Source organism: Hordeum vulgare, chromosome 1H (assembly GCF_904849725.1).
Source record: "Hordeum vulgare subsp. vulgare chromosome 1H, MorexV3_pseudomolecules_assembly, whole genome shotgun sequence".
NCBI classification, from domain to species: domain Eukaryota; kingdom Viridiplantae; phylum Streptophyta; class Magnoliopsida; order Poales; family Poaceae; genus Hordeum; species Hordeum vulgare.
In genome coordinates, this window is record NC_058518.1 from 112,950,376 (window position 1) to 113,022,464 (window position 72,089).

The following is a 72,089-nucleotide window of genomic DNA, read 5'->3' on the forward strand; positions in this document are numbered from 1 at the left end:
AATGAGCTTAGATGACATTACTAACACTTGAATAATGGTAGTAACCTTGATTTTGACAATTGTAGTCTCTCCGAAGTCATCACATTTTTGCAAAGAATGGCTAAAGGCCCCCACACTAGTACACTCAATATTGCTGGCACCGAGCATATTACCAATGCTCTTATCAAAGCTAGGGAGGAGAAGCTAAAGCTAGATACTTCTATCCCTAGGAAACTAGAAGATGGTTGGGATCCTATGGTCAAAATTAAATTGCATAATATCTCTTGCTTTCCTTTGTGTTATGTTGGAGCTAGTGCCTTCGTTATGCCCAAAAGAATGTATGATATGCTTGATTGGAAACCTTATGATCCATGTTATTTTAGTGTTCGTCTTGTTGATTCTTCCATAAAGAAACCTTTAGGGAGAATTGATGATGTTCTTATTATTATCAATGATAATTATGTGCCCGTTGATTTTCTTATTATGCACATTGAATGTGATCCTTCATGTCCAATTATTTTGGGACATCCTTTTCTCCGCACCATTGGTGCTATCATTGACATGAAAGAGGGAATTATTAAATTACAATTTCCTCTTAAAAAGGGAATGGAACACTTCCCTAGAAACAAGATTAAGTTACCTTATGAGTCCGTTACATGGGAAGCTATTCTTTTGGAGTTGATAACACTTGATCTTCTTGCATTATGCCTAGCTCAAAGGCATAAAAGAAAGCACTTGTTGGGAGGCAACCCAATATGTTTTTAATTTTTGTTTTAGTTGCCTTTCTGTGTGTAACTACTGTAGCAACATCATTGTATCTTTATTTTTAAGCTTTGTGCCAAGTTATAACCTCCGATTGCAAGAAAGATCAAGAAGTGTGACAAGCTGTCGAGAAACAGATTCTGTCTGCTTGACGGAAAAATTTGCCCGAAATCACCAGGTCATCTTTTTGATCTGAATATTTTTGAGAGCATGCTCTATGTAATTTCCTTTCTAGCATCCGTTCTGAGTTTTTTGATTTGAGTTGCAGAAGTGCCCTGAATAAACTATTTACTAAGCTTTGTGTTTCCATGTTTTTGCCAATCCTAAGTTTTGTGTTTTCACAGATTCTCCCATGTTTTGTGTTTCCATTGTTTTGCCAAACCTAAGCTTGCTTTTTTATTTGCAAAAATCTTTTGGCAATCGTGAGAAGCAGGATATTTTCATGAAAATCTTTATTTCCAGCACGTATTGAATTATTTTATTAAGGGAACTAACCACTCTAATCAACTTATGATGAGTTTCGTATGAAGGGAGTTTTCAAGTATGCGATGGGAGAGATGATGAAAGAAGATAAAGGTGTGTCAATCGCTCAAGCTTGGGGATGCCCCGATGCACCCCAAGAAATATTCAAAGGAGACTCAAGCGTCTAAGCTTCGGGATGCCCCCGTGCATCCCCTTCTCTATCAACAATCATCAGGTCGTCCATCTCCATGTTATATTTTTATCACTTCATATGATATGTGCTATGCTTGGAGCGTCCGGCTATTTGCTTTTTAGTTTGTTTTAGTTTTTCTTGCTGTTAATAACAAGTTCGAACCTAGCCTACCTTGTTTGGGAGAGAGACACGCTCCATTCCTGTGACAGCCTGAGACCGACGTTCCGGAAGATTCCCCTTTCTTTCCATTTTTGTCGTGTGGTTATTTTTATTTGTCGCATAATCATCGCATCATGCGCATCATCCGCGCCTTGGCGTCCCGTTGCCGCCAGTTTTCAAACCTACATCCGTTATTCGTTGCCGGTTCCCTCCGTGTTCGTCGTTGTCCGTTCTGAGCCCGACCACACACGCACGTGCCCGTCGCATCGTCTAAATCTTGTTTTCAAAAGTATGGTTAAAACTTCCTCTGATTGGGTTGAGACTTGATGTGCGGTCTTAATTAGTTGTAGCTAGGCCGCCTGTCTAATTATATCGCAATCGGAGTCCGTCTGGTACCCGAACGGTCGACTGTAGCGGCACCGTATTCGGTCTATCGTCGGACGTTTTGTCGGGGTTTTAAAAATAGTTGCCGGGTGCCCGTTCTCCCTCTCTTCTCCGGCTAGCCTAGTCTACACAACTAATCCTAACCCGCCACTCTGATCGGACTGTACGATCGCGATCGGAGGGTCGAAAAACCCCCAAAAGCCCTCTAACCTAACCCCCACGTATCTAGTAGAGGGTCACTCCCAGATTCTGCCCGTGTAGGGTTTTATAAGTCATGCGATTAAATTCTTTTCAGGAAAATTGCTAGAGTTTAAACGCCCGTAACTTTAAATCCGTATGTCGGATCGCGATTATTTAGTTGTGTATCTTGTGTAGTTTTGCACGTAGATTAAGAATTTATAACTTGCATGCATGTTTGAAGTGATTTGACCAGCCAAATGCGTAGTTTTGCGTGTTGTCCCAATAGGTTAATCGTCCCGTGTTTATTTTCCGTGCGTGTCCGAATTTCTCAAACCCCGTAGATAAAATGCTCATGTTTTAGGAACCCCTTTGCCATGTATTTTAGAGTAGTCGTTGGTATTTTTGCATGTAAGATTCCGTAGCTAGTGTGCTATACCGTGTTTAGGACATTATCTCGCATATACGTGTGGCGATATTCTTGTGTTGCAACCCCTCATGTTATATATGTTTTCGGGGTAGAAAATTCCATAGGATTTAACTGTGTATTTAGTTTTAGCTTTTGAGCAAGTTAGTTCGCGTGATATTTTGCCGTGTTGCCCTTTTGTTTATTTTGTGGGATTTATTCCGTGGGTGATATGAAGGAGTTTTCAACTAGAGAGTTGCCCTTGGATGTTTAGTCTAGCCCCTGGTAATTTTGGTTGCAATAGAAATCCATGTTTAGGTGTGGTTTGCTTGCTCTCAACTTGCTAGGAAATAGTGTTGTTTTGGAGATGCTGAAATATTTCTAAGTCAGAGATCTGTTATATTTTGTTGCTGTCTTTGCATGAGTTTATCTGGTGATCCGTAGCTCTTTTGATATTGGTGCAATAGAGTTAGTTGTAGACTTTAGGATTCTCTAGAATATTGTGAATTTTCATGCCATTTGGAGTCGTGTAGCTTATGGTTTTGCTGCTGTCAATATGCCTTCAGATCGAAAACTGAAGTTTCATAAACTGTTGTTTTCCCTAAGTCTGAAACTGTGTGTGAAAAGCCATTTTGTGACTTCTTTTCCTAGTGATCCATGCAACCATGCTAGGTGTTGTTAGTTGTATGTTGTAGTCCTTATTTCCCTCTATCGTCTCATGCCTTGGTTGAGTATATTGGATTTGTGTAGCTCGTAGTTGTGGGGTGTAGAAAATGCTATGTGGCTGAGTTTGGCAGATTGTATTGATTTCTTGTTTAGCTCGTAGTTGTTGAACCGTTGCTCCGTTTTGTTCGTGTCCTATATAAAACTTGCTTAGAATCTCGTGTAGTTTCATATTATCTTGCTGGTTGTGTGTTTTGAAATGCTTGTGACTGTCGTTGCACACATTTTGCATTCATGCCATCATATCTTGCGGTGCTCGTATCTTTTGAACCGTAGCTCCGTTGGAGATGTTCTCTATGTGTAAATTGCTTGTAACTACGCGTAGAATCACGTGAACCTATTTGTTTTGCTGTTTAACCAAAATTTAAACATGTTAGTTCAGATCTGGACAGAATTGTAAATTACAATGTGAGGTCGTTTTGGAGATGCTATATGTCATTTCCGACCTCATTTAAAATGCCTAGATAGGTAGTTTAATTATGCTTCACATCTTTCCATGTGTAACCACATTTAATATTGCCGTGTACCTAATCGGGATAGAACTAAATAACTCGTATGTGGATTTTTGTCAGTATGCAACTCGTTGCATATTAAACTTCACTTAATGTGTAGTATTTGGTTGTTGTGATTTGACATGCCGTGACTTGCATATAGTCAGATGTTCATGCATCATTTGTGTTGTGCATCGTGTGGTGAATATCATGTGTTGATCTCTGTTTCTGGTTTGCTTCGTCTCGATAGAGTTCCGCAAGCGTGTCGGATTGTGAGGACCCGTTCGACTACGTCGGTTCGTCTGCTTCATGGAGTCATTCTTCTTCCAAGCGATTATGTCTTGTTGCCTACCACCTGTTAAATATCAAGCTCCAAACTTTGCCATGAAAACCTTCAACCTGTTCACAACCTAGCAAACCACTGATTGGCTATGTTATCGCTTGCTTTACCATGTGTTAGCGTTGCTAGTTGCAGGTGCAGTTGCTTCCATGTGATTACATGTGTTCCTTGTAATATCACCCTATGAAATGCTATTTAATTTAATGCACCTATAAACTTGGTAAAAGGTGGAAGGCTCGACCTTTCTAGCCTGGTGTTTTGTTCCACCTTTGCCCCCTTAGTTTTGGCTAGCGGTGTTATGTTCCATAATTGACCGCTCCTAACACGATCAGGGTTGTTATGGGGACCCCCTTGATAATTCGTTTTAGATGAATCCAACATGTTATCGGGGCTGGTCTGGCAAGGCCCAACATTGGTTTTATATTTGCCCAACATAATAATTCTGTTAATACTGAATTGCATAGGGCGTCATGAACCCGAGGAGTAATTTTGCATATGGTGTTGGTCCCAAACGGTCTGCCTGCGGGGCCACCGCGAGGAAACTCGAGGTTTGGCACTCGTAGCTGGTTCCATCCGGTCGTGTCCTGAGAACGAGATACGCAGCTCCTATCGGGTTGGTCGACACGCCGGGCGGCCTTGCTAGATTAGTTTTACCTTTGACGAATGTCTTGTGCATCGGGATTCCGGGTGATGCTTTGGGTAATATCAGAGTTGAGGTTTTCCACTAAGGAATCTGACGAGATCGCGAGTGTCGTGATTGAGGGTTTCTATGCGGCTTGTGGTAATTTGTGATGGACTAGTTGGAAGACCCCTGCACGGTTAAATCTTTCGGAAAGCCATGCCCGCGGTTATGTGGCAAAGTGGAAACTTTGTTTAACACTGGTTCTAGATAACTTGAAGTTAACTTAATTAAAATATGCTAACTGAGTGCGTAACCGTGACTGTCTCTTTCGTGAGTTCCTTCTCCGATCGAGGACACGGTGGGGTTATGTCTGACGTAGGTAGGTGTTCATGATCATTCATTTGATCATCAGTAGTCACGTCCGCTATGCGTAGATCTTCCCCACTCTTATTTCTTGTACTCGTAAGTTAGCCACCTCATATAATGCTTAGTCGCTTGCTGCAGCCTCACCACTTGACCATACCTCACCCATTAAGCTTTGCTAGTATTGATACCTTTGGAAATGAGATTGTTGAGTCCCTTATGGCTCACAGATTACTACAACACCAGTTGCAGGTACATGAAAAGGTTAAGTGACGCGAGTTGGAGGTACATGAAAAGGTTAAGTTCATTTGGAGTTACTTCTTCTTCTTCTTCTTCATCGATCTAGCATGGGTTCCAGGCCGGCAAGGATGGACGTCGTTCTTCTTTTCTCGTTTGTTTTCGACCGTAGTCGGACCCTGCTCTTCTTGATGATGTTTATGTAATGTAATGATGATACTCTGATGTAGCTTGTGGCGAGTGTAAGCCAATACCATATATCTCATCTTTTCAATACATGTACTTGTAACGATATCCATTCTTGTGAAACGACGAGATGTGCTTCTATCCCTGATGAGGCCTGATGACCCACAAGTATCAGGGATCTATCGTAGTCCTTTCGATAAGTAAGAGTGTCGAACCCAACGGGGAGCACAAGGATCTGACAAGTGGTTTTCAACAAGGTAATATCTGCAAGCAGTGAAATTATCGGTAACAAGTGATTGTATGGTGAAGTTATTCATAGCAAGAAACAAGTAACAAAAGTAGAAATGGTTCAGCAAAGTGGCCCAATCCCTTTTGTAGCAAGGGACAAGCCTGGACAAAGTCTTATAGGAGGAAAAACGCTCCCGAGGACACACGGGAATTTCTGTCATGCTAGTTTTCATCATGTTCATATGATTCGCGTTCGTTACTTTGATAGTTTGGTATGTGGGTGGACAGGCGCTTGGGTACTGCCCTTACTTGGACAAGCATCCCACTTATGATTAACCCCTCTTGCAAGCATCCAGAACTACGAAAGAATAATTAAGACAAAGTCTAAACACAGCATTAAACTAGTGGATCCAAATCAGTCCCTTACAAAGCAACGCATAAACTAGGGTTTAAGCTTCTGTCACTCTAGCAACCCATCATCTACTTACTACTTCCCAATGCCTTCATCTAGGCCCAAATAATGGTGAACTGTTATGTAGTCGACGTTCACATAACACCACTATAGGAAAAACAACATACAACACATCAAAATATCGAACGAATACCAGATTCACATGACTACTATTAGCTTGACTTATCCCATGTCCTCAGGAACAAAAGTAACTACTCACAAAGCATAATCATATTCATGACCAGAGAGGTAATGAGTAGCATCAAGGATCTGAACATAAACTCTTCCACCAAATAATTCAACTAGCATCAACTACAAAGAGTAATTAACAGTACTAGCAACCTTACAAGTACCAATCGGAGTCGTGGACGGAGATTGGTTACAAGTGATGAACTAGGGTTTGGAGATCAGATTGTGTTGATGAAGATGTTGATGGTGATGAGTCCCCTCCGATGAGAGGAGTGTTGGTGATGACGATGGCGACGATTTCCCCCTCCGGGAGGGAAGTTTCCCCGGCAGGATCGTCTTGCTCGAGCTCTATATTGGTTCTGCTCAAGTTCCGCCTCGTGGCGGCGGCGAATCCTCTGAAAAGATCCCTTCTGATTTTTTCCGGGCGAAACCCTTCATATAGAAACAGATGGGCGCCGGAGGGGCAACAAGGGGCCCACAAGCCCTCCAGGCCCAACCAGGGGGTAGGCTGGGCCTGGCAGGCTTGTGGCCTCGAGGTGGCGCCCCTCTTGTACTTCTTCCGCCCAGTATTTTTCATAAAATCCAAAATAATTCCCCGTTGATTTTCACGGCTTTTGGAGTTGCGCAGAATAGGCATCTCAAACTTGGTCCCTTTTCACGCCAGAATTCCAGTTGCCGGCATTCTCCCTCTTCAAGTAAAGCTTGCAAAATAAGAGAGAAAAGGCATAAGTATTGTATCGTGGAGTGAAATAACAGCCCAAAAAGCAATAAGTATCAACATGAAAGCATGATGCAAAATGGATGTATCAACTCCCCCAAGCTTAGACCTTGCATGTCCTCAAGCGGAAGCCTAAATCAATAAACATATCCACATGTTTAGGGAGAGAGGTGTCGACAAAACAAGATACGAACATGCAGGCATCATGGTCATGATTAGAACAACAATACCAACATATAATCTCTCATGCTAAAGTGACAATTCCTTCACAAAGTAAAGTATGGATCAAGAACCTTACCGAGAAGTAACAACCGATAGCCTTTAGTCATTGAAGCAATTGCAATTTATCACAACATCAGAAAGAGTCAAATAAGAGCTTGTAAAGCAAATCCACATACTCAATCATCTTTTTGTTCTCTACAATTTCTACCACCCACGTGGTACTCATGAGATCAAAGTTTCAGCTGGACATAGAGAAAGATAGGGGCTTATAGTTTTGCCTCCCAAGTGCTTACCTCAAGGGTAATGTCAACAATAATAATTCATGAATACTTACCTCCAAGTTGACATATGAATATAGATCTTTCCCTAGCATGTGTTGTTAGCCAAGATAAAGGCGAAACAAGGAATTGGTGAAGATCACCATGACTCTTTCAAGGGAGAAAGGTAAAGGTACAAGATAGGCCCTTCGCAGAGGGAAGCACAGGTTGTCATGCGCTTTTGAGGTTTGGATGTGTGTCCTCTTAGTGCGGAGGAACGTCACTTTATATTGCCTCCTATGATAAAGAACTTTATTATGTAGTCTGTCGCTTTAAGTCTTCCTCATCACAGGTTCGTACAAAGCTTATATTCCACACACTAATAGATCATACATATTAGGGAGCAATTTTTATTGCTTGCACCGATGACAACTTACTTGAGGGATCTTATTCAATCCATAGGTAGGTATGGTGGACTCTCATGGAAAAACTGGGTTGAAGGTGTGTGGATGCACAAGTAGTATCTCTACTCGGTGCAGGAGTTTTGGCTAATATGAGGTGGAAGCAATCGTCACATGGTACGGGATCTCTAATCATATAACATTGTTCGGAACCAAGCAAACACAATTCATTATGTTCTCTTCCTTGTCCAACATCTATTTGTAAGCATGTAATAGTTTAGTGAATGTTCACAATCATAGATGGTGTCAAGGATGATATATTTGTATGTGAACCTCTCCTTCTCTATCACTTCCTATTAATTGAAACAATTACCAAGGTCTAAGTTTGTCTACCCTCAACAAGTTTCAATCATCATCCTTTTTATATGTCAAGCCATCACTTCCCATAAGATCACTACATGATCTTTTATGCTTTTATTCTTTCTCGATCTTTTGATCATGGCAAGAGGCAAAGCCCTTCAACTAAGATACTCTTTATTATATGGCTCACGAGTTCGAATACATCGGGGGTGACACAAAGCAAAACTCAAGCCTAAAACACTAAGACTTTTATTCTACTAGAGAAAGAGAAAACTGAAAAGGAACAAACTAAAACAAAGGTAAAGGCAAAAGATATGATAGTGATATGATATTGGGGCAACTCCCCCAAGCTTGGCACAAGCCAAGGGGATTGCCCATACGCATGCTCACTTGTCTTCCTTTGGGGGTGATGGTGGTGGAGTTGTTGCAATCTTTGATTCCAAGAGGGCCATTAATCTTTGATTTATACCTTGGATATCTGTGATATGTTTCTTCAGCAAAACAACTTCACGAGTGAGATAAGTATTGCGAGCACGAGTTGTTTCACAAAACCTCAAGAGTTCAATCAAGGATGGAGATAGTAGGTGGAGGTAGGGTTGGAGGAAATCCACTTCTTCAATTTCTTCCTTATTGAGCACAGATTGCAGTTCGTCCCATGCCTAACTCTTCTCCTTAGTTTTGCCCTTGGTTTATTTAGGTAGCCTTTCCCTTCCCTCCATGACTTCCATCCTTTTCCGATCAGTATATACTTCTCCATAGACTTGAGGGAGATTGTTCTCCCCCGCAGATTCCTGAGATGACATCTTGCTCTAAATCCGCGGCAGAAAACAAGCTCGAAACAAAAACAGAGTAAATTTGTGTGATACAGAGGTCAGACCTTTTAGGAGAATATATAATGATTTTTTTTCCAGACCAGAAGGAGTACTCCGCACGAAAACAGAGTCCGGGAGGCGCATGAGGTGGCCACAAGCCCTCCAGGCCCGGCCAGGGGGGTAGGCAGGGCCTAGCAGGCTTGTCGCCTCCTCGTGCACTTTCCGGACTACTTTAAATTTTTCTATTTTTTCAAATATTCCAAAACGGTGGAAAATTGCTACGGGAAAAGTTTTGGATTCGGTTTACTTACCGAATCACATACCTCCTCGTTTTCGGAGTCTGAAACAGGCTGATAAATATCCCTTATGTACTCCTCCGGAGTTATGGTATTGATAATGTTGCTCTCAACATTTATGGGAGTACCTGAGATGTAATGCTTGATTCTCTGCCCGTTTACCACTCCCGGACAATTACCTTCCGTGTTGTTGATCTTGATAGCACTGGAACGATATACTTCCTCAACAATATAGGGACCTTCCCATTTAGAGAGAAGCTTGCATGTAAACAATCTTAAACGAGAATTGTATAGCAAGACATAATCACGTACATTGAACGCATGCTTTTGTATCCTCTTATCATGCCACCTCTTAACCTTTTCTTTGAACAACTTGGAATTCTCATATGCCTTAGTTCTCCATTCATCAAGCGATCTAATTTCAAATAACCTCTTCTCACTAGCAAGTTTGAAATCAAAGTTGAGCTCTTTGATAGCCGAATAAGCTTTATGCTCTAACTCAAGTGGTAGATGACATGCTTTACCGTACACCATTTTGCACGGAGACATGCCCATGGGATTCTTATAGGCAGTTCTATAAGCCCACAGTGCATCTTTGAGCTTCTTAGAACAATTGTTTCTAGAACTGTTGATAGTCTTTTGCAGAATCAGTTAAATTTCTCTATTGCTTAGCTCTACTTGACCACTGGACTAAGGGTGATAGGGAGACGCAATTCTATGGTTAACACTACTGAAATCAGAGAATTTGCCGTATGCCGCATCTTTGCCGTCCGCTGACTGATGGCAAAGAAGCTCTTTGTCGTCAGCTACAAAAAAATAGATGGCAAAGAGCTGACAGACGGCAAAGAAGTACTTTTCCATGAGTCGCTTCTTTGCCGTCCGCTAGCGGACGGCAAAGATGGACCAAGCTGATGGCAAAGACACGGCTGACGGCAAAGATGACCCATGCAGACGGCAAAGAAAAATCGCAGGTGTAGGCATTGCGTTTGCCATGGGCCGCTCTTTGCCGTCCGCCAAAAACCCCTTTGCCGTCTGCCCTGGAGTACAGCGGACGGCAAAGGGGACGACCAATGCAGACGGCAAAAAAAATCGCAGGTGTAGGCATTGCCTTTGCCATGTGCCGCTCTTTGCCGTCCGCCGGAAACCCCTTTGCCGTCTGCCTGGGAATACAGCGGACGGCAAAGGGGACGGCGTCCCAAACGGCTGCCCCCGCCCGCGCGATGCCTCCCCCACTAACGGCTCGATCCAACCCCAACCTCCCGTCGCCCTCCCTCCCGCCCACGCCCTCCCGCAGGCCTCCCCCATCGAAGTTTTGCCTCCCCACCCGCCGGCGCCTCCCCCACCCACCGGCGCCTCCCCCGTCCACCGGCGCCTCCCCCACCCGGCACCTCCCTCACCCACCGGCGGCTCCCCCACCCGGCACCTCCCCCACCCACCGGCGGCTCCCCCACCCGGCACCTCCCCCACCCACCGGCGGCTCCCCCACCCGGCACCTCCCCCACCCGGCACCTCTCCCACCCGACGCCGCCACCACCTGGCCGCCCGCATCCTCCGCAGGTATGTTGCTTGGTGCTCCAGTAGATGGACGGATCGATGGGCGTGGCTGTGTGTGTGACATGGAGGGCTCCTGCAGGTCGGCGGTGGCGGGGCTGGATACGCTGCTGCCACTGCACACCGCGGTGGCGTCGGCGCGCCTCAAGTCCTGCATCGCCGTCGACTCCACCTGCTGGTGCTCCCTCTCCCAAGGTAAACCGGCGCAGCGCCTCACCCCACATTTACATTGGCTGGATGTGTCAGTCTCAGATTAATTTTATATATCCACTAAAAATAACCCTGTAAAATCCTGGAGTTTGACAGTTACAATCGAATCGGGTACAAATGTGTGTGGTATTGTGTTATTGCGATGGGGAATAGCTGTCAGTACTGTTATGAATATGACTGTCATCAACATGCAAACCTGCACACAAGAGTGTTGCTGTGGAGAGATTCAGTGATCGACATCATAATAGTTAGATATATGGCGGTGGGAACTGGGAAGTATCCTTCATTATTAGTCGAGACTAAATCGCCTAGTTTGTAAACCTTTATATCTGCGGGTGATATAATTGTCCCTTACAGTACAATGGTAAGTTTTTAGAACACCTTGAGGCTAGTTGTTTGTTAATACCTGCTGGTTATTACTATCGCTCTTCTTTACGAAGCCAGTTAGTGTTTAACATCTATTGTTTTAGCGCCAAGTGACTACACAATGTTTGTTTCTGATCAGTTAGGATGATTCGTCCACTCGTATCCATTATCCTCAACTAATTCCGTGTATTAGTTCGTGTTTGCTTAATTTTATACTCCCTCCGTCCCAAAAGAACTGTCTCAACTTTCTACTAGCCCTAGTACAAAGTTATACTAAGCTTAAGACACTTATTTTGGGACAGAGGGAGTAGTATGTAGGACCATGTGTTTTCTTTGCTTGGCTTTTTCTGTCGGTGATAGCGTCTTCATGGCACCGTGCAGTTTTCGTAAGTCGAGTGCTTCATAGTAGGAAAATCAATCCGAGATGTTGTACCTCTTGATCTTCATAAATCTGATCAGTTAAGGATCGATGTGTAGCGATGGCAAGGTTTACGGGTCGACCTATCGCAACTTGTCGCCGGGGTACCGACAAGTAGACAAGTCATGACTAGTCGTGACTAGTCATAGACTTGTCGATATGTAGTCTAGCAGTCTAGCTGTAAATACTGATAATGCTGATGCCATAGTGAGCAGAGAGGAACCTGGGACTGTGGCATTTGCATCCAGTGTGCAGGGCCTCCACTTCTCCACCAACCAGCAGCCTACAAACAAATGAAAAGGCATCAGATTTGTGCTATAAAACTGCCTCCTCCCTCTCGGAGTCGGGGCCGGCTATTTAAGTCGTCCGACGCCCCCCAGCCTAGCACATCTGCCTCCTCCCTCTCTCCGTCACCACCCGAGCACTTCCCTCTCCGAGCCCGTTAGCCATGCCACCACGCCGCTGGTATTACACGGTCCAACACTTTCTCTTCCTCCTAGAGCTGGTCCGAATCCGAAGGGTTGCGGGGCTACCTATGGAATTGGAGGTGGATTTTAAGGAGGGGGAGGAGATGGGGGAGGAACCCAAGGAAGAGACACACACGTCGGAGGAGGAGGCGGCGCCCCAGGTTACAAGGTTAAACCTCATAGGGAAAACTATTGGGCGAGTATTGGGAGCTCATTAGCGGCTGAGATTGAGAATAAAGCATGGATACCCCGATGGAGTATCAATGCGTCGTCGAAGCTAAAAAAATTGTCTGGAGATTGTGCAAGGAGACAGTTCCAACTTCAGATATGCTACGCCATCGTCATATGTCATCCACCCCAGCTTGTTCTTTCTGTTTGGCAGAGGACAGCTGGAAACATGCATTAATCAACTGCACTACTGCCAGGTGCTTTTGGTCTTTGTCGTTTGAGGACACGGTGGAGCTCATGTGTGAAAATCTGAATTTCAATGCTAAAGCTTGGGTCTTTACAATGCATGAGAAGTTGTCACAAGAGGAGTTTGCGCGCATGATAGTAACTCTTTGGGCTATCTGGAAATCAAGGCGTAAAGCGATTCATGAAGGTATATATGAAAGCCCCATGCAGATCCATAATAGGTAACCCCGACCCCCGACCCCCGACCCCCGACAACACTCACCCTCGACCCTCGACCCCGATGACACAGACCCACATAGTTATGAGTTAGGTCAGATAGTTATGTTAATTATAGAAACATCGTATTTGTGTTGATCGGGTGAATTTCAATGTGCAGTTGTTCGACGACCTCCACGTGCGTTGGACGAGCTTCGCCCTTGCGTTTGTTGGTGAGCACAAATGACTTCTCCTCCTACCCCCTTAATTTGCTCTGTCCCGGTCTTCGTGCCGATGAAACTTGCTAGCTATAGGTTTCTTCAATCATGAGTATGCGTGACCAGTATGCGTCTCCCATTCGAAAGGGCGACATCTATAAATATGCATTTCTTTGCATATTTATAACCGCCATCCTTTCGAATTGTCCAACATTATCCATGGACAGCCCGAGTATGTGTAGATTGGGTTTGTTTTCCCGTATGCTGTGCTCCGGATCCGATGCGGAATTTCGTCAGTGCCTCCCCTGTTGTTCTCCGGGTACACATCCTCTCTCCTTATTGCCGAGACGTGTATCAGGAGAACAACGGGGAGGTGCTGTCGAAATTCTGCGTCGCATCTGGAGCAGAGCATGGGAAAATGAACCCAGTCTACACATACTCGGGTGGGATTAGGACCTATCTTTACCTATTAGCGTGTAGGTTGCATGGACGTAATAAAACTGACAAACTTGATTAGCGTATGAATATAGATGATGAATTATATATTTATTTCTTGTGCCCCCATAGGTAGCTAGGCAACATGAGTGATCGTGCTTGGATGTACACTGGTCACCCTAGTCAGAAAGACATGACCCATGAATGGTTAACAAAAACCAGGGGGTTTGTGAGAGCCGCATTTGCAAATGGCCAGCATAAAACATGGTGCCCCTGTCCCAACTGCGACAACTGGAAAAAGCAGACAGAGTTTGAAATGGGTAAACACCTGCAGAAGTGGGGTTTTACGCCTAATTATATGGTGTGGACTTTTCATGGTGAGTCTGACCAACATGCTAGAGCTGAGGTGATTCGTCGTCGCACCGACGAGCATGGTACCGGGATTGAAGACATGGTGCAAGACTTTGATGATGCTCGTGATTCGGACGATGAGATGGAGGAATCTGCAAAGGCCTTCTATGAAATGCTGGAGTCTTCAAAACGTCCTCTCCACGAGCAGACTGAGCTTTGTCAGCTGGATGCCATCGCGCAAGTAATGGCTCTGAAGGCTCAACTCAACCTAGGCAGAGAATGCTACGACGCGATGATGACGATATTTGGACGCTTTCTACCCAAAGGCCATGTACTGCCTGCAAACCTGTACGAGTCAGAGAAAATCCTCCGTGTACTTAAGATGCCCTATGAGAAGATACATGCCTGTGAGAATGGATGTGCCTTATTTAGGCTTGAGTATGCGGCCTTGAACTATTGCCCCATTTGCAATTCTTCAAGGTATATTGTGGTAGACAATGGCATGGGTGAGAAGAATCAGACCAAAATCCCCATTAGTGTTCTTCGATATCTGCCAATCGTACCAAGACTTCAACGTCTTTTCATGGTCGAAGAGACGGCCAGACAGATGACATGGCACAAATTGGGCAAAAGAACCAAACTAGATGCGGATGGGAACAAGATGCTGGTACACACTTCAGATGGTTTTGCGTGGAGGCACTTCGATGCATTACATAAGGATAAATCGGAAGATCCAAGGCAACCTAGAGTTGCTATCAGCACGGATGGGTTCAATGTGTATGGTATGACGGCAGCACAATACAGTTGTTGGCCTGTATTTGTCATTCCACTAAATTTGCCACCCGGAGAGATTATGAAAAGAAAGAACATCTTCCTGACGTTGATAATTCCAGGGCCCAACTATCCGGGGAAGAATATGAATGTGTACATGCAGCCGCTTAAGGATGAGTTGCAAGAAGCCTAGGATAATGGGATCAAGACCTACGACGCGGCTACCAAAACAAAGTTCGAAATGCATGTGTGGTACATGTACTCGACGCATGATTATCCGGCGTTTGCGCTATTCGCTGGCTGGTGTGTGCATGGAAGGTTCCCGTGCACCACATGCAAGGCAGCTCTTCAGTTCCGTTGGCTGCAGGCTGGTCGCAAGTATTCTTGCTTCGACATGCATAGACAATTCCTGGATCCTGACCATAAGTTCAGAAAAGACAAGAAGAATTTCATCAAAGGTAGAGTTGTCAAAAACACTGCACCAGCTGCGTTGACAGGCCAACAGACCCTTGATCAGTTAAACGCTCTTGAGCCTGATCCTTTGCGTCCAGGATACTTCAAAGGGTATAATACGGAACACGCCTGGACTCACAAGTCATGCTTATGGGATCTCCCTTACTTCAAAGACCTCCTTTGCCCACACAACATTGACGTGATGCACACTGAAAAGAATATTGGGGAGGCCATTTTTGGTACATTGTTCGGCATAGAGGGGAAGTCAAAAGATAATCCTAAGGCTCGAATCGACCTGGAGGCTCTATGTGATAGACCATTGCAAAACTTGCGACAACGGAAAGGAAAGCAAAGCATAGCGAAGCCAAAAGCATGGTTCAATCTTGAAAGGCCAGCTATGAGGGAAATGCTATTGTGGGTGAAAATGCGGTTGATGTTCCCCGATGGGTATGCTGCGAATCTAAAGAGGGGAGCGAGTCTTGAGAAATTGAAAATATTTGGGCTCAAGAGTCATGATTGGCACATATGGATTGAGCGGGTAATGCCGGTGATGTTGCGTGGCTTTATCCCTGAGGATGAATGGCTAGTACTAGCAGAGCTGAGCTATTTCTTCCGTTCTCTTTGTGCGAAAGAACTATCGCCTAGCGTGCTAGATGAAATGGAAGAGTTGGCGCCGGAGTTGATCTGCAAATTAGAAAAGATCTTTCCACCGGGCTTCTTTAATCCAATGCAACATTTGATTTTGCATCTCCCGACCGAGGCAAGAATGGGGGGGCCCGTTCAAAATCGATGGTGCTACTCAACTGAGAGGATGCAGAAGACGCTTCGAGCTAAGTGTAAAAATAAACGTAGAATTGAAGCATCGATGGCCGAGGCATTCATTACCGAGGAGGCGGCAAACTTCGTGACAGCACACTACGAAGCCAAAAATCATCATTTGCATAACCCGAAGCCTCGGTACAATAATGGCGATCGAGAAAAAGTTCGATCCAACCTCAGCCTATTCAAAGGTAAGCTCGCACCATCCGGTGCTTCGAAAGGGAAATCGTTGGATGTCGAAGAATGGCGGACCATTTCATTGTATATCTTCACCAACCTAACAGAAGTGCGGCCGTATATCGAGTAAGTTCTCGGTAATTTATTGTTCCGCAACTTCTAATTGCTTTGAACTACTCTTATTCCCGGATATTTGATATAGTCGATACGTCGCCGAATTCTCGGATGGAGCGGTCATTGAAAAGGATTCCGTCGAAGAGTATGAGCTTCTCGCAAAGCATGGAGGCGACTAATCTGGTTTCATCTCTTGGTTCAAACAAAGGGTAATTAATTACCATTAAGGGCCCATTTGATTTATTGGTCTAATTTGTGGCTAATGCATCCATTCTTTCGTATTAAACTTGTAGGCTGATGCAAAGTCTATGGACGCCGAGTTGAGACAAGTCGCTAATGGTTTTGACTATAAGGTCCGTTCATTTGACAAATACAACATCAACGGGTATCACTTTCGTACCTTTGGCAAAGAGCTATCTATGCCTGACCTAAAGACTACAAATTGTTCTGTCTCTGCTATCGGCGAAGGAGACACCGAGTATTATGGAAGGGTTGAAGCAATTTATGAACTTCTATTCTATGGTGAAAACCCACCGACTGTCGTAGTCTTCAAATGTTATTGGTTTGAGCCGAGGGAGACTAGAAGGACTCATGAACATATAGGACTAGTCGAAATCAACCAAAACACCCACTTAGATGTTCCCGATGTCTATATTACAGCTCAACAGGCGACACAAGTTTTCTATCTACCGTGGGCCTGCCAAACTGATCCAAATCACAAAGGTTGGGATGTCGTTTATGAAGTGCCACCACATTTTAGACCACCTACCCTCAATGAAGAGGATTACGAACCTCACATTAACCCAGACACATATGAAGGAGAATTCTTCCAAGAAACACGTATGTCCAAGAAACGTTTCAAGAACCGCTCTACTTCACCCCAGAACATTGAAGTAGACAGCGACAGTGAATCCGTCTTAACCCCTGAGCCCGAACAGGAAGAGCTGGAAGAAGAAGAGGTTACTGCTGCGGATGACCTGTCACTTCTTGACCGATTACATAATGGTGGCCTTCCACATGTTCTTCTAGATAGTGATGATGATGATGCATTTATTGATGATAGTGATGATCATGATGCATTTATTGACCCCGAAGCATATATAGACGAGGACGATTGTTATTAGTTCATGTCAGGTATTCAACTATTATACTATATATAAATTTTGAGTTCATGTTAGGTATTCAATTTTTATTAGTCATGTTGGTATTTATGTTGTACTAATTTCATTTACTCTTTGTCATGACGGGTGTTGAAAGATGGTGGGAAAGGGTCGAAAGCACGCCGCGGCTGCTTCTTCGTCGGCGGGTGATGGGATGGGTACTTCCATTCCTGCCTCGCCTCTTCGGAGAGTATTGCTCTCTACTATGCACGGAGCGCCCCCCGTGAGAGGAGGTCGACCACCCGCGAAGCCGAGAGGCACTAAAGGTACACGTTGTATTCATGTTGGTATTTATGTTGTACTCATGTTGTATGCATATTGGTATTTATATACATTTTATTACTCATGTTGGTATTTATGTTGTACTAAAGGTACACGTGGCCGCGGGAGAGGTAGGGCTACACGGTCTCCGCCACCACCCCAAGCTGATTCACCTGAGCACAGGAGGACTTCTAGGGTGGATTCGTCTGAGGTGGAGGCTACACGGTCTCCGGTTCACGAGCCTCGGGTCGACGAGCCTCAGGTCGACGAGCCTTCGACCCACGAGACTCGTGTCCCAGAGGCTTCCTTCCAGACGACTGCAGAGCACAGCAGGGATGAGGGTACGTCCCAAGAGACCCAGTGGGATACCTGGCCTGAGCCAACTGGCCATGCTGGTAGCGACGAGGAGCTGGGTGAGGGGGATACCGTCTACCAGCGTGGTAGTTCGGGGCTCCCGCTCGTGCCAGCGACCCCCGACCAGAGGTGGTCGATTAGGCCAAATGGGGACAAGTAAGTTAATTTACTCTTATTTAACCTTTTGCCTTCGTGTTTTCTCAAATATCTAATGTTTTGGCTTCAATTTGTCATACTGTAGGGGTTGGATTGTTGCCAAGGGTGTCCGCAAGCCCAACAGCGTCCTTGGTGTTCTTTGCCATCAAAACTTCCCAGGGTTTGTTACGTTGCCCGGTCGGGAGCGAGAGGTAGGGATGACCTGGGAGCACTACTTGGGTGCCCCGGCCCCGCCGGAGGTGGAGATCGACGGTGTTTTGTGTGACACGAGGGCGGACATGGTGATCCGAAAGTTCTGGGTAATTTCTCCTTCACACAATTATAAATTAACCATAGCTATTTATTGTACTAATCGATGTTGTCTCGTTTGCAGACCTTCTACAGGTGTGAGGAGGGATACGAGGACGACGCGGCAAAGGTTATCGAAACCGAATGTCGCCGCCTACTTCAAAAGTTTTGGCACGAGGCTCGGGTGCAGGCTGTTCGAGACTACTATGCCACGCGGCGTATTAGGCTAAATTGGCTAATTATCCTACGAAATGACATAATTAGCTTACTTAGCTCCAAAATGGCCTATTTAATAAGAAATGACCTCTACTTAGCTAATTATCCTCGAAATGACATAATTAGCTCCAAAAAGGCATTCTTAGCCAATTTATCCCAAAGAAGGGGACAAGAAGAGAAAAAGAGGAAAAATGAAAGGAAGGAAGAGGAAAAATGAGGAGAAGACGAAGGAGGAGAGGGAGGAGGAGAAGAAGAAGGAGGAGAAGGAGAAGGACCTTCTTCCTCCTTCTTCCTCCTTCTCCTTCTCCTTCTTCTTCTCCTTCTCCTTCTTCTTTTCTTCTTCTTCTCCTCTTCCTTCTTCTTCTCCTCCACCTCCTCCTCCTCCTTATTTTACTTCTTCTTCTCTATCTCTTCTTCTACGTAGCTTAGACTCCTCCAAGAAAGGCTAAATTGGCTAATTATCCTACGAAATGACATAATTAGCTTAGTTAGCTCCAAAATGGCCTATTTAAGGAAGAAATGACCTGTACTTAGCTAATTATCCTCGAAATGACATAATTAGCTCCAAAAAGGCATTCTTAGCCAATTTAGCCCGAAGAAGGGGACAAGAAGAGAAAAAGAGGAAAAATGAAAGGAAGGAAGAGGAAAAATGAGGAGAAGAAGGAGGAGAGGGAGGAGGAGAAGAAGAAGGAGAAGGAGGAGAGGGAGAAGGAACTTCTTCCTCCTTCTTCCTCCTTCTCCTTCTCCTTCTTCTTCTCCTTCTCCTTCTTCTTTTCTTCTTCTTCTCCTCTTCCTTCTTCTTCTCCTCCACCTCCTCCTCCTCCTTATTTTACTTCTTCTTCTCTATCTCTTCTTCTACGTAGCTTAGATTCCTCCAAGAAAGGCTAAATTGGCTAATTATCCTACGAAATGACATAATTAGCTTACTTAGCTTAAAAATGGCCTATTTAATAAGAAATGACCTCTACTTAGCTAATTATCCTCGAAATGACATAATTAGCTCCAAAAAGGCATTCTTAGCCAATTTAGCCCAAAGAAGGGGACAAGAAGAGAAAAAGAGGAAAAATGAAAGGAAGGAAGAGGAAAAATGAGGAGAAGACGAAGGAGGAGAGGGAGGAGGAGAAGAAGAAGGAGGAGAAGGAGAAGGACCTTCTTCCTCCTTCTCCTTCTCCTTCTTCTTCTCCTTCTCCTTCTTCTTTTCTTCTTCTTCTCCTCTTCCTTCTTCTTCTCCTCCACCTCCTCCTCCTCCTTATTTTACTTCTTCTTCTCTATCTCTTCTTCTACGTAGCTTAGACTCCTCCAAGAAAGGCTAAATTGGCTAATTATCCTACGAAATGACATAATTAGCTTAGTTAGCTCCAAAATGGCCTATTTAAGGAAGAAATGACCTGTACATAGCTAATTATCCTCGAAATGACATAATTAGCTCCAAAAAGGCATTCTTAGCCAATTTAGCCCGAAGAAGGGGACAAGAAGAGAAAAAGAGGAAAAATGAAAGGAAGGAAGAGGAAAAATGAGGAGAAGAAGGAGGAGAGGGAGGAGGAGAAGAAGAAGGAGAAGGAGGAGAGGGAGAAGGAACTTCTTCCTCCTTCTTCCTCCTTCTCCTTCTCCTTCTTCTTCTCCTTCTCCTTCTTCTTTTCTTCTTCTTCTCCTCTTCCTTCTTCTTCTCCTCCACCTCCTCCTCCTCCTCCTTATTTTACTTCTTCTTCTCTATCTGTTCTTCTACGTAGCTTAGATTCCTCCAAGAAAGGCTAAATTGGCTAATTATCCTACGAAATGACATAATTAGCTTACTTAGCTCCAAAATGGCCTATTTAATAAGAAATGACCTCTACTTAGCTAATTATCCTCGAAATGACATAATTAGCTCCAAAAATGCATTCTTAGCCAATTTATCCCAAAGAAGGGGACAAGAAGAGAAAAAGAGGAAAAATGAAAGGAAGGAAGAGGAAAAATGAGGAGAAGACGAAGGAGGAGAGGGAGGAGGAGAAGGAGAAGGAACTTCTTCCTCCTTCTTCCTCCTTCTCCTTCTCCTTCTTCTTCTCCTTCTTCTTTTCTTCTTCTTCTCCTCTTCCTTCTTCTTCTCCTCCACCTCCTCCTCCTCCTTATTTTACTTCTTCTTCTCTATCTCTTCTTCTACGTAGCTTAGACTCCTCCAAGAAAGGCTAAATTGGCTAATTATCCTACGAAATGACATAATTAGCTTAGTTAGCTCCAAAATGGCCTATTTAAGGAAGAAATGACCTGTACTTAGCTAATTATCCTCGAAATGACATAATTAGCTCCAAAAAGGCATTCTTAGCCAATTTAGCCCGAAGAAGGGGACAAGAAGAGAAAAAGAGGAAAAATGAAAGGAAGGAAGAGGAAAAATGAGGAGAAGAAGGAGGAGAGGGAGGAGGAGAAGAAGAAGGAGAAGGAGGAGAGGGAGAAGGAACTTCTTCCTCCTTCTTCCTCCTTCTCCTTCTCCTTCTTCTTCTCCTTCTCCTTCTTCTTTTCTTCTTCTTATCCTCTTCCTTCTTCTTCTCCTCCACCTCCTCCTCCTCCTTATTTTACTTCTTCTTCTCTATCTCTTCTTCTACGTAGCTTAGACTCCTCCAAGAAAGGCTAAATTGGCTAATTATCCTACGAAATGACATAATTAGCTTAGTTAGCTCCAAAATGGCCTATTTAAGGAAGAAATGACCTGTACTTAGCTAATTATCCTCGATATGACATAATTAGCTCCAAAAAGGCATTCTTAGCCAATTTAGCCCGAAGAAGGGGACAAGAAGAGAAAAAGAGGAAAATGAAAGGAAGGAAGAGGAAAAAGGAGGAGAAGACGAAGGAGGAGAGGGAGGAGGAGAAGAAGAAGGAGGAGAAGGAGAAGGAACTTCTTCCTCCTTCTTCCTCCTTCTCCTTCTCCTTTTTCTTCTCCTTCTCCTTCTTCTTTTGTTCTTCTTCTCCTCTTCCTTCTTCTTCTCCTCCACCTCCTCCTCCTCCTTATTTTACTTCTTCTTCTCTATCTCTTCTTCTACGTAGCTTAGACTCCTCCAAGAAAGGCTAAATTGGCTAATTATCCTACGAAATGACATAATTAGCTTAGTTAGCTCCAAAATGGCCTATTTAAGGAAGAAATGACCTGTACTTAGCTAATTATCCTTGAAATGACATAATTAGCTCCAAAAAGGCATTCTTAGCCAATTTAGCCCGAAGAAGGGGACAAGAAGAGAAAAAGAGGAAAAATGAAAGGAAGGAAGAGGAAAAATGAGGAGAAGAAGGAGGAGAGGGAGGAGGAGAAGAAGAAGGAGAAGGAGGAGAGGGAGAAGGAACTTCTTCCTCCTTCTTCCTCCTTCTCCTTCTCCTTCTTCTTCTCCTTCTCCTTCTTCTTTTCTTCTTCTTCTCCTCTTCCTTCTTCTTCTCCTCCACCTCCTCCTCCTCCTTATTTTACTTCTTCTTCTCTATCTCTTCTTCTACGTAGCTTAGATTCCTCCAAGAAAGGCTAAATTGGCTAATTATCCTACGAAATGACATAATTAGCTTACTTAGCTCCAAAATGGCTTATTTAATAAGAAATGACCTCTACTTAGCTAATTATCCTCGAAATGACATAATTAGCTCCAAAAAGGCATTCTTAGCCAATTTAGCCCAAAGAAGGGGACAAGAAGAGAAAAAGAGGAAAAATGAAAGGAAGGAAGAGGAAAAATGAGGAGAAGACGAAGGAGGAGAGGGAGGAGGAGAAGAAGAAGGAGGAGAAGGAGAAGGACCTTCTTCCTCCTTCTTCCTCCTTCTCCTTCTCCTTCTTCTTCTCCTTCTCCTTCCTCTTTTCTTCTTCTTCTCCTCTTCCTTCTTCTTCTCCTCCACCTCCTCCTCCTCCTTATTTTACTTCTTCTTCTCTATCTCTTCTTCTACGTAGCTTAGACTCCTCCAAGAAAGGCTAAATTGGCTAATTATCCTACGAAATGACATAATTAGCTTCGTTAGCTCCAAAATGGCCTATTTAAGGAAGAAATGACCTGTACTTAGCTAATTATCCTTGAAATGACATAATTAGCTCCAAAAAGGCATTCTTAGCCAATTTAGCCCGAAGAAGGGGACAAGAAGAGAAAAAGAGGAAAAATGAAAGGAAGGAAGAGGAAAAATGAGGAGAAGAAGGAGGAGAGGGAGGAGGAGAAGAAGAAGGAGAAGGAGGAGAGGGAGAAGGAACTTCTTCCTCCTTCTTCCTCCTTCTCCTTCTCCTTCTTCTTCTCCTTCTCCTTCTTCTTTTCTTCTTCTTCTCTTCTTCCTTCTTCTTCTCCTCCACCTCCTCCTCCTCCTTATTTTACTTCTTCTTCTCTATCTCTTCTTCTACGTAGCTTAGACTCCTCCAAGAAAGGCTAAATTGGCTAATTATCCTACGAAATGACATAATTAGCTTAGTTAGCTCCAAAATGGCATATTTAAGGAAGAAATGACCTGTACTTAGCTAATTATCCTCCATATGACATAATTAGCTCCAAAAAGGCATTCTTAGCCAATTTAGCCCGAAGAAGGGGACAAGAAGAGAAAAAGAGGAAAATGAAAGGAAGGAAGAGGAAAAAGGAGGAGAAGACGAAGGAGGAGAGGGAGGAGGAGAAGAAGAAGGAGAAGGAGGAGAGGGAGAAGGAACTTCTTCCTCCTTCTTCCTCCTTCTCCTTCTCCTTCTTCTTCTCCTTCTCCTTCTTCTTTTCTTCTTCTTCTCCTCTTCCTTCTTCTTCTCCTCCACCTCCTCCTCCTCCTTATTTTACTTCTTCTTCTCTATCTCTTCTTCTACGTAGCTTAGACTCCTCCAAGAAAGGCTAAATTGGCTAATTATCCTACGAAATGACATAATTAGCTTAGTTAGCTCCAAAATGGCCTATTTAAGGAAGAAATGACCTGTACTTAGCTAATTATCCTCGATATGACATAATTAGCTCCAAAAAGGCATTCTTAGCCAATTTAGCCCGAAGAAGGGGACAAGAAGAGAAAAAGAGGAAAATGAAAGGAAGGAAGAGGAAACAGGAGAAGGAAGAGGAAAAATGAGAAGAAGGGGACAAAAGGATAAGAAGGAGAAGAAGAAGGAGAAGAAGGAGAAGAAGAAGCTCCTTCTCCTTCTTCTTCTCCTTCTTCTCCTTCTTCTTCCTCTTCTTCTTCTCCTTCTCCTTCTTCTTCTTCTCCTCTTCCTTCTCCTTCTCCTCCTCCTCCTCCTCCTCCTCCTCCTTTTTCTTCTTCTTCTCCTTCTCCTCCTCCTCCTTATTTTACTTCTTCTTCTCTTTCTCTTCTCCTATAGTTAGCTAGGGTTCCACCTAAATGACATAATTAGCTTAGTTAGCTCCTAAATGGTCTATACTTAGCTAATTTCTCTCCGAAATAACCTATATATACACTACTTCATCTAGTATTATTTTTCTAACTTTCTTATTTGTCATTTTGCAGATTACCTTCACTTCACGGGAAGCTTGGTTGATGGAATGCTTGAAGAAGATTTCTTGTACCATGGGTTGTCTTGAAACTATTGTAGTATATGAACATATGAAACTTTGTATGCACGTGGATGAAACTGGTGTAATATATGGTTTGGTACGGATGTAACTTGCATAATATGTATGCACTATGGATGAGAGTTATTTTAATATGGTTATGAGTACGGAAAGAAATTTATTTATGTCAAATATATATATATATATCCTGATTATTGTTAAAAATGCTGGATATAACAAAAAATAAATAAATAAGGGGCTGGTTCCCCTCTTTGCCGTCTGCCAACACATGGCAAAGAGGGGAAGGCACATGGCAAAGGGAGAATCTGCCCCCTCTCTCTCCCCTCTTTGCCATGTGCCAACAGATGGCAAAGGGGGGAAGGCACATGGCAAAGGGGGAATCTGCCCCCTCTCTCTCCCCTCTTTGCCGTCTGCCAACACATGGCAAAGGGGGGAAGGCACATGGCAAAGGGGGAATCTGCCCCCTCTCTCTCCCCTCTTTGCCGTCTGCCAACACATGGCAAAGGGGGGAAGGCACATGGCAAAGGGGGAATCTGCCCCCTCTCTCTCCCCTCTTTGCCGTCTGCCAACACATGGCAAAGGGGGGAAGGCACATGACAAAGGGGGAATTTGCCCCCTCTCTGTCCCCTCTTTGCCATGTGCCAACACATGGCAAAGGGGGGAAGGCAGACGGCAAAGGGGGAATCTGCCCCCTCTCTCTCCCCTCTTTGCCGTCCGCCAACACATGGCAAAGCGGGGAAGGCAGACGGCAAAGGGGGAATCTGCCCCCTCTCTCTCCCCTCTTTGCCGTCCGCCAACACATGGAAAAGGGGGGAAGGCAGACGGCAAAGAGAGGAGGCCTGCCGTTAACACTTAACGGGGACGTTGCAATATATTCCGTCCCATTTATTTTGCCGTCTGCCCCCTCATGGCAAAGATTCTTTGCCGTCCGCTTTGTGAAAGCTGACGGCAAAGATCCTCTTCACCGGATTTTTTTTTACCGTCTACTTTGCCATGAGGGGGCAGACGGCAAAGCCTTTGCCGTCCGTGGTTGCCCCCTTTGCCGTCCGCCTTGGCAGACGGCAAATTTCTGAATTTCAGTTATAACATCGTACTTAGCAAGCGTTTTACGGAAGACATCATGAATGAAATGTGAACCATTCATTAGATATCTAGGGACTCCAAATCTAGGGAAAATAACTTCTTTAAGAATCCTGATATAGGTGTTGTGATCAGCACTACTAGTGGGGATAGCCTCTACCCACTTAGTGACATAATCAACAACAACTAGGATATGAGTATACCCGTTGGATTTTGGAAAAGGTCCCATATAATCAAAGCCCCAAACATCAAATGGTTCAATGACAAGTGAATAGTTCATAGGCATTTCCTGACGTTTACCCATATTACCTATCCTTTGACATTCGTTGCAAGACAAGACAAACTTATGGGCATCCTTGAAGAGAGTGGGCCAATAGAAACCTGATTGCAATACCTTGTCTGCAGTTCTATCTCTCGCATGGTGTCCTCCGTAGACCTCGGAGTGACACTTCTGTAGTATCTGTCCCTGTTCATGTTCAGGTACACAATATCTAATAACACCATCTACTCCTTCCTTATAAAGGTGAGGATCATCCCAAAAGTAATGTCTGAAGTCAAAGAAGAATTTCTTCTTTTGCTGGTACGTGAAACTAGGTGGTATATATTTGGCAACAATATAGTTTGCATAATCACCATACCACAGTGCACTACGTGAAGCATTGATGACATTCAGTTGCTCATCGGGAAAGCTATCAATAGGTTGTGGGTCATCAAGAACGTTCTCCAACCTAGACAAGTTATCTGCTACAGGGTTATCAGCAACCTTCCTGTCGACAACATGCAAATCAAACTCTTGTAGCAAGACAACCCATCTGATAAGTCTAGGTTTAGCATCCTTCTTCTCCATGAGGTACTTAATAGCAGCGTGATCAGTGTGAATAGTGACTTTGGAATCAACTATGTAAGACCTGAACTTTTCACATGCAAACACGACTGCTAAAAATTCCTTTTCCGTAGTAGCATAGTTTCTTTGGGCACTCTCTAGAGTTTTACTAGCATAGTGAATAACGTTCAACTTCTTATCAACTCTTTGCCCTAGGACAGCACCAACAACATAATCACTAGCAGCACACATAATTTCAGAAGGTAAGTTCCAATCAGGTGGTTGAACAATAGGTGTAGTTATCAAAGCCCTCTTAAGTATTTCGAAGGCTTCCTCACAATCATCGTCAAAAACAAGAGGAATATCCTTTTGCAAGAGATTAGTAAGAGGCCTAGAAATCTTGGATCAGTCTTTAATGAATCTTCTATAGAAACCATCATGAGCAAGGAAACTTCTTATACCTTCGATATTTGTGGGGTATTGCATTTTCTCGATTGCATCAATCTTAGCCTTATCGACTTCAATACCTCTTTCAGAAATTTTATGTCCTAAGATGATGCCTTCATTGACCATAAAGTGGCACTTCTCCCAATTCAAGACATGATTGGTGTCTTTACATCTCTACAAGACTGGATCAAGGTTGCTGAGGCAATCATCAAAAGAAGACCCGTAAACGGAGAAGTCATCCATGAAAGCCTCAACTATCTTTTCACAAAAGTCAGAGTATATAGCCATCATACATCTTTGAAAGGTGGGAGGTGCATTACATAAGCCAAAAGGCATACGTCTATAAGCAAAGGTACCGAAAGGGCAGGTGAAAGTGGTTTTCTCCTGATCAAATTGTGCAACTGGTATATGGGAGAAACCAGAATAACCGTCTAGAAAGGAGAAGTGTGTGTGTTTAGACAGTCTTTCTAGCATTTGGTTGCTAAATGGGAAAGGGTAATGATCTTTCCTAGTGGCTTTATTCAATTTCCTAAAATCGATCACCATCCTATAGCGAGTAATAATCCTCTGCGGGATCAATTCATCCTTATCATTGGGGACAACGGTAATGCCTCCCTTCATAGGGACACAATGCACCGGACTCACCCAATCACTATGAGCAACATGATAGATAATACCTGCCTCCAGTAGCTTTAGTATTTCTTTTATTACAGCCTCTTTCATCTTAGGATTTTATTTCCTTTCATGATCAGCAACTGGTTTGGAGTCAGGATCAGTTTTAATCTTGTGCTGGCATAGAGTGGGACTAATTCCCTTAAGATCATCAAGAGTATATCCAATAGCAGCACGGTGCTTCCTCATAGTTTTTAGTAATTTATTTTCTTCGTGCTCTGAGAGGCTAGCACTAATTATAACAACATAGATCTCTTTTTTCATCAAGATAAGCATACTTAAGAGTATCAGGCAACTGTTTAAGCTCGAACACATGATCACCCTTTGGTGGGGGTGGATCCCCAAGCAGTTCAATAGGAAGATTATTCTTAAGGATGGGATATTGTTCTAAGACAACTCTATCTATCTCATCCCTTTCATCCATATGCATATCATTTTCATGCTCAAGCGAGTATTGCTCTAAGGGATCAGTAGGAGGCACGGCAGTAGAAGCTAAGGCAATAGTTTCATCCTTACTAGGCAACTCCTTTTCATGAGGTTGTCTACCAAACTTGGAGAAATTGAACTCATGTGTCACACCATCAAAACCAACAGTGACAATTTGCTTCTCACAATCAATATGAGCATTGACGGTATTGATGAAAGGTCGACCATTTCACGAGGCCAAAAACTATAAATATAATTCCGATCACGATGTACTAAATGCATAGGATAAAACTTTTGATGAAATTCCAATTTCAACCGATTGTAGTCCCATGATCCAGTATCATCACATAGCCTATACCATGTCAACGCCTTATCCTTCAAAGATAAAGTAAAGACCTTCTTCTTGACTTCATCCTCGCGCAAACCTGCAAGCTTAAATAAACCACAAACTTCATCCACATAGATTAGATGCAAGTCTGGATATGATGTTCCATCTCGTGTAAAAGGATTAGCCAGCAGTTTCTCAAGCATACCCGAAGGAAATTCAAAGCAAATATTTTCAGTAGGTGCAGCAGGTTTAGGGAAACTATTTGTGCTTCCATTCGAGGTGAAGATACCCCGAACAAGCCCCTCAAAGGATTAGTATCCATAGTGACAAGTGACAATAAATTTCAGCACACTATATGAATGTTTCCTTACCAAGTTCCACTAACCAAAGGCGCTTCACTCTCTGGCAACGGCACCAGAAAATAGTCTTGATGACCCACCAGTATAGGGGATCTATCGTAGTCCTTTAGATAAGTTAGAGTGTCAAAGCCAACGAGGAGCAGCAGGATCTGACGACTGGTTTTCAGCAAGGTAATGTGTGCGAGTGTCGTGATCGAGGGTTTCTATGCGGCTTGTGGTAATTTGTGATGGACTAGTTGGAGCACCCCTGCAGGGTTAAATCTTTTGGAAAGCCGTGCCCGCAGTTATGTGGAAACGTGGAAACTTTGTTTAACACTTGTTCTAGATAACTTGAAGTTAACTTACTTAAAATTAGCCAACTAAGTGTGTAACCGTGACTGTCTCTTTCGTGAGTTCCTTCTCCAATCGAGGACACGGTGGGGTTATGTCTGACGTAGGTAGGTGTTCAGGATCATTCATTTGATCATCAGTAGTCACGTCCGCTATGCGTAGATCTTCCCCCTTCTTATTTCTTGTACTCATAAGTTAGCCACCTCATATAATGCTTAGTTGCTTGCTGCAGCCTCACCCCTTAACCATACCTCACCCATTAAGCTTTTCTAGTCTTGATACCTTTGGAAATGAGATTGCTGAGTCCCATGTGGCTCACAGATTACTACAACACCAGTTGAAGGTACATGTAAAGGTTATGTGACGCGAGCCCGTTGATTGTTCATTTGGAGTTACTTCTTCTTCTTCTTCTTCATCTATCTAGGATGGATTCCAGGCCGGCAGCCTGGGATAGCAAGGATGGACGTCGTTCTTCTTTTCTCGTTTGTTTTCGTCCGTAGTCGGACCCTGCTCTTCTTCGCGATGTTTATGTAATGTACTGATGATACTCTGATGTAGCTTGTGGCGAGTGTAAGCCAATACCATATATCTCATCTTTTCAGTACATGTACTTGTAACGATATCCATTCTCGCGAAATTATGAGATGCGCTTCTATCCCTCACGAGGCCTGATGACCCACAAGAATAGGGGATCTATCGTAGTCCTTTCGATAAGTAAGAGTGTCGAACCCAACGAGGAGCGGAAGGATCTGACAAGTGGTTTTCAGCAAGGTAATATCTGCAAGCACTGAAATTATCGATAACAAGTGATTGTATGGTGAAGTGATTCGTAGCAAGCAACAAGTAACAAAAGTAGCAATGGTGCAGCAAAGTGGCCCAATCCCTTTTGTAGCAAGGGACAAGCATGGACGAAGTCTTATAGGAGGAAAAACGCCCAGAGGAAACACGGGAATTTCTGTCATGCTAGTTTTCATCATGTTCGTATGATTCGCGTTCGTTACTTTGATAGTTTGATATGTGGGTGGACCGGCGCTTGGGTACTGCCCTTGCTTGGACAAGCATCCCACTTATGATTAACCCCTGTCGCAAGCATCCCCAACTACGAAAGAACAATTAAGACAAAGTCTGACCATAGCATTAAACTAGTGGATCGAAACCAGCCGCTTACGAAGCAACGCATAAACTAGGGTTTAAGCTTCTGTCACTCTAGCAACCCATCATCTATTTACTACTTCCTAATGCCTTCCTCTAGGCCCAAATAATGGTGAAATGTTATGTAGTCGACGTTCACATAACACCACTACCGGAAGAACAACATACAACACATCAAAATATCGAACGAATACCAGATTCACATGACTACTATTAGCATGACTTATCCCATGTCCTCAGGAACAAAAGTAACTACTCACAAAGCATAATCATATTCATGACCAGAGAGGTAATGAGTAGCATCAAGGATGTGAACATAAACTCTTCCACCAAATAATCCAACTAGCATCAACTACAAGGAGTAATTAACACTACTAGCAACCTTACAAGTACCAATCGGAGTCGTGAGACGGAGATTGGTTACAAGTGATGAACTAGGGTTTGGAGATGAGATGGTGCCGATCAAGATGTTGGTGATGACGATGGCGATGATTTCCCCCTCCGGGAGGGAAGTTTCCCTGGCAGGATCGTCCTACCGGAGCTCTAGATTGGTTCTGCTCAAGTTCCACCTCGTGGCGGAGGCAAATCCTTCGAAAAGCTCCCTTCTGATTTTTTTTCGGACGAAACCCTTCATATAGAAAAAGATGAGTGCCGGAGGGTCAACAGGGGGCCCACAAGCCCCCCTGGCCCGGCCAGGGGGGTAGGCCGGGCCTGGCAGGCTTGTGGCCTCCAGGTGGCGCCCCTCTAGTACTCCTTCACCCAGTACTTTTCATAAAATCCAAACCAATTCCCCATTGATTTTCATGGCTTTTGGAGTTGCGCAGAATAGGCATCTCGAACTTGCTCCCTTTTCAGGCCAGAATTCGAGGTGCCGGCATTCTCCCTCTTCATGTAAACCTTGCAAAATAAGAGAGAAAAGGCATAAATATTGTACCGTGGAGTGAAATAACAGCCCAAAAAGCGATAAGTATCAACATGAAAGCATGATGCAAAATGGACGTATCAAGGACCTCGTGCTAAATAAAGGATAAAATTGCATCTTGGGCATTACAATTCCACTCTAGAACACAACATAGCTTTTCATGCTTATTATTTTTGTGTGTGCTTCATCTTTTCGTAGCTACTGTCATGCTTAGCTCTTAGCTTTCATGCGGATCTTTTTAAGAGATTTTACTTAGGTTGATTTTGGAAATCTCTTGAGTTATCATGCATATCTTGTTTAGAGAGTTGGCTTGTTGCACTCAGTTGTGTGTCTTGCATGAGTAGGTAATTGAGGTTGCTATTTAAGTATAGTAGTAACTTGCAATAGTTTTGAGGTATTGATTTGAGTAATGTTTGGACTATTGGTGCCAAGATCTTGAGCCTATTAGTGATAGGTGTCGTATTTTGGGAAATCCATGTGTTTTTCAAAAACTAAACATTAGTTGAGAACTCTAGCTACTAAATTGATCGCTAACCTTTGGAGGCGTTGGAATATATAGAGTACCCTCACGTTACCATGAGTCGAGGATGCGCAAGGATAACCAAACTACCCAAACATTCCTCCTCGGGGTGCTTGTCTCTTTGTGAATTTCCTAACTAGATAGAGAGTGACCGATAGTAAGTGTATGAGTTCTTCGGACTAATGTGAGTATTCGATTGTTGGTACTTCCACCATCTGTATTTTGCTAGCCTCTTCGGTAACGTGCATTGCCCTTTCTCACATTGAGAGTTGGTGCAAACTTCACCGGTACATCCAAACCCATGACATGATACGCTCTGTCATACATAAGCCTCATTATATCTTTCCTAAAAACAGCCACCATACCTACCTATTAAAGGATTTCGATAGCCTCTCTGAGATACATTGGCATGTAACATCCATCATCTCATGACTTGATCTTCATGTCATACATGATTTTGCTTGATCATAGAGCCGCATGATAGTTGGGCATTGCCCAAATTACTGCTACATGACGCGCTAGTATCATTGCATATCATGCTACACTGGCAGAGACATACATTTGCATACATCATGATAGTTTTCACTTGTCTTTATGTTGAGTACTTCTTATAAAGTGTGATGATTTTTCTTTGTTCATGTAAAACATAGAGTGTTGTCCTTAACTGAGGAAAAGATTCCAAAGAGGACAAAACAAAAGATCCCAAAGAGGACAAATGAGAGATAAAAAGAAAGAGACAAAGAGGGCAAAAAAAGAGAAAAAAAGAGAAATAAAAAGAAAGAAGGGGGCAACACTACTATTCCTTTTGAAAGATCCACACTCGTACTCTAATACTATATTGGTACTACATAGAGATTATCATTCATGCATAACTATGTGGGGATCCTAACACTATATAACTTGGTTTGCATATTCCAATGATGATCCTCCACAAAAGAGCTCTAGGTCTTCATGAGAAAAGAAGTTGGATGTACACCCACTAGTTCCATTGGAGACCTTACCTTAGCTCATATGTGCATCCGTTACATGGCAATCCTTACTCCTCACATCATATCTATCATTTGGTTTTCTCTCGCCTCTGGTTGTCCTCACTGATGTGAGACTTTCACATCTTTTTTCCCTTCCCCATCATTATTCTATTTGCCATCCTAAGTTCCAACATACCTTGCTTACGCTCATCCATTGCATGAGTGCTCAAAGTCGAAAGGGAGAGGATCATTTTGACTTGTGCCTGACAAGTGGTCTGGGGATGAGTCAAAATAAGATTCTGATGGAGACCAAGTGTGAAGTTAAGTAGATTGAGTTGTCAATTGAAAAATATTTTATGATCTCAACCCATCTCCCACTTCTTGCATGCAAACACCATTTGGAGACATTCGAGTCACGGACAGCGAAAGCTCTTGCACATTTATGTTCTTACTTTGCTAAATTCAATACTAGATATAGACTCTTGCTTGTTATTGTCTTGACTTGAATTGCATATCTCACTTGCTTTACTTTGAAGTTCTTACATGTGTGTTAGCATGTCACCACATAAATTATTGTGTTATCATTTATCTAGTCGAGGACGAGCAGAAATTAAGCTTGGGGATGTTGATACGTCCCAAACGTATCTATAATTTCTGCTTGTTCCATGATCTTTTGGGTGAAATTGTTATATGTTTTGCTACACTTTTATATTATTTTAAACCTATTTGGACTAACCTACTAACTCAGTGCACCCAGTGCCAGTTTCTGTATGCTGATGTCTATTTTACAGGGGCTCTTACCCAATTTTCCGAAGCCCGGAAAATTCAGAAAAATTATGTACAAAATCAGCGAAACAGAAGCTTCCAGATCACCGAAGTAGGGCCAGAGGGAGCCAGGGGCCTCCCAGGCGGCTTGTTGGCGCGGCCAGGCCCTAGGCCGTGCAAGGAGGTCGCCTGGGTGAGTCCCACCTCTTCCGGTGCCCTCCTTTGGCCTATATTTAGAGTCCCGAGAGGAAACCCTCGCAGACTTTCTGGAATCACGAATTTCTCCATCGTTCCGCCGCTGCAACGCTTTAGAGATCGGGAACGTCAGGAGACCTCTTCCCGGCACCCTGCCGGAGGAAGGATTGACCTCCGGGAGCTTCTCCACCACCATGGACGCTTCCCGGATGTGCCGTGAGTATTTTCCCTTGGACCATGAGTCCATGACCAGTAGCTCTCTGATATCTTCTCTCCAATCTTGTGCCTCAATGGTACGTCCTTGTGAGCTTCCCTACATGATCAAGGCATCTATGTAATTCTCTTGCTATTGCAATGCTCGGTTTCTTAGGATCCGATGGATTATGCGATTATGTTCAGATTGTTATGAGTTATGTATTTGATTATCCTTTTATATTATGTTCCTTAGTGATTCATGCAGGTTCTCCGTTGCTATTTATTTCATGGGCCAAGTAGTAGATCTTAACTCCAAGAGGGAGCATTACGCATGATTGTGAGTTCGGGCCCCTCGATGTCTAGCTTGAGTGACAGAAACATGAGACTAGGGGATGTGCTTGTTGCCACCAGCAAGAAAAGAACTATGCTTGTGACCACGGTTGCAAGGATTGTTTACCTTATGCATAGTTCGTTAATGTAGTTGTCCGTTGCTTTGAGTTTACACTTTGCGTGGGGCTCGCAACTTAATACCGAAGGGATGTTCTGGATAAATATCTCAAGGTGGATGATTAGTAAGTAGATGCTGATGAATAAACGGTCTACTTGTCTTGGCGTATTGCCCATTACTATTGAACCTCTAACTATCAAGGAACATAATTAGCATTGCAGTGCGATCATAATCCTGTCAATTTACCAATTGTGATTTGTTTACACTAGCATAGTTGTTTACCGTCTTTTGGGAGAGAGACATCACTAGTGAAACTCATGTGACTCCGGTCCAAATCACCATCATTGCTTACATATCCACTATTTACCACTTAATTTATTTTTCTGTTGCAATCACTATTACCTTCCCGCTTGTGTTTTGGTACTTTGCAAACTACAAGGCCGGAGAGATTGACAACCTCTCTATACTTGTTGGGAGCAAAGTTATTTGTTGTGTGTGAAGGTCCACGTCTTCTGCTAGCGCCAGGGTGGAAGACACCTACTTGTTGAGCCTAGGAGTCCTCCTGGTTCGATAAACCTTATAGTCTCTGTGTGAGGGAAATTTGCTGCTGACTACATCTCCACCTTCCACTTGGGGTCCAACGAGGGACGAGAAGTACATACATCACCTCGTCATGAGCGTGCCTCCCCTCCCCTCTATCCAGAGGAGGAAGAAGACCCCGACAGGTGTGCCCCACCTGTCGGTGGCTCATCTCTCTCCCTCTCTCCTCTCTCAGCCGCTGACCGCACGGGCCCGCGCGTGAGGTTTGATCCTGACGGCGCGCGCCCCTGGGCTGGCTGGCTGGTTGGCCAGCTGGGCCGGCCCAGCTACTGGCCGAGCCAGGCCTGGGCTAAGACCTTTTCTTTTTCCGTTTAAGTCGTGTATGAAAATATTTTTGTAGAATTTGTTATCCAATAAAATTTAATTATTTTTCCACCACAATTCTTCTAAAAATAAGGAGAATTTAATAGAGCCACTCAGCAAATTTTTATGACAACTTTTCTGTATAGTAATAATTAAAATGCTTATTTTGAACACTTTAGCTTCTGTTAAAATGATTTTAAAAATAATCTTGTCACCAAAACCAGAGGCAGATATTTTTAAAACTATAATATAGATTTATCCGAATAGGATACTATTTTAAAAAGTGAATTTGTGTACTGTTTTTGAGTGCTACTTATCATTTTATTATTTACTACGATAATAGATTCCACGTTTGATGAATGCGTTGGACTCGAAGACCCCGAAGACCCCGGATACTTAGCTGATCAAGGCAAGCAGTCCTTTGACCATGTTTAAACAAATACTATATTGCATGCTAGTAGAGCAAATATTTCTGTTGCATATGATCATGAGTATTCGGTAAATCATCGATATGATGTTTCCGATGGCTCCTCCAGAGAACTTGCATATGAGCATGATCCTACCACCTATGAGGGTCACGCCAATATTATGTTCACAAGTAGAGCTAAGCATAGTAGTACCATGAGCATGATGATGGTAAATATCAAAGGTTCATGAAAACCCCGTCGGGTGCCACTAATGCCCGAGGGTGATGATGAGTTAGGTGGCCACTTGTGAAGAAGTGGTGCACCGGGTACATTTGGTGTGAGGGGTTTCAGAAACAGGATTAGATTTATGATGTGCCGACCATGCCAACCTTACATGTACGACCGCAATACCCGTTGTGGGATGGGACCTTGTTGATTACTTTGGTCGGTGCTAGCAAAGAGCCACATTACTAGTGGAGGGAGTGATATGTGGTCACTCTCATGACGGGTTCGTACGAGGTAGGTCGACTATGCCGTTTCTACGTGTTCCGGGCACACAGTTGGTCCCCGCATGGATGATACTGTCTAGAGTTGGTGCTCGTAAGACGTACATCGTTTGGGCTCGGTACCAGTCGAGTGGAACTCTTTGTCTAGTGTCGTGAGGGGAAAAGCATTGATGGGGTACTAACCTCGGGTATGTTATATACCACGAGTCGTGCATGACACGGAAGTTTCCTGGATCTCGTGCGTCCAGCGTACAACCTGTGTAGAGTGTTAAAATATTCGAATAGCCGTGTCCATGGTCAAGGACAGTTGGGTCATCCTGCTTAAACTACGTCCAGTCGTTTCCCCATCAACCAAGTGTGAGTAAGTGTGTGTGTGTGTGTGTGTGTTTAAAGTGATATCTGAAAGAGTAAATATGACCAAGTTCGGTGACTTAGCATATTGGGTGAACCCGGAGTGTTTAGACCACAACAGATGTATTGATATCTATAACGTGATCTTCTAAATAACATCCAGCTTATGATGCACATCCATGTACGATCATGTTTATTTTCAACCAAGCTTTCTTTCCACCAATGCTGCATATTACTTGTTATCATGCCGACTGCATTATCCATATCATGGGCTGTTTGCGAGTACATTCAAAGTACTCACTGGCTTGCCACTAGTTATGATACTGACCAAACATGGAAGGACCGGATTTTGGAGAAGAATTCGTCATCGGAGACGGACTTGCGAACTAGGACTCTTCCCAGTCAGAATTCCTGTTGGTGTAGGATGATGGCATGGGAACCACTTAGCCCCAAGATTTCTTCTAGTAGATGTATCGGTGTGATTTGGACTTATAGGACCTACCTATGTGAACTTGACCTTGATGGCCATTTGATATACTATTTCGGCATGTTGGATGTAAGACTCTTAATATTCAGTATCTCTGTGTTTGCTTAGCAGTGATCTCTGGGATCACTCAGCACGTTCATGCGGCGATCTCGACTTGTAAGTCGGGGTCCCCACAATAATGGGCCAAAAATATCTTGCTATGAACCAAGTTCTAAGAAATCAGTAGGAAATTTGATTTTTCGCGCAAGACTTCAATATCTCTAACAATCCCAAGTGGTCAAATAGTGTCTCTGTTTGCAAGTTTAATAGTGGCATCAATATCTTCAACCTGAGAGTGTTCTACATCATTCATAATTTCTTGATATAAGTTAAAATATATAGCACTAGCACTAGAACCCATGTCACAAATCCATGATAACAATGTTCTCCAATCTTAATAGAAACAAGAGGCATGCCAACAACTAGTTTATTTTTATGTAACTCATCGTTCTTGTTTATAACAAGTTTTGCAATTCTAGAACCTTCATCACACAAGTAAATAATCTGTCCATCAACATTATAAACTAGGATATCTTTAAAGATATCAATATCTGATTGCACTTTTATTTGTTCAGAAGGTTTAGGTGTCCTAACATGACTTATGTTAAATACAGTTGTACCTTTTTCATGTTCCTTAATTCTAACAGGAAAAGGTGGTTTCTCAATATAAGCAGTAGGCAGAACTGGATCAACATGGTAAACAATAGTTTATTCCTTAACTTTAATGGGTTCCTATAATAATTTCTAAATAGGTGGATGAAATTTAAGCCACTTCTCCCTAGGGAGATAAACATGAGTAGAAAATGATTCACACAAAGAAGCTACTATCTTAGAGTCAAGTCCATATTTATTGCTAATCCTATGAAAAGTATGAGTTTCCATAAAGGACTTAACACAATCAAATTCAAGATTTGTAACTAAATATTTACCTTTGTCGATTTCCCAAACTTTAGAGTTGCGTTTAATTATTTTCACAAGATCCCATTTGAATTCAATAGTTCTCTTCATGTACGAACTAGTGGAAGAAGAATCAATTATTAATTGATCATCATGAGAAAGTCGAGTGTAAAAGTTTTGTATAATCATTTATCTTGAGAGCTCATTGTTTTGGAAAGTGTGCATCATAGATTTAAGCCTCCCCAAGGTTGAGCGAGGCTTTCTCCTTCACAAGGTCCGAAATTATATATATAGTTCCGATCACGATGAACTAGACGCGTAGGATAAAACTTCTAATGAAATTCTAGTTTCAAGTGATTCTAGTCCCATGATCCAATATAATCCAATAGCCTATACCACATAAATGCTTTTCCCTCCAAATATAAAGGGAAAACCTTCTTATTGACTCCTCGGATAAACCTGCAAGCTTAAACAATCCAGAAATCACATCCACATATATCAAGGAGTAGTAAAGATGAGTTGTACCGTCTCCTACATAAGGCTTAGATAGCAGTTTCTCTAACATACCCAAAGAAATCTCATAATAAAGATTTTAAGAAAGTTAAATACGTTGTGGGGAAACTTTTTCCACTTCTGGTCGGGGTGGAGATACCTCAAACATGCCCTTCACAGGATTACTATCCATAGTAACAAGCAGGAGTAAATTTTAGCACGTACCGAAAATGTTTCCTTACCAAAGGCGCTTCACTCCCCAAAACAACACCAGAAAAGAGTCTTGATGACCCACAAGTATATGGTATCAATTTTAGTCCTTTAGATAAGTAAGAGTGTTGAACCCAATGAGGAGCAAAATGAAATGATAAGCAATTTTCAGCGAGGTATTTTGTGCAAGTCTTGTAAGTATTAGATATTTTTGTAGCAAGATAATCCATAACAGGTGACAAGTAACAATAGTGGCAAGTGGTAACAAGATTGCCCAATTATTTTTTATAGCAAAGGACAGGCCTGAAAGTACTCTTATATGAAGAAAAGCGCTCTCGAGGATACATAAGAATATCTCTCTAGTTGATATTGTTGAGTTGATTCACGTTCGTTACTTTGATAATTTGATATGTGGGTGGAGAAGTGCTAAGGTGGTGTTCTTACGTGAACAAGAAACCCACTTATGATCACTCCCTCCCGCAAAAATCCACAACTACGAAAGAAGAATTAAGATAAATATAACCATAGCATGAAATGTGTGGATCTAAACCAGCCCCTTATAAAATAACGCATAAGCTAGGGTTTAAGATTTTGTCGCTATAGCAGCCCATATTTTACTTATTACTCCATAGTGCCTTCCCTTAGGCCCATAACATTGTGAAGTGTCGTTTAGTCGACGTGCACATGACACTACTAAGAGAAGCAACAACATACATGTCATCAAAATATCGAATGGATAGCAACTTCACATGATTACTTATAACAAGACTTCTCACATGTCTCTGGGAACAAAAGTAACTACTCACAAATCATCACCATGTTCATTATCAAATGTATAATAATTGTGATTAAGGATGTAAACATATGATCTTCCACCCAATAAACCAACTAGCTTCAACTACAAGATGTAATCAACACTACTACTAACCCACATGTACCAATTTGAGGTTTTGAGACAAAAATTGAATACAAGAGATGATCTAGGGTTTGAGATGAGATGGTGCTGGTGAAGATTGGTCCGCCCACAAAAGAGGAAGTGATGGTGATGACGATGGCTTCGATTTCCACCGCCCGGTGGGAAGTTTCATGGTAGCATCATTTTGCTGGAGAGCACAAGGGCCTCTGCCCATGTTTCCGCCTTGAAACGGCGGCGCTTCGTCCCGAAAGTTACTTCTTATTTTTTTCTAGGTCAAAATCCATCTTATAGTGGAATAGGAGGCCAGGGCATGCCCAGGGGGTGTCGGTGTCAAACCAACGGATCTCGGGTAGGGGGTCTCGAGTTGTGGACCTTGGATCGATGAGTTACATGGGATGAAGGAGACAGTGTTTACTTAGGTTCGGGCCCTCTTGAGGAGGTAAAACCCTACGTCCTGCTTGATTATATTGATGTGCATAAGAATTACAGAGTTGATCTACCTCGAGATTGTATTAGCTAAAACCCTAGATGAGTCAACTTGCCTATATGGATGAAACCATCTGGTTTATATCGACATCAGGGGTTCCTAGGGTTACATACAACCGACCTCCAGTCGGGGACAGATGCATCAATCTAGCCTACTTATATTGGATGACACTCCAGTCTTTGGAGATTTCCTTCCTGAATATGACGTCGTCACGCAATCCGATCTTCAACAACACGACCCATTAGGTCAGCCTGTAAGACATGGGCCGACCATCCGAGGACCCCTTAGTCCCGCAATCCCTTAGTAGCTCCTGAACTGACCTCCAATGCTGATGTGTATGGTATTCGACACCTCCTCCTATCCAGAGTAATCGGCTTGCAAGGTGAGTTCCCTTCATGTTCGGCTGGTTTTGTCTTAGTCGTTTGGTGATGTCGTCCCTTTAAAACAGACATTGCTCAATCTAAAGGCTTAAAAGCCCGGGTGTGAAAGGTCACGATAGCTAGTTGATGACCCACAAGTATAGGGGATCAATCGTAGTCCTTTCGATAAGTAAGACTGTCGAACCCAACGAGGAGCAGAAGGATCTGACAGGTGGTTTTCAGCAAGGAAATATCGGCAAGCACTGAAATTATCGGTAACAAGTGATTGTGTGGTGAGATTATTCGTAGCGAGCAACAAGTAACAAAACTAGCAACGGTGCAGCAAAGTGGACCAATCCCTTTTCTAGCAAGGGACAAGCATGGACAAAGTATTATAGGAGGAAAAACGCTCCCGAGGACACACGGGAATTTCTGTCATGCTAGTTTCATCATGTTCATATGATTCGCGTTCGTTACTTTGATAGTTTTATATGTGGGTGGACAGGCGCTTCGGTACTTCCCTTACTTGGACAAGCATCCCACTTATGATTAACCCCTCTCGCAAGCATCCGCAACTGCGAAAGAAGAATTAAGACAAAGTCTAACCATAGCATTAAACTAGTGGATCCAAATCAGCCTCTTACGAAGCAACGCATAAACTAGGGTTTAAGCTTCTGTCACTCTAGCAACCCATCATCTACTTACTACTTCCCAATGCCTTCCCCTAGGCCCAAATAATGGTGAACTGTTATGTAGTCGACGTTCACATAACACCCTAGAGGAAAAACAACATACAACATATCAAAATACCGAATGAATACAAAATTCACATGACTATTATTAGCATGACTTATCCCATATCCTCAGGAACAAAAGGAACTACTCACAAAGCATAATCATAACCATGATCAGAGAGGTAATGATTAGAATCAACGATCTGAACATAATCTCTTCCACCAAACAATCCAACTAGCATCAACCACAAAGAGTAATGAACACTACTAGCAACCTTACAAGTACCAATCGGAGTCGCGAGATGGAGATTGGTTACAAGTGATGAACTAGGGTTTGGAGATGAGATGGTGGTGATGAAGATGTTGATGGTGACGAGTCCCCTGCGATGAGAGGAGTGTTGGTGATGACGATGGCGACGATTTCCCCCTACGGGAGGGAAGTTTCCCCGGCAGGATCGTCGTGCCGGAGCTCTAGATTGGTTATGCTCAAGTTCCGCCTCGTGGCGGCGGCGAAACCACGAAAAAGCTCCTCCGTGATTTTTTCCTGGACGAAACCCTCCATATAGCAAAAGAGGGGGGCCAGTGGGCTGCCCACAAGCCCCCATGGCGCGACCTGGGAGGTGGCTGCGCCGTGTAGGCTTGTGGGCACCCCGAGGTGCCCCTCTGGCACTTCTTCGGCCCAGTATTTTTGATAAATTGGGAAAAAAATCCCAGTTGATTTTCACGGCATTTGGAGTTGCACAGAATAGGTATCTCAACTTTGCTCCACTTTCAGGCCAGAATTCCAGTTGCCGGTATTCTCCCTCTTCATGTAAACCTTGCAAAATAAGAGAGAAAAGGCATAAGAATAGTACCGTGAAGTGAAATAACAGCCAAAGAAGCGATAAATAGCAACATGAAAACATGATGCAAAAATGGACGTATCAACTCCCGCAAGCTTAGCCCTCAATTGTCCTCAAGCGAAGGCCTAGCTCAATAAATATGTCCACATGTTTAGGGAGAGAGGTGTTGACAAAACAAGATACGAACGTGCATGCATCATGATCATGCTCAGAATAACAATACCAACATATAATCTCTCATGCTAAAGTGATAATTCCTTCACAAAGTAAAGCATGGATCAAGAACCTTACCGAGAAGTAACAACCGATAGCGTTTAGTCATTGAAGCAATAGCAATTTATCACAACATCAGAAATAGTCAAATAAGAGCTTGTAAAGCAAATCCACATACTCAATCATTCTTTCGTTCTCTACAATTATAAAACTCACGTGGTACTTATGAGATCAAAGTTTCAGCTGGACATAGAGAAAGATAGGGGCTTACAGTTTTGCCTCCCAACTGCCTACCTCAAGGGTAATGTCAACAATAATAATTCATGAATGCCTACCTCCAAGTTGACATATGAATATAGATCTTTCCCAAGCATGTGACGGTAGCCAAGATAAAGGCGAAATAAGGAATTGGTGAAGATCACCATGACTCTTCGAAGGGCAAAAATAAAAGTACAAGATAGGCCCTTCGTAGAGGGAAGCATAGGTCGTCATGTGGTTTTGAGGTTTGGATGCGTGTCCACTTAGTAGGGAGGGACGTCACTTTGTATTGCCCCGTGTGATAAATAACTTTATTATGCAGTTTGTCGCTTTTATGTGTTCCTCATCACAGGTTTGTACAAAGCTTATTTTCCACACACTAATAGATCATACATATTAGAGAGCAATTTTTATTGCTTGCACCGATGACAACTTACTTGAGGTATCTTATTCAATCCATAGGTAGGTATGGTGGACTCACATTGGAAAACTGGGTTGATGGTTTATGGATGCACAAGTAGTATCTCTACTTGGTGCGGGAGGTTTGGCTATTGTGAGGTGCAAGCAATCGTCACATGCTAAGGGATCTCCAATCATATAACATTGTTCGGAGCCAAGCAAACAAAATTCATTATGTTGTCTTCCTTGTCCAACATCTACTTCTAGGCATGTAATAGTTTAATGAGTGTTCACAATCATAGATGGTATCGGAGATGATATATTTATATGTGAACTTCTCCTTCCTTATCACTTCCTATTAATTGCAACAATGACCAAGGTCTACGTTTGCCTACCCTCAACAAGTTTCAATCCTCATTCTTTTTATATGTGAAGCCATCACTTCCCATAAGATCATTACATGATCTTTCATGCTTTTGTTCTACTCTCACTCTTTTGACCATGGCAATAGGCAAAGCCCTTCAACTAAGACACTCTTTATTATATGGCTCACGAGCTTGAATACATCGGGGGTGACACAAAACAATACTCAAGACTAAAACACTAAGACTTTTAATCTACTAAAGAAAAAACAAAACTGAAAAGGAAAACTAAAACAAAGGTAAAGGCAAAAGATGTGATGGTGATACGATACCGGGGCAACTTCCCCAAGCTTGTCACAAGCCAAGGGGATTGCCCATACCAATTCTCAGTTGTCTTCCTTTGGCGGTGATGGTGGAGGAGTTGTTGCAGAGGTCTTGAGCTTGTTTAATTTCCACTTGAGCATAAAATTATGCTCCCTCAGATCATCATTTTCCTCTTCAAGCTTCAACACCCTTTGGCATAATTCCTCCTTACTCTCCTGCAAGAAACGAGAAGGGATAAACAAGGTCTTAGGCTTCTTCCTTGAGTGAGGGAGGCTCGACTTCTTGAACTCCACATGAGTGTGTTCAGGTTGAGGTAGAGGAGCCTCCTCTTCATCGAAACTTGTTTGTTCCTTCCCCTTTGGATCATAATCTTCTTCCTCATAAGTGGTCCAGCCATAAGGATCCAAGTCTCCATAGACCATGTGGTTAGCAAGGTAATCAGCCACATAGCTCTCCCCCTCTGAATACCGAGAGGACATCTTCACCTAGATCTGCGGCAGAAAACAGGCTCGAAACGAAAAACAGAGAAAATATGTGTGATGCAGGGGTCAGACCAAACAGAAGTATATATAATGATTTTTTTCAGACTAGAAGGAGTCCCATGCACGAAAATGGAGTCCGGGAGGTGCACGAGGTGGCCACAAGCCCTCACGGTGCGGCCAGGGGGTGGGCCCGCGCCGTGCAGGCTTGTCGCCTCCTCGCGCACTTTCCGGACTACTTCCATTTTTTCTATTTTTTCAAATATTCCAAAACGGAGAAAATTTCCTATAGGAAAAGTTTTGGACTCTGTTTTCTTACCGAATCACATAGCTCTTCGTTTTCGGAGTCCGAAACAGGCTGATAAACATCCCTTAGGTATTCCTCCGGAGTTGTGGTACTGATAATATTTCTTTCAACATTTATGGTAGTACCTGAGATATAATGCTTGATTCTCTGCCCATTTACAACTCTCGGAAAATTACCTTCCGTGTTGTTGATCTTGATAGCACCGAAATGATATACCTCCTCAACAACATAGGGACCTTCCCATTTAGAGAGAAGCTTGCCTGCAAAGTATCTTAAACGAGAGTTATATAGCAAGACATAATCACCTACATTGAACTCATGCTTTTGTATCCTCTTATCATGCCACCTCTTAACCTTCTCTTTGAACAGCTTGGCATTCTCATATGCCTGAGTTCTCCATTCATCAAGCGAGCTAATGTCAAATAACCTCTTCTCACCAACATGTTTGAAATCAAAGTTGAGCTCTTTGATTGCCCAAGAAGCTTTATGCTCTAACTCAAGAGGTAAGTGACATGCTTTCCCATACACCATTTTGTACGGAGACATGACCATGGGATTCTTATAGGCAGTTCTATAAGCCCACAGTGCATCATCGAGCTTCTTAGACCAATTCTTTCTAGACCTGTTGACAGTCTTTTGTAGAATTTGTTTAATCTCTCTGTTGGTTAGCTCTACTTGACCACTCGACTGAGGGTGATAGGGAGACGCAATTCTATGGTGGACATCGTACTTAGCAAGCATTTTATGGAAAGCACCATGAATGAAGTGTGAACCACCGTCGGTCATTAGATATCTAGGGACTCCAAATCTAGGGAAGATAACTTCTTTCAGCATCTTGATAGAGGTTTTGTGATCAGCACTACTAGCGGGGATAGCTTCTACCCACTTAGTGACGTAATCAACAACGACTAAGATGTGAGTATACCCATTGGATTTTGGAAAATTTCCCATATAATCAAAGCCCCAGACATCAAATGGTTCAATGACAAGTGAATAGTTCATAGGCATTTCCTAACGTTTGCTAATATTACGTATTCTTTGACATTCGTCGCAAGACAAGACAAACTTGCGGGCATCCTTGAAGAGACTGGGCCAATAGAAACCTGATTGCAATACCTTGTGTGTAGTTCTATCTCCCGCATGGTGTCCTTCGTAGGCCTCGGAGTGACACTTCTGTAGGATCTGTCCCTGTTCATGTTCAGGTACACAACGTCTAATAACACCATCTACTCCTTCCTTATAAAGGTAAGGATCATCCCAAATGTAGTGTCTCAAGTCAAAGAAGAATTTCTTCTTTTGCTGGTATGTGAAACTAGGTGGTATGTATTTGGCAACGATATAGTTCGCATAATCAGCATACCACGGTGCACTACGTGAAGCATTGATGACATTCAATTGCTCATCAGGAAAGCTATCATCAATAGGTTGTGGGTCATCAAGAACGTTCTCCAACCTAGACAAGTTATCTACTACTGGGATATCAGCACCCTTTCTGTCGACAACGTGCAAATCAAATTCTTGTAGCAAGAGAACCCATCTGATAAGTCTAGGTTTAGAGTATTTCTTCTCCATGAGGTACTTAATAGCAGCATGATCAGTGTGAATAGTGACTTTGGAATCAACTATGTAAGACCTGAACTTTTCACACGCAAACATGACTGCTAAGAACTCCTTCTCCGTAGTAGCATAGTTTCTATGGGCACTGTCTAGAGTTTTACTAGCATAGTGAATAACATTCAACTTCTTATCAACTCTTTGCCCTAGAACAACACCTACAACATAATCACTAGCATCACACATGATCTCAAAAGGTAAGTTCCAATGAGGTGGTTGAACAATAGGTGCAGTTATCAAAGCCCTCTTAAGTATTTCGAAGGCTTCCTCACAATCATCGTCAAAGACAAAAGGAATATCCTTTTGCAAGATATTGGTAAGAGGCCTAGAAATCTTAGATAAGTCTTTGATGAACCTTCTATTGAAACCAGCATGACCAAGGAAACTTCTTATACCTTTGATATTTGTGGGGTATGGCATTTTCTCGACTTCATCAACCTTAGCCTTATCGACTTAAATACCTCTTTTACAAATTTTATGTCCTAAGACAATGCCTTCATTAACCATAAAGTGGCACTTCTCCCAATTCAAGACAATATTGGCGTCTTTACATCTCTGTAAGACTCGATCAAGGTTGCTGAGGCAATCATCAAAGGAAGACCCGTAAACAGAAAAGTCATCCATGAAAACCTCGACAATCTTTTCAGAAAAGTCAGAGAATATAGCCACCATACATCTTTGATAGGTGGAAAGTGCATTACATAAGCCAAAAGGCATACGTCTATAGGCAAAGGTACCGAAGGGGCAGGTGAAAGTGGTTTTCTCCTAATCAGATTATGCAACTGGTATTTGGGAGAAACGAGAATAACCATCTAGAAAGCAGAAGTGTGTGTGTTTGGACAGCCTTTCTAGCATTTGGTCGATAAAAGGGAGAGGGTAATCATCTTTCCTAGTGGCTTTATTCAATTTCCTAAAATCGATCACCATCCTATAGCCAGTAATAATCCTCTGTGGGATCAATGCATCCTTATCATTAGGGACAACGGTAATGCCTCCCTTCTTAGGGACACAATGCACCGGACTCACCCAATCACTATGAGCAACAGGATAGATTATACCCGCTTCTAGGAGCTTTAGTATTTCTTTTCTTACTACTTCTTTCATCTTAGGATTCAATCTCCTTTGATGATCAGCAACTGCTTTGAAATCAGGATCAGTTTTGATCTTGTGCTGGCATAGAGTGGGACTAATGCCCTTACGATCATCAAGAGTATATCCAATTGCAGCACGGTGCTTCCTGAGAGTTTTTAGTAACTTGTTTTCTTCATGCTCTGAGAGGGTAGCACTAATAATGAAATGATATATCTCCTTTTCATCCAGATAGGCATACTTAAGAGTATAAGGCAACTGTTTAAGTTCGAAAACAGGATCACCCTTTGGTGGAGGTGGATCCCCAAGCAGTTCAACTGGCAAGTTATTCTTAAGGATAGGATATTGTTCTAAGACAACTCCATCTATTTCATCCCTTTCATCCATATGCATATCATTTTCATGCTCAAGAAAGTATTGCTCTAAGGGATCAGTAGGAGGCACGACAATAGAGGCTAAGGCAATAGTTTCATCCCTACTAGGCAACTCCTTTTCATGAGGTTGTCTACCAAACTTGGAGAAATTGAACTCATGTGACACGCCTCCAAAGCCAAAAGTGACAGTTTGCTTCTCACAATCAATATGAGCATTGACGGTATTGAGAAAAGGTCGACCAAATATGATGGGAGGATACTTCGTTTTACCACACAAGACTTCACCATCCCTAACAATTCCCACAGGGCAAATAATATCTCTATTGGCAAGCTGAATAGTGACATCAATAGGCTCTATCTCAACAGGTGCAATCTCATCTTTGATTTCATCGTATAAGGGTTGAGGTATTGCACTAACACTAGCACCCACATCACATAAACCATGATAACAATGATCTCCTATCTTAACAGAAACCACAGACATGCTAACAACAGGCCTATGTTTGTCTCTAACGTGAGGTTTAACAATTCTAGCAGCATCTTCACAGAAGTGAATATTGTGTCCCTCAACTTCTTCGGACAGAAGATCTTGGATAATAGCAATGCTAGGTCCAAATATAGTTTTCTCAATGGGTATAGGTGTTCTAATGTAGCCTCTACGTATAACAATTGAAGCTTTAGAATGATCCTTTATCCTAACAGGGAAAGGTGGTTTCTCAATGTAAGCACTGGGAACCACATGATCATTATAGGCAATGACTTTCTCTTCAACTGGAGTGGGTTTAACTACAATGACTTCTAATGGAGGATGATATTTAAACCACTTCTCTTTGGGGAGATCAATATGGGCGCCAAAGGATTCACACAATGAAGCTACTATCTTAGAGTCAAGTCCATACTTAGCGCTAAAGTGACAAAAAGGATTTGTCTCAACAAAGGATTTAACGCAATCAAACGTGAAATTCATACCTAAATCTTTACCTTGTTCAAGCTCCCAATCTTCAGAGTTGCGTTTAATTCTCTCCAATAAATTCCATTTGAAGTCAATATCTCTCTTCATAAAAGAACCGGTACAAGAAGTGTCAAGCATGGTGCGATGATCATAAGAAAGCCGAGCATAGAAGTTCTGAATGATAATTTCTCTCGAGAGCTCATGATTAGGGCATGAATATAGCATTGATTTAAGCCTCCCCCAAGATTGAGCAATGCTTTCTCTGTCACGAGGCCAAAAATTATAAATATAATTCCGATCACGATGTACTAAATGCATAGGATAAAACTTTTGATGAAATTCCAATTTCAACCGATGTTAGTCCCATGATCCACTATCATCACATAGCTTATACCATGTCAACGCCTTATCCTTCAAATATAATGGAAATACCTTCTTCTTGACCTCATCCTCGGGCACACCTGCAAGCTTAAATAAACCACAAACCTCATCTACATATATTAGATGCAAGTCTTGATGTGATGTTCCATTTCCTGTAAAAGGATTAGCCAACAGTTTGTCAAGCATACTCGAAGGAAATTCAAAGCAAATATTTTCAGTAGGTTTAGAAGGTTGAGGAGCAACTCTTTGTGCTTCCGTTCAAGGTGAAGATACCCCGAACAAGCCCCTCAAAGGATTAGTATCCATAATGACAAGTGACAACAAATTTCAACACACTATATGAATGTTTCCTTACCAAGTTCCACTTACCAAAGGTGCTTCACTCCCCGGCAACGGCGCCAGAAAAGAGTCTTGATGACCCACAAGTATAGGGGATCAATCGTAGTCCTTTATATAAGTAAGAGTGTCAAACCCAACGAGGAGCAGAAGGATCTGACAAGTGGTTTTCAGCAAGAAAATATCTGCAAGCACAGAAATTATCGGTAGTTTCTGTCATGCTAGCTTCATCATGTTCATATGATTCACGTTTGTTACTTTGATAGTTTGATATGTGGGTGGACTGGCGCTTGGCTACTTCCCTTACTTGTACAAGCATCCCACTTATGATTAAACCCTCTCGGAAGCATCCGCAACTACGGAATAAGAATTAAGACAAAGTCTAACCATAGCATTTAACTAGTGGATCCAAATCAGCCCCTTACGAAGCAACACATAAACTAGGGTTTAAGCTTCTGTCACTCTAACAACCCATCATCTACTTACTACTTCCCAATGCCTTCCTCTAGGCCCAAATAATGGTGATGTCTTATGTAGTCGACGTTCACATAAAGCCACTAGAGGTAAAACAACATACAACATATTAAAATACGGAATGAATACCAAATTCACATGACTATTATTAGCATGACTTATCCCATGTCCTCGGGAACAAAAGTAACTACCCATAAAGAATAATCATAATCATGATCTGAGAGGTAATGAGTAGCATCAAGGATCTGAACATAATCTCTTCCACCAAACAATCCAACTAGCATCAACTACAAAGAGTAATCAACACTACTAGCAACCTTACAAGTACCAATCGGAGTCGCGAGACGGAGATTGGTTACAAGTGATGAACTAGGGTTTGGAGACGAGATGGTGTTGATGAAGATGTTGATGGTGAGGAGTCCCCTACGATGAGAGGAGTGTTGGTGATGACGATGGCGACGATTTCACCCTCCGGGAGGGAAGTTTCCCCGGCAGGATCGTCGTGCCGGAGATCTAGATTGGTTCTTCTCAAGTTCCGCCTTGTGGCTGCGGCGAAACCACGAAAAAGCTCCTCCGTGATATTTTCCTAGACGAAACCCTTCATATAGCGAAAGAGGGGGCCAGTGGGCCAGTGGGCTGCCCACATGTCCCCATGGCGCGGCTTGGGGGGTGGCTGCGCCGTGCCGGCTTGTGGGCACCCCCTGGTGCCCCTCTGGCACTTCTTCGGCCCAGTATTTTTGATAAAGTTGGAAAAAAATCCCCATTGATTTTCACGGTGTTTGGAGTTACGTAGAATAGGTATCTCAACTTTGCTCCACTTTCAGACCAGAATTCCAGTTGCCAGTATTCTCCCTCTTCATGTAAACCTTGCAAAATAAGAGAGAAAAGGCATAAGAATAGTACCGTGAAGTGAAATAACAGCCAAAGCAGCGATAAATATCAACATGAAAACATGATGCAAAATGGACGTATCACCAGTTATGAACAAACTCTATTCACGGTTCGAGGCAACTTTCCCATGGGCATGTCTTATTAATGAGGAGATTGTGCCCCTCGCTTAAGGGGATACAAATAATGGTCTAGGTTATCCTGCGTGCGTTCAACGGCGCTGTCGTTTCGGGAAGTTCCAGGGCCTGTAGTGAAGTAAACGGGAGCCCTTGGTCGCCCCCGCCCCCCCCCCCCATAAAAAGGGAAAAGACCCTCAAAGCCACCGCATGCATTCCAGACTCGACCCCCTTTTATTCAAGCTCCAAGTGCCCAGATCCATTTCATTTTCCGTCCTCTCCAAGTTGCTTTCCCCCAGCGCAGTCATGGCCAGCTCGGTCTCCCAAGGCATGCGGGAGGTCTCATCCGTCTCCCAAAAGGATATCGAGGAGTTGATGCTCGCCGGCTATCTCTCATCGAACACTGCCCATCGTGCACCGAAGGAAGACCAGATCGTGCCTACACCAAATCCAGGCGAGAGGGTGGTGTTCGTCCGTTACTTCATCTGAGGACTAGGCTTCTCGCTCCACCAATTTGTCATGGGCCTAATATTCTTCTACGGGTTAGATTTTCACGATCTTCCCCCGAACTCGTTTATGAACATCTCGGCTTTGATCGCCATTTGTGAGGCCTTCCTACGGGTTCAACCACACTTCGGCCTATGTCTCAAGACTTTCAACTTCAAGGCAAAGACGGTCAACGGCGAACACGCCTACTGCAGAGGAGCCGTGATCAAGAAACTCCCCTGAGTCAAATGGATGGAGGGTACTTTTATTGATACCATCAAATCCTTGCAAAAAGAGTGGTTTTAAATCACCGAACCTTGGGGAAATAACCTCTGTTGGGGAACGTTGCATGGGAAACAAAAATTTTCCTACGCACACAAAGGCCTATCATGGTGATGTCCATCTACGAGAGGAGATTAGATCTACGTACACTTGTAGATCGCTAAGCGGGAAGCGTTAAGAAATGTGGTTGATGTAGTGGTACAACTTCGTGATTCAAATCATCGTCGTCCCACGATCCGTCCCCCGAACGGTTCCGATCTAGCGTCAAACGGACGACACCTCCGCGTCCAGCACACATACAGCTCGTTGACGATCTCGGCCTTCTTGATCCAGCAAGCAATATGGAGAAGTAGATAAGTTCTCCAACAGCATGACGATGCTCCGGTGGTGGTGATGATCTTCTCCTGGAGGGCTCCGCCCGAGCTCCGTAGAAATTCGATCTAGAGGTAAAACTATGTGGAATAGGCTAGAGTTGCACGTGGCAAAGTTGTATCTCAAAAGCCCTAATACCACCAATATATATAGGAGGAGGGGATGGGCTAGCCTTGGGGCATAATGGCCCCAAGGGTGCGCCGGCCGCAAGGATGGAGGAGGACTCCTCCCCCAATTCGGTTTCGGAAGGAGGAGTCCTCCTCTTCCTTCCCACCTCCCTCTTTCCTTTTTTTTCTTCTTCCTTTCCTTTGGTATTTTTACATGTGGCACCATAGCCCTCTTGGGCTGAGTTCACCAGCCCACTAAGGACTTGGTGCGCCACCCTAGGGCCTTGGGCTCACTCCCGGGTGGGTGGGCCCCTCCCGGTAAACACCCGGAACCCATTCGTCATTCCCGGTGCATTCCGGAAACCATCATGACATCCGTGATCTCACCCGGAACTCCGTACAACATTTGGTAACCACACATATAACTCAACTATACTAAAACATCATTGAACCTTAAGTGTGCATACCCTGCGGGTTCGAGAACTATGTAGACATGACCCGAGACACTCCTCGGTCAATATCCAATAGCGGGACCTGGATGCCCATATCGGGTCCTACATATTCTCTGAAGATCTTATCGGTTGAACCTCAGTGCCAAGGATTCATATAATCCCGTATGTCATTCCCTTTGTCCTTCGGTATATTACTTGCCCGAGATTCAATCGTTGGTATCCGCATACCTATTTCAATCTCGTTACCGGCAAGTCTCTGTACTCGTTCTATAATACAAGATCCCATGACTTGCACTTAGTCACATTGCTTGCAAGGCTTGTGTGTGATGTTGTATTACCGAGTGGGTCCCAAGATACCTCTTTGTCACACGGAGTGGCAAATCCCAGTCTTGATCCATACTAACTCAAGGGACACCTTCAGAGATACCTGTAGAGCACCTTTATAGTCACCCAGTTACGTTGCGACGTTTGATATGCACAAGGTATTCCTCCGGAGCCACTGAGTTATATGATCTCATTGTCATAGGAATAAATACTGGACACGCAGAAAACAATAGCAACAAAGTGACACGATCAACATGCTACGTTCATAGTTTGGGTCTAGTCCATCACATGATTCTCCTGATGATGTGATCCAGTTATCAAGTCACAACACTTGCATATAGTCAGAAAACCTTGACTATCATTGATCAACTGGCTAGCCAACTAGAGGCTTGCTAGGGACATTGTTTTGTCTATGTATCCACATATGTATCTATGTTTTCATTCAATACAATTATAGCATGGAGAATAAACGATTATCTTGTAACAGGAAATATAATAATAACTATTTTATCATTGCCTCTAGGCCATATTTCCAACAGTCTCCCACTTGCACTAGAGTCAATAATCTAGTGCTCACATCGCCATGCAATTTACATTGTAATAAATCTAACACCAATATAGTTCTGGTGTTGATCATGTTTTGCCCGTGGAAGAGGTTTAGTCAGCAGGACTGCTACATTCAGATCCATGTGCACTTTGCAAATATTTACGTCCTCTCCTTCGACGTAGTCGCGGATAAGGTTGAAGCGTCGTTTGATATGCCTGGTCTTCTTGTGAAACCTTGGTTCCTTTGCTAAGTCAATGGCACTAGTGTTATCACAGAACAGAGTTATTGGATTTAGTGTGCTCGGCACAACTCCAAGATCCGTCATGAACTGCTTCATCCACACACCCTCCTTAGCTACCTCCGAGGCAGCCATGTACTCCGCTTCACATGTAGAATCTGCTACGACTCTTTGCTTGGAACTGCACCAGCTTACCGCAGCCCCGTTAAGAATAAATACGTATCTAGTTTGAGACTTAGAGTCATCCGGATCGGTGTCAAAGCTTGCGTCGACGTAACCCTTTACGACGAGCTTTTCGTCACCTCCATAAACGAGAAACATTTCCTTAGTCCTTTTCAGGTACTTCAGAATATTCTTGACCGCCGTCGGGTGATCCACTCCTGGATTACTTTGAAACCTGCCTGCCATACTTATGGCCAAGCTAACGTCTGGTCTAGTGCACAACATTGCATACATGACAGAACCGATGTTGAAGCATAGGGGACAAAACTCATTTGTTCTCTATCTTCCGCATTTGTTGGGCACTGAGTCTTACTCAATTTTACACCTTGTAACACCGGCGAGAACCCTTTCTTGGACTGTTCCATTTTCAATTTCTACAAAACTTTATCCAGGTATGTGTTTTGTGAAAGTCCTATCAGGCGCCTCGATCTATCGCTATAGATCTGAATGCCTAGAATCTAAGCAACTTCTCCTAGGTCCTTCATAGAGAAACTTTTATTCAAGTAATCCTTTACGCTCTCCAAAAACTCCATGTTGTTTCCAATCAGCAATATGTCATCCACATATAATATTAAAAATGCCACAGAGCTCCCACTCACTTTCTTGTAAATACAAGATTCTCCAACCACTTGTATAAACCCAAATGCTTTGATCACCTCATCAAAGCGCTTATTCCAACTCCGAGATGCTTGCACCAGTCCATAAATGGATCACTGGAGCTTGCATACTTTGTTAACATTCTTCGGATCGACAAAACCTTCGGGTTGCATCATATACAACTCTTCCTTAAGGAAGCCGTTATGGAACGGCGTTTTGACATCCATCTGCCAGATTTGATAATCAAAAAATGCAGCTACTGCTAACATGATTCAGACGGACTTAAGCATCGCTACCGGTGAGAACGTCTCATTGTAGTCAACTCCTTAAACTTGTGAAAAACCTTTTGCCACAAGTCGAGCTTTATAAACGGTCACATTACCGTCTGCGTTTGTCTCCTTCTTAAAGATCCATTTATTCTGAATAGCCTTGCGGCCTTCAGGTAATACTTCCAAAGTCCACACTTTGTTTTCATAGATCCTCTCTCCGACTTCATGGCCTGCAGGTTCATTGTTGTCTAACAACATGATTGATAAGACAGGATTACCGTACCACTCAGGAGTAGTACGTGATCTTGTCGACCCGCGAGTTCCGATAGGAACTTGATCCGAAGTTTCATGATCATCATCATTAACTTCCTCCTCAACAGCGTCGCAACGACAGGGGTTTCCCCTTGTCCTGCGCCACCATCTAGAGGAGTTAGAGGTTCGACAACCTCATCAAATTTTATCTTCCTCCCACTCAATTCTTTCGAGAGAAACTCCTTCTGAAGAAAAGCTCCGTTTTTAGCAACAAACACTTTGCCCTCGGATTTGAGATAGAAGGTGTACCCAACTGTCTCCTTTGGGTAACCTATGAAGGCGCACTTTTCCGCTTTGGGTTCTAGCTTTTCAGGCTGAAGCTTTTTGACATAAGCATCACATCCCCAAACTTTAAGAAACAACAATTTCAGTCTTTTGCCATACCACAGTTCATATGGTGTCTTCTCAGTGGATTTTGATGGTCCCCTCATTAATGTGAATGCAGCTGTCTCTAATGCATAACCCCAAAACGATAACGGCAAATCGGTAAGAGACATCATAGATTGCACCATTTCGAACAAAGTACGATTACGATGTTTGGACACACCATTACGCTATGGTGCTCTAGGCGGTGTCAACTGTGAAACAATTCCACATTGTCTTAAGTGAGCACCAAACTCAAAACTCATGTATTCACCCCCACGATCAGAACGTAGGAACTTGATCTTCTTGTTATGATGATTTTCAACTTCACTCTGAAATTGCTTGAACTTCTCAAACGTTTCAGACTTTTGCTTCATCAAGTAGATATAGCCATACCTACTCAAATCGCAGTGAAGGTGAGAAAATAACGATATCCGCCGCGAGCCTCCACAGTCATTGGACCGCACACATCGGTATGTATGATTTCCAACAAGTCACTTGCACGCTCCATTGTTTCGGAGCACGGAGTTTTAGTCATCTTGCCGATGAGGCATGGTTCGCACGTGTCAAGTGATTCAACATCAAGTGACTCCAAAAGACAATCGGAATGGAGTTTATTCATGCGCTTTACACCAATATAACCTAAGAGGCAGTGCCACAAAAATATGGCGCTATCATTGTTAACTCTACATCTTTTGGTCTCAATGTTACGTATATGTGTATCATCGCTATCAAGATTCAATATGAACAATCCTCTCACATTGGGTGCATGACCATAAAAGATATTACTCATAGAAATTGATCAACCATTATTCTCTAACTTAAACGAGTAACCTTCTCTCAATAAACAAGATCCAGATATAATGTTCATGCTTAACGCATGCACCAAATAATAATTATTTAAGTTCACAACTAATCCTGATGGTAACTGAAGTGAAACTGTGCCCGCGGCGATTGCATCAACCTTGGAACCATTTCCGACGCGCATCGTCACTTCATCCTTCACCAGCATTCGTTTATTCCATAGTTCCTACTTTGAGTTGCAAATATGAGCAACAAAACCGGTATCCAATACCCAAGCACTACTACTAGAGTTGGTTAAGTACACATCAATAACATGTATATTGAATATACCTGATTTTTCCTTGGCCGCCTTCTTATCAACCAAATACTTGGGGCAGTTGTGCTTCCCGTGACCCAGTCCCTTGCAATAATAACACTTTGTTTCAGAATTAGGCCCAGCCTTGGGTTTCTTCATCGGATTGGCAACAGGTTTGCCACTCTTCTTGGAGTTACCCTTCTTCCCTTTCCGTTTCTCTTGAAACTAGTGGTCTTATTGACCATCAACACTTGATGCTCTTTCCGGAGTTCTGACTCTGTGACTTTCAGCATCGCGAATAACTCGCCGGGTGACTTGTTCATCCCTTGCATGTTATAGTTCAACACAAAGCTCTTATAGCTAGGTGCTAGTGATTCAAGAATTCTGTGAGTGATAGCTTCTTGCGGGAGTTCAATACCCAGCTCAGCTAGACGGTTTGAGTACCCACACATTTTGAGCACATGTTCACTAACAAACGAATTCTCCTCCATTTGCAAGCATAGAATTTATCTGAGGTCTAATACCTCTCGATCCGGGCATTCTTCTGAAAGGTAAACTTCAACTCCTGGAACATCTCAAATGCTCCATGATGCTCAAAGCGACGTTGAAGTCCCGACTCTAAGCCATACAAGACTGCACATTGAACTACTGAGTAGTCCTCCTTACGTGTTAACCAGGCGTTCTTAACATCTTGGTCAGCCGTAGTGGGTGGTTCATCTCCTAGCACAACATTAAGGACATAATCCTTCTTCCCAGCTTGCAGGAGCAACTTAAGATTACGAGCCCAGTCTACAAAGTTGCTTCCATCATCTTTCAACTTAGCTTTCTCTAGGAACATATTAAAATTCAGGGTGACTGTCGCGTGAGCCATTGATCTACAACAGATATTTTGCAAAGTGGACTTAGACTATGTTTAAGATAATTAGAGTTTAACTAATCAAATTACTAATAAACTCCCACTAAAAAAGGACATCTATCTAGTCATTTGAGTGGTACATGATCCAAATTCACTAACTAACTCAAGTCCGATCATCACATGAGTTGAGAATAGTTTCAGTGGTAAGCATCTCTATGCTAATCATATCAACTATATGATTCATGCTCGACCTTTCGGTCTCATGTGTTCCGAGGTCATATCTGCACATGCTAGGCTCATCAAGTTTAACCTGAGTGTTCCGCGTGTGCAATTGTTTTGCACCCGTTGTCTAGAAACGAGTCTATCATACCCGATCATCACGCGGTGTCTCGAAACGACAAACTGTTGCGACGGTGCACAGTCGTGGAGAACACAATTTCATCTTGAAATTTTAGTGAGAGATCACGTTATAATGCTACCGTCGTTCTAAGAAAAATAAGGTGCATAAAAGGATTAACATCACATGCAATTCATAAGTGACATGATATGGCCATCATCTTGTGCTTCTTGATCTCCATCACCAAATCACCGACATGATCTTCTTGTCACCGGCGCCACACCATGATCTCCATCAATGTGTCGCCATCGAGGTTTTCACGCTATCTATGCTATTACTACTAAAGCTACGACCTAGCAATATAGTAAACGCATCTGCAAACACAAACGTTAGATTAAAGACAACCCTATGGCTCCTGCCGGTTGCAGTAGTATCGACGTGCAAGTCGATATTATCTATTACAACATGATCATCTCATACATCCAATATATCACATCACGTCATTAGCCATATCATATCACAAGCATACCCTGCAAAAACAAGTTAGATGTCCTCTAATTTGTTGTTGCATGTTTTACGTGGCTGCTATGGGTATCTAGTATGATCGCATCTTACTTACGCAAAAACTACAACGGAGATGTGAATATTTCTATTTAACCTCTCTCCAAGGGCCACCTCGGTCAAAACCAATTCAACTAAGGTTGGAGAAACCGACACCCGCCTGTCATCTTTATGCGAAGAGGTTGCATGTTAGTCGATGAAACCAGTCTCTCGTAAGCGTACGAGTAATGTCAGTCCGGGCCGCTTCAATCCAACAATACGACTGAATCGAGAAAAGACTAAGGAGGGTAGCAAATCGAACATCAATGTCCACAAAAACTTTTGTGTTCTACTCGAGATAACATCTACATTCACATCCCTGCAACCCTAACCAAGGTTTAGCATTGTGCTCATATCTTCATTGCATTGCATCCAAGAAATTGCATCAAGATCAAACTAAGTGGTGAAGCAAAACTCAAAAACCCTAGCCACTTCTCAAATTCAAAGAAATTCTAAACTTGTTCAAATCAATGAACCCAAAATGGCCTCAAGAAAAGTTCAACTTTCTGATAATTCATGGAAACAAATAATCAAGGAAGAAATCTATTTCTAAAACAGATTTGGCATTTTATTTAAATTCAAAAAGCTCCTGGATTCAAGTTTAAATTTGAATTCAAATACTTTCAAGTTTCAAAAATGTTGCCAACTTCAGGACTGGTTGGAAATATTCCAACTATTATTCTGGTGTGTTCAAAATATTTTTATAAACCATCCTGTATTACTTGTGAAGTATGCTTGTGACGTGAAATGAATTCCGGAGGCATAGATAAATAATGTATAGGAAGCTTGTAAGCCTCTGATGAGTAGTTTCATAACTTCAGTAGTTTGCTCTTCGGTTAAGGTTGTACTGAACTTTGTAATGGTGTGTATGAACCATGGTGTATATATAGCAGTTGCTTGTTACCATGCTGTTTGGATATTCATTTCCGCATTCCATGTGTTCAGTGCATTATTAATCCTTAGCTAGCATTGATGTTGATATTGGTCTAAGCCGTGAGTTTGTTTGTCAGGATGGTGTTCACCAGGTTGAACCATGCCCCTGCTCATGATCAAGGCGAGGGTAGTCAAGCGTCGCAGGAAGACCTGCCTCACCCGCCCTCTCTAGCGGAAGTCATGCTTGAGGCAGAGAGAAACAAAAGGGAGACCAACCGACTGTTAGAGCGTATTGAGCAAAATACGGCTCGTCAGCCTAGGAATGTTGCAGTGTCCCTCAATGACTTTGTGAAGCTGAATCCTCCAAAGTTCCATCACTCTGTCGATCCTCTCGACGCTGATGATTGGTTATGCAGTATTTCACGTAAGATTCGCTCTGCGAATGTTTCTGAGGCCGACAAGGTGACCTTTGCGGCGTATTTTCTGGAAGGACCCGCCAATCTGTGGTGGGAGAACTTTGAAGCTATGTGTCCTGCTCAACCAGCAGCCACATGGGCAGACTTTAGTGCAGCCTTCCGTCTGCACCATATTCCAAAGGGCCTGATGGACAGAAAGAGAGAGGAGTTATGTGCATTCACGCAGGGAAAGTTGACCTTGGATGCCTATAGCCGCGAGTACGGTAACCTCGCCTGCTATGCAACAGAGGAGGTGTCTACTGATGCCAAGAAGCAAGCAAGATTCCGTAAGGGTCTGAGCCCTGAGCTTCGTCGTGATTTGCGCCTCCACGAATGTACAAGCTTCCAAGCCTTGGTCAACAAGGGGATCAGTGCTGAGACTGGTCATACCGACTACGAAGCCACAAAGAAGCACTCCCGTGATTTTGGCTCGTCATCTAGTTCTGCATTTCCAAAACGCAGGTTGTGGGTTCCAAACAGTTCTCTGCCGCCAAGATACACTCCGAGGCCATCCTATGTGGCGCCTCAGACGAATCAGACCAAGCCTGCAGCAAAAACCTATGGTGGTCCAGCTAGCAATGCTGCACCGCGTGCCAATCAAGTGATCTGTTAGAAGTGTGGAGAACCAGGGCACTATTCCCATGAGTGTCCTCAGAATGTGGGTGCCAAGCAACCCGGAAAGTTCGTGGGGCAAGGCAAGTCGGGCAAAGCTTACTATGTGAAGCCAACTCCTGCACGTGGCCGTGTGAACTATGTCTCAGCAGAAGAAGCTGTAGAGGATCCCGACGTCATACTGGGTACGCTCCTTGTTAATCATCACCCAGCGTCTGTTCTTTTTGACACTAGGTCTTCTCATTCCTTCATTTCAGAAAGTTATGCACAGTTGCATAACATGTCTTTCTGTGATATGCCAATCCCATTGGTTGTCCAAACCCCTGGTAGTAAGTGGCAAACCTCTAGGATATCTTATGACAATGAAATTCTAGTAGACAGGCTAGTTTTTCTAGCATCATTGATAGCCCTGAAATCTTCGGATATTAATATCATCTTCGGTATGGACTGGATGTCAGCTCACTATGCCAAGATTGATACTCATACCAGAAATGTTCAGCTTAACCATCCCTCGGGTGAGATAATCAATGTCTCTACTTGAGTTGCCAAATGCCAACTCTACTCCCTCAATGCCAACCCTCTTCCGGAACTTGAAGATATTCCGGTAGTCCTTGACTTTCTGGATGTTTTTCCACAGGAACTGCCAGGAATTCCACCTGACAGAGATGTAGAGTTCGTAATAGATCTTGTTCCAGGAACTGTTCCAATAGCCAAAAGACCATATAAGATGGCACCCCTAGAGCTAGCCAAACTTAAGAAGCAACTAGATGAGGCCTTGAATAAAGGTTTCGTTCGTCCTAGCTCTTCTCCTTGGGCTTGTCCCGTCCTCTTCATCAAGAAGAAAGATAGAACGGATCGGATGGTTGTAGATTACCGACCAGTTAATCTGGTCATCATAAAGAACAAGTATCCGCTCCCTAGGATCAACGACCTGTATGATCAGCTCGGTGGATCCTCAGTCTTCTCGAAAATGGATTTGAGGTTGGTATACCATCAAATCAAGATCAAGAACGGGGACATTCCAAAAACGGATTTTGTTACTCGTTATGGCCAATACGAGTACGCCGTCATGTCCTTCGGTTTAACCAATGCCCCATCCACCTTCTCTCGCTTGATGAATTCAATCTTCATGGAGTATTGGGATAAATTCGTCGTGGTATACCTCGATGATATTCTCATCTACTCGAAGAACGAACAAGAACATGCCGAGCATCTAAGGCTGGTATTGATGAAACTTCAAGAGCATCGCCTTTATGCCAAGTTTTCAAAATGTGAATTTTGGTTACCAGAAGTGACCTATCTAGGTCACGTAATCTCTGGTAAGGGTATTGTTGTCAATCCCGAGAGAGTTCAAGCTGTCCTTGATTGGACTCAACCTGAATCAGTTAAGCAAGTTAGGAGTTTTCTTGGTCTAGCGAGCTATTGTCGCCGCTTTGTCGAGAATTTCTCCGAGGTTGCAAAACCTCTAACTGAACTCCTGAAGAAGGATAAAAGGTTCGAGTGGACACCACAGTGTGAGCATAGTTTTCAGGAACTGAAAAGGCGCCTGACTTCCGCACCTGTGTTGCTAGCACCAGATTTTTCTAAGGACTTTGTTATCTATTGCGACGCCTCGCGACAAGGATTAGGTTGCATTCGCATGCAAGATCGTCATGTGATTGCATACGCATCTCGACAGTTGCATCCACATGAGGATAATTATCCCACACATGATCTTGAGCTTGCAGCTGTAATCCATGCACTGAAGACCTGGCGACATTACCTTCCCGGTAATCGTTGCGAAATATTCGCTGATCACCAAAGTCTAAAATATATCTTCACCCAGCCGGATATGAATCTCACGCAAAGACGGTGGGTTGAGTTGATCTCGGATTATGACTTAGGGTTAACTTACACCCCGGGGAAGGCCAATGTTATGGCTGATGCACTAAGCCGTAAATCTTCTTGTAACAATCTGATGCTACAATGAGGTGAACCATATCTCTATTAGGAATTTCGGAAGTTAAATCTCCATATTGTTCCTCAAGGATTCCTTTCTACCCTGGTGGCGAAGCCTACTCTTAAGGATCAAATTATAGCTGGCCAGAAGCGTGATAAGGGTATATCACGGATCAAGGAGAATATTATTAGCGGAAACGCTAATGAATTCTCCATGAATGATCAAGGTGTGGTGTTCTTCTAGAATCGTCTAGTGGTTCCTAAGAATCCACATCTAAGGAAGTTAATCCTTAAGGAGGCTCATGATTCTCCTCTCACCATTCATCCCGGTAGTACTAAGATGTATCAGGACCTACGCCAGAGGTTTTGGTGGACTAGGATGAAGAGAGAAATTGCTGAGTTCGTTGCTAACTGCGACGTTTATCGTCGAGTTAAGGGAGAACATCAAAGGCCTGCTGGCACCCTTCAACCTTTAGCTATTCCTGAATGGAAATGGGATAAAGTCAGTATGGATTTCATTACCCGATTTCCCAAGACCAAGAAAGGAAATAATGCTATCTTTGTGGTCATTGACCGTCTCTCCAAAGTAGCTCATTTTCTTCCAGTTCATGAGAGTATAACAGCTAGCCAACTAGCAGAGTTACATATCTCTCGAATACTATCTCTTCATGGTGTTCCCCTGGAGATTAACTCAGACCGTGGGAGTATCTTTACTTCTCGCTTCTGGGAAAGTTTTCAGAATACTATGGGGACTCACTTATCTTTTAGCACTGCTTTCCATCCTCAATCAAGTGGTCAAGTAGAAAGAGTGAATCAAATCCTAGAAGATATGCTTTGAGCTTGTGTTATATCGTTCGCTATGAATTGGGAGAAGTGCCTTCCATTCGCCGAATTTGCTTATAACAATAGTTATCAATCAAGCTTGGGCAAAGCCCCTTTTGAAGTTCTCTATGGACGAAGATGTCGAACACCTCTTAATTGGTCAAAAACCGGAGAGAGGCAACTCTTTGGCCCGGATATGATCCAGGATGCAGAAGAGCAGGTTCGCATTATTTGTGAAAAGTTGAAAACAGCCGAGTCTCGTCCAAAGAGCCAATATGATCGTCATCATAAGGCTGTGACCTTTGAAGTTGACGAGAAGGCTTACCTTCGGGTTACACCTTTAAAGGGTACCCATCGATTCGGTATCAAAGGCAAGTTGGCTCCTCGTTACATTGGTCCTTTTCGCATTCTTGCCAAACGAGGAAAAGTTGCCTACCAGTTGGAACTTCCTCCGCTTCTTTCCAAGGTTCATGATGTCTTCCACGTCTTACAACTCAGGCGTTGCTTTTCGGATCCTATCCGTGAAGTGGACCACGAAACATTTGATCTCCAAGATAACCTTTCATATCGAGAATACCCTGTGCGTATTCTTGATCAAGCTGAGCGTACCACTCGACGTCGAAACCTCAAGTTTCTTAAAGTTCAATGGTCAAAACATTCTGAAAAGGAGGCAACATGGGAAAGAGAGGATCGTCTCCGACTTGAGTATCCCGCATTATTCCCGACGACTTCTAAATCTCGGGACGAGATTCTTTTGAGTGGGGGTGAGTTGTCACATCCCTGGAACCCTAACCAAGGTTTAGCATTGTGCTCATATCTTCATTGCATTGCATCCAAGAAATTGCATCAAGATCAAAGTAAGTGGTGAAGCAAAACTCAAAAACCCTAGCCACTTCTCAAATTCAAAGAAATTCTAAACTTGTTCAAATCGATGAACCCCAAATGGCCTCAAGCAAAGTTCAACTTTTCTCATAATTCATGGAAACAAATAATCAAGGAAGAAATCTATTTCTAAAAAAGATTTGGCATTTTATTTAAATTCAAAAAGCTCCTGGATTCAAGTTTAAATTTGAATTCAAATACTTTCAAGTTTCAAAAATGTTGCCAACTTCAGGAATGGTTGGAAATATTCCAACTATTATTCTGGTGTGTTCAAAATATTTTTATAAACCATTTTGGAGATGAAATAAATAGCAAATCAAAATAGTTAGTAAAACAGAAAACAAAACAAGGAAAAAATAGCAAAACGCTTACCTGTCACTCACCTGGCCGAGGCCCAGCTCCCCCGTGTCATCTTCCTCCTCGCCAGTGGGAGCAGGAGGTGGCCGCCGCGACGCCCGACGCCTCCACGCAGGTCCCTGCTTGCCTCGACGTCTCGGTGCGCTGGCAAGGCGGGGATAACCTTCAAGAGCACGACCCTATCCATCCCCGCGACCCATTCCTCCCCTCTCCTCTCGGTTGCTTCGTTCTGCACTGCCGCCATTGACAGGAGCTCGAGCTCGAGCTGCCCAAGCCTCTGGCCACAGGATCTCCCCCTGAGTGCTCCATTCGCTCCGCCTAGACGAGTTGGTCATCCCTGCAGAAGAAGAAGACCCCTCGAGCCCCACAACACCCTCGGCACCGTCGTCTTCAAGCTTCGGCCGCCGGCGGTCTTCGTTGGATTCGTCGACTACAGCGCCTCCCCGAGCCATCTAAGCCCTCCACTCCACTCCCCGTGAGATTGCGCTCTTTTCCCCTCTTCTTCCCCTCGGTTTCGTGCACTCTAGCCACTAAACCGACAAGCTCGAGTTCTGGCCGTCGCCTTCGCTCATCGCCGGTGACCTCCGGTCCTCCCTAGTCCTCCCTGAGGCCAGTACTGGATGAGGCCGAGCCTGGGGATCCTCCCAGTGCTCTCGACCCTCGTTCCCGAGCACCACAGCTAACTCCGGTGACTCTCCGGCAGAGATCCTCCGCGGATCTGGTCGCCGCCGGTCAGTCTCCGGCAGGGGATGACCTGGCCTCGCTAATCCATCGGTTTAAATGTTAAGCAGTCACTTACAGTGGGCCTAGTTTCTAGTCAAACGCAATTAGGGGCTGGTCAGCGTGGGATTATCCCTGTGAGGCTGACCAGTGGGTCCCCCCTGTCGGGTTTGACCTGACCAGGTCAGCCGACGGCTGACGCCATGCTGACGTAGGCCTGACGCAATAAGTAGTTTTTTCTGTTTTAAAAGAATTCCAGAAAATACCCAAAACTTCTAAAAATCATAGAAGTTAATCTGTAACTCCAACAAAAATAATTTATATATGAAAAGGTATCAGAAAAATCCAAGGAATCTGAATATGTCATTTTCAAACATGTTTGATAATGTTACTGGACCAAACATGTAGAATAATGAATAGGTTAAATTTAATAAATGCTTTGGAGTTGGAATTTGAAAATCATTTGAATTCCACTTCAAATGCTATGATCAAACTTTGTTCAATCACAACCAGCAACTTAATATATTATTCCCATGCATGTTGAAAACATGTTGATCTGAGCATCAGGTCGAATCAATTAAAATGGTATTCGAGAATACCTCGTTTGAAGTGATATTTGAATCTGATTCAAATCAACTTCAAACTTAATAAATGATAGCTACATTAGCATACCACTATGCATCTTCATGCCATGCTCATGCATCATTTTGTTGCATATGATTGTTATTGATTGATGTCATTTCTATCGGTAGGCTCCGCTCCTCCGGATTCCACCGAATATCCGACTGACGGATATTGTCCCCCTACTGAGCAACATGGCAAGCAACCATTTTGATCATCCCGATAAAACCCATGTTCTCGCTCCTGCACTTACTTATTGCATTAGGATCAAATGCTTCAAATGCTTTTGTCACGTTAGTTGAACCCACTTCCTTTGTATGACCTGTCTTTGTCACAGTAAATAGCTGAACCTTGCAACCTAGCATACCTAGTAGATGCTTGAACCATGATGTGCCTTATCCTGCTATGCATGCTACGCTTAGAGTTGTGTATGGTCTGTCATCTGGGAGATGAACAGAACTGTGAGAATGTGTTCAGTAAGTAAAGGTTGTGTGTTGAACCTGATTTGGTAAAGGTACTGGTGAAAGGCTATGTAGGAGTACATGGCGGGTTGTTTCATTGGAACCGTCCTTAGGAACTGAGTTCCGTGTATGTAATCCAAGACGAGATACTACCACATGCTGGGCCCTGAAATATGACCCGCTCGTTTTATTAATCGCCTAGTACTCGGTAAAGGAGTTGCAAGTAGTTTCTGGTGTTTATAGTCATGCTGGAGGCCGTGCATAGCGCTGACCTAAGAGGTGGGCTGTGATGCGGTAGGCAGTGGCACGGTGTACCAAGTGGCACCAGGATGGTGGGCTTGGTAACCCTGCGCACATCGTTTGGGGCCGTGGCGGAAACCTCGGCCGGACTTCCGTGCGGGTTATCCTCTGATAGGCGATAGACCTAGACTAAGTATTAGCATGGTTAACAGTCGTGGCCGACTCCCTCGCCGGGCTTCCGCTTGAAGGTTGCCGAGCTGCATGACGTGCACATGGCGATAAGTGGCGAGAGCGTGTGTGAAGAAGTACACCCGTGCAGGGTTATGATCTATTCGAATAGCCGCGTCCGCAGATATGGACTACTTGGAGACATATGTTGTTCATAGATAACTCTAATGGCTACTCATAAAATTGTCAAGATAAGCGTGAGTGTCATGGACGACATTTTCGTATGGAGACAGATTGATTCCACGATGAAGTATTGTTGTGGTGTTAGTGGAGTCGTGTGTGAGAAATCAAGTTGTCAAAATTATTTTAAAATGCAAGTTGTCTAGCCACGAGTCAAATGCTGGCTTTCCGCATGAAACCCCACAATTCCTTATTGATACATTGCATGAGTAGATAGTTATCCTAAAGTTTTGCTGAGTACCTCCGTACTCATGTTTGCTTAATAATTTATTGCAGAGGTTGTTAATGACCCTAATGAAGGGTTCTTCCTAGACATCGACGACGACGAGTAGCTGGTATCCCAGCTACGATCTGGCCCTAGGGTGGGTCTGTAGTATAGTCAGGCCATGTGCCTTCTAGTTTCATCTGTGTGTACTCAGACAGTTTATCTACTTCCGCTGGCTTGTAACTTGAATGACTTTTATGATGGGTCGTGAGACCCCTATTGTGTAATATTATGTGTGAGGCTCTTCTGAGCCTTCTAAATAAAGCTTGTATGTTTATGGTTATGTTGTGATGCCATCGATGTATCTATACATATCAGTATGCCATGCGTACGTGTGTCGTACTTGGTATGTATGGGGTTCGATTACCTAGCCGTAGGCTTTAGTAGCATTCCTTACAGGGAAATGCCCCTTTGTGACCCAACGAGCCATGGTAGTTCGCTACTGCTCCGGACACATTGATTGACCGGCATGTGTCCTTCTTAGCTGTTGTGTCTGTCCCCTTTGGGGAAATGTCACGCGATGTAATGGAGTCCCTGTAGCTTGCTACAACTCGTCTACATTCGCTAGTGACCGACACCTGCTTTCCTGGGTCATGTATTCCTGTCCCTATGCGGAACTGCCGCTTTGGTTTCTGACTAGACATGTCCATCCGGGTTCTCTGTCACAGGATTGCTAGTGACACAATTGCATACGCGAGTCAAAAGGCTCAAACGGTCCCGGCTCAGGTAAGGCTGCAGCCGTGGGGATAACCGTACGTGAGACCGCAAAGAGATGTGATGTGTTACAGGCTGGATTCCTATGACTTAGGATCGGGGTCCCGACATCTACGCATGAACCGAGCTCATGATGCCACTATTGGGGAACGTTGCATGGGAAACAAAAAAAATCCTACGCACAGGAAGACCTATCATGGTGATGTCCATCTATGAGAGGAGATTAGATCTAAGTACCCTTGTAGATCGCTAACCGGGAAGCGTTATTAACGCGGTTAATGTAGTGGTACAGCTTCGTGATTCATATCACCTTCATCCCACGATCCGTCCCACGAACGGTTCCGGTCTAGCGCCGAACGGATGACACCTCCGCGTTCAGCACACGTACAGCTCGATGACGATCTCGGCCTTCTTGATCCAGTAAGCAAGATGGAGAAGTAGATCACTTCTCTAGCAGCGTGACGACGCTCCGATGGTTTTGATGATCTAATCATGCAGGGCTCCGCCCGAGCTCCGCAGAAATCCGATCTAGAGGTAAAACTATGTGGAATAGGCTAGAGTTGCACGTGGCAAAGTTGTATCTGAAAATCTCTAAGACCACAAATATATATAGGAGGAGGGAGGGGCTAACCTTGGGGCAGAAGGACCCCAAGGGTGCGCCAGCTGCAAGGGTGGAGGAGGACTCCTCCTCCTGTTCGGTTTGTGAAGGAGTAGTCCTCCTCTTCCTTCCCACCTCCGTCTTTTCTTTTTTTCTTCTTTTCCTTTGGTATTTTTACATGTGGCACCATAGCCCTCTTGGGATCACTTCACCAGCCCACTAAGGACTTGGTGCGCCACCCTAGGTCCTTGGGCTCACTCCCAGGTGGGTCGGCCCCTCCCGGTAAACACCCGGAACACATTCGTCATTCCCGGTACACTGCCGGTAATGCCCAAAACTTTCTGGTGACCAAAGGAAACCATCCTATATATCAATCATTGTTTCCGGACCATTTTGGAAAACCTCATGATGTCCGTGATCCCATCCGGGACTCCGAGCAACATTCGGTAACCACACATATAACTCAATTATAGTAAAACATCATCGAACCTTAAGTGTGCAGACCGTGTGGGTTCAAGAACTATGTAGAAATGACCCGAGACAGTCCTCGGTCAATATCCAATAGCGGTACTTGGATGCCCATATTGGATCCTACATATTTTCGAAGATCTTATTGGATGAACCTCGGTGCCAAGGATTCATATAATCCCGTATGTCATTCCCTTTGTCCTTCGGTATGTTACTTGGCCGAGATTCGATCGTCGATTGATACGTCTCCAACATATGTATGATTTTTGATGGTTTCATGCTATTATCTTGTCAAACTTTGGATGTTTTGTATGCCTTTTATATCTTTTTTGGGACTAACTTATTAACTCAGTGCCAAGTGCCAGTTCCTGTTTTTTCCGTGTTTTTGACCCTTTTCAGAGGAGAATTTGAAACGGTGTCCAAACGGAATAAAATCTGGGGAATGATTTTTTCCATAACAGAAGACACGCGGGAGACTTGAGAACGAAGGTAGGAGACCTGGGAGGAGGTCACAAGCCCACGAGGCCCGGCCTAGGGGGGCCGGGCCTAGCAGGCTTGTGAGCTCCCGATAGCTCCCCTGGCCTAGGTCTTCCGCCTACATATTTCCTAAAATCCCAGAAAAAATCAAGAGATCATCAAAAATACGTTTCTGCCGCCGCAAGCTTCTGTCTCCGCAAGATCCCATCTGGGGCACGTTCTGGTGCCCTGTCGGAGCGGGGATTCAGATACGGAGGGCTTCTTCATCAACACCATGACCTCTCCGATGATGTGTGAGTAGTTCACCATAGACCTACGGGTCCATAGCTAGTAGCTAGATGTCTTCTTCTCTCTCTTGGATCTTCAATACAAAGTTCTCCATGATCTTCATGGAGATCTATCCAATGTAATCTTCTAATGAATTGTGGACTTATGATCAGATTATCTACGAATCTTATGTGAGTTTTTTGTGATCTCTCTTATGCATGATTTCATATCCTTGTAATTCTCTTCGAGTCGTGGGTTTTGTTTGGCCAGGTTGATCTATGATTCTTGCAATGGGAGAAGTGCTTGGTTTTGGGTTCATACCGTGTGGTGACCTCACTCAGTAAAAGAAGGGGTAGCGAGGCACGTATGATGTTGTTGCCATCAAGGGTAAAAAGATGGGGTTTTCATCATTGGTTTGAGATTATCCCTCTACATCATGTCATCTTGCTTAAGGCGTTACTCTGTTTGTCATCAACTCAATACACTAGATGCATGCTGGATAGCGGTCGATGTGTGGAGTAATAGTAGTAGATGCAGAAAGTATCGGTCTACTTGTCTCGGACGTGATGCCTATATGTATGATCATTGCTTTAGACATCGTCATGACTTTGCGAGGTTCTATCAATTGCTCAAGAGTAATTTGTTCACCCACCGTAATACTTTCTATTTTGAGAGAAGCCTCTAGTGAACACTATGGCCCCCGGGTCTACTCCACACTATATTTTTAGCCTTACTCTTTTTCTTTGTTGCACTTTCCACCTTTAGATCTCACTTTGCAATCAATCTTGAAGGGATTGACAACCCCTTTATAGCGTTGGGTGCAAGCTCTTTTGTGTTTGTGCAGGTACTCTGGACTTCACGAGGTTCTCCTACTGGATTGATACCTTGGTTCTCCACTAAGGGAAATACTTACTGCTCCTGTGCTGCATCACCCTTTCCTCTTCAAGGGAAAAACCAACTCAAGCAAGTCTCCGTCAACGTGTCAATTTCTGGCGCTGTTGTTTGAGAAGTAGCAGAAGGATTTCTGGCGCCGTTGCCGGGGAGGATAATGTCAAGAACTCATCCAAGTAAGTGTCGCATACTCATCTCTTGCATTCACTTTTTTTTTGCCTCTTGTTTTCCTCTCCCCCACTTGTGAAAAACTAAAAATTTACAAAAAGATTTTCCTTTTTCGTTTGCCTTTTTCGTATGCCTTTTTCGTTCGCCCTTTTCTCTCGCCTGCTCTTTGTCCGCTTGTGTGCTTGCTTGCTTGCCGAAGTCACCATGACTGAAAACACCAAACTTTGTGACTTCTCAAATACTAATAATAATGATTTTTTTAGTACTCCGATCGCTCCCACCACTAGTGCGGAGTCATACGAAATCAATGCCGCTTTGCTGAATCTTGTTATGAAAGAGCAATTCTCCGGCCTTCCTAGTGAAGATGTCGCATCCCATCTTAACACCTTCATTGAGCTTTGCGATATGCAAAAGAAAAAAGATGTGGATAATGATGTGATTAAATTGAAGCTTTTTCCTTTCTCGTTGCGAGATCGAGGAAAAACTTGGTTTTCGTCTTTGCCTGAAAATAGTATCGATTCTTGGGATAAGTGCAAAGATGCTTATATATCCAAGTATTTTCCGCCGGCTAAGATTATCTCTCTTTGTAATGATATCATGAATTTTAAGCAACTTGATCATGGACATGTTGCACAATCTTGGGAGAGAATGAAAATGATGATTAGAAATTGTCCCGCTCATGGCTTAAGTCTTTGGATGATTATACAAATCTTCTACGCTGGCTTAAATTTCTCTTCTAGAAATATCTTGGACTCCGCCTCAGGTGGAATGTTCATGGAAATCACGTTAGGGGAAGCCACAAAACTCCTAGACAATATCATGACGAACTACTCTCAGTGGCACACTGAAAGGTCACCTACTAGTAAGAAGGTACATGCTATAGAAGAAATTAACTCGTTGAGTGCTAAGATGGATGAGTTAATGAATTTGGTTGCTAGTAGAAGTGCTCCTTTAGATCCTAATGATATGCCCTTGTCTTCCTTGATTGAGAGTAGCAATGCTAGATTGGACGTTAATTTTGTTGGTAGGAATAATTTTGGCAACAACAATGCTTTTAGAGGAAACTATGTTCCTAGGCCTTTTCCTAGTAACTCCTCTAATAACTTTGGCAACTCCTACAACAACACTCATGGAAATTACAATAGATTACCCTCTGATCAACTCGCAAAAAAATTTCAATGCGTCCATAGAGGAAAAACTACTCAAAATTGACGATTTTGCTAAGAGCGTTGATAGAATGTCTGGTGATATTGATGCTTTGAAAGTTAGATGTGCTCCTCCCAAGCTCAATATGGATGAAACTTTAAAAGTTATGTGTGTTTCCATGAGTGAGAGCAAAGAAAGAACCGCCCAAATTCGTGCTAGACATGAATGGCTTAAAAAGGCGTGTTCTCGTGATAAGAATCACGAAGATCTTAAAGTGCTTGCTGTGACTCCCATTGAATCTTTGTTTTCTTGTGTCAACCCTAATGATGATAGGGCTGGATATGAATCCACTTTGGTTGAAAAACGCCCCAATGATTCAGAGTCCGTCAATCTTGATGCTAAAAGCATTGAAAGTGGAGTAGAAGATATTAAAACTTTGAGCAGTAATGAAATTACTACTTTGGATTTCAAGGAATTCAATTATGATAGTTGCTCCTTGATTGAATGCATTTCCTTGATGCAATCCATGCAAACTCTCCACACGCTTATAGCCAAAACAAGGCCTTTACCGATCATATAGTTGAAGCTATGATAAAATCTCTTGAAGAGGAACTTGAATTGGAAGTCTCTATCCCTAGAAAGCTTCATGATGAGTGGGAACCTACTATCAAAATCGAAATCAAAAACTATGAATGCAATGTTTTGTGTGATTTGGGTGCTAGTGTTTCCGCGATTCCAAAGTCGTTATGTGATGTTCTGGCGTTTAATGAGATTGGAGAGTGTTCTCTCAATTTGCATCTTGCGGATTCTACTGTCAAGAAAACCATGGGAAGGATCAATGATGTTCTTATTATTGCAAATAGGTACTATGTACCCGTGGATTTCATTGTGCTTGACATTGATTGCAATCCTACTTGCCCTATTATTCTTGGTAGACCTTTCCTAAGGACTATCGGTGCTATCATCGATATGAAGGAAGGGAATATTAGATTTCAATTTATTTTAAAGAAGGGCATGGAGCACTTTCCTAGAAAGAAAATAAGATTGCCTTATGAATCCATGGTGAGGGCTACTTATGGTTTGAGCACCAAAGACGACGATACATGATTCTATCGCCTTATGCCTAGC